General features: G+C 35.3%; 4 protein-coding genes and 1 pseudogene across 6 annotated transcripts; 3 read left to right on the forward strand and 2 right to left on the reverse strand.

The window, feature by feature from the left end:
- Positions 1-11,584: 11,584 nt before the first annotated feature.
- Positions 11,585-12,979, reverse strand: LOC139853474 (uncharacterized). Its single transcript, XM_071842868.1, has one exon. The coding sequence runs from the start codon at positions 12,977-12,979 to the stop codon at positions 11,585-11,587; it is 1,395 nt and encodes a 464-aa protein (XP_071698969.1).
- A 9,645-nt stretch (positions 12,980-22,624) lies between these two features.
- Positions 22,625-27,740, forward strand: LOC139851711 (kinesin-like protein KIN-14N). The gene is made up of 16 exons (XM_071840861.1): positions 22,625-22,948; positions 23,124-23,268; positions 23,383-23,492; positions 23,587-23,706; positions 23,805-24,008; positions 24,106-24,315; positions 24,744-24,818; positions 24,998-25,144; positions 25,416-25,554; positions 25,646-25,755; positions 26,042-26,203; positions 26,299-26,501; positions 26,595-26,676; positions 26,811-26,915; positions 27,058-27,162; positions 27,260-27,740. Exons 1-16 carry the CDS (start codon positions 22,745-22,747, stop codon positions 27,437-27,439), a joined length of 2,301 nt encoding a protein of 766 aa, XP_071696962.1. The 5' UTR covers positions 22,625-22,744; the 3' UTR covers positions 27,440-27,740.
- A 1,541-nt stretch (positions 27,741-29,281) lies between these two features.
- Positions 29,282-41,920, forward strand: LOC139852374 (uncharacterized). Of its 3 annotated transcripts, none has more exons than XM_071841658.1 (5): positions 29,282-29,537; positions 29,905-30,124; positions 30,264-30,924; positions 31,008-31,194; positions 40,750-41,920. In XM_071841658.1, the coding sequence occupies exons 4-5, from the start codon at positions 31,176-31,178 to the stop codon at positions 41,865-41,867; spliced, it is 1,137 nt and encodes a 378-aa protein (XP_071697759.1). In that variant the 5' UTR covers positions 29,282-29,537; positions 29,905-30,124; positions 30,264-30,924; positions 31,008-31,175; the 3' UTR covers positions 41,868-41,920. The 3 variants fall into 3 exon arrangements, 2 of the variants coding, with proteins under 2 accessions (XP_071697759.1, XP_071697760.1); XM_071841659.1 differs by having other exon boundaries at positions 30,264-30,575; positions 30,723-31,194; XR_011761052.1 differs by lacking the exon at positions 40,750-41,920 and adding an exon at positions 32,331-32,850 and having other exon boundaries at positions 30,264-31,194.
- Positions 29,867-32,586, reverse strand: LOC139852375 (probable galacturonosyltransferase 12). Its single transcript, XM_071841660.1, has 6 exons — positions 32,376-32,586; positions 32,187-32,251; positions 31,947-32,105; positions 30,652-31,242; positions 30,248-30,550; positions 29,867-30,167 (listed from the first exon to the last, which is right to left on the reverse strand). The coding sequence occupies exons 1-6, from the start codon at positions 32,584-32,586 to the stop codon at positions 29,883-29,885; spliced, it is 1,614 nt and encodes a 537-aa protein (XP_071697761.1). The 3' UTR covers positions 29,867-29,882.
- Positions 41,921-42,601: 681 nt separating the features above from the next.
- On the forward strand, positions 42,602-45,545 carry LOC139853475 (disease resistance protein At4g27190-like; annotated as a pseudogene).
- The last annotated feature ends 26,544 nt before the right edge of the window (positions 45,546-72,089 follow it).

Raw genomic sequence — 72,089 nt, forward strand, 5'->3', positions numbered from 1 at the left:
GAGAAAGTTTCAGCAATACTCACCCTTGTGTACGGTCCAAACCCCCACCATTTATAAATCCTTGACCACACCTCGTATGCGAATTTGCAAAATACTAATGCGTGATCAATAGATTCAACATCATCATCGCAAGTGGGGCAGCGCACTGTGTGAAGATCTATTCCTTTCTTATCCAACTCACATAGCACCGGTAATCTTTTTTTTCTACATCTCCAAATAAATACTTCCACTTTCTTTGGTACTAATATATTTCGGATTGTTTCCGGATGTGATTTCTCTCCTTCAAACAATTTTTCCATAATGATGTGATTGAGTTTTTTTGTCGTGAACATACCGTTAGACGCTAACAGCCACTTCCATGTATCGCTAGAATTTGGGTCAGCTTCGAAGGCGTTTATTCTTTCAATCATCTCTTCAAACTCACTTTTCGTTCTTCCGCTAGGTTCCCTTGACCATTCCCAGTTGAATAACCATCGGCCATTTTCCCATTTGATTCTGTCACTCACTTTAATCTCTTTGTTTAGCTCCAGTCGATAGAGTCTGCTGTATTTCGATCTAAGAGGGATGTCAAGGAGCCACGATTCTGACCAGAATGCTGTTTGACCGCCATCTCCAATTTTCTTTTGAAAGGAATTGCTGAAATATATGCCTTTTGCTGTCAAAGATCGACCTGCATTTATTATATTGCACCATGTGCTACAAAACGAAAGTTGGTTAGGGATTACATCATGACCAAGTCCACCAAACGGCCCATATATGCTAGTAATGATTTTGGTCCATAATGAATTGGGTTCATTATGAAACCTCCACCACCACTTACATAATAGAGCAAGATTTTTACAAACTAAGGAACCCAAATTGAGCCCCCCGTCCGAATAAGGCAACAATACTTTTTCCCATTTAACCCAAGCAATTTTTCTACCCTCCCCGGTTTTTCCCCAAAAGAAATCTCTCCTCACACGCTCAAGTTCTTTTAACACACAAGGCGGGGCACGGTATAACGAAAAGTAATACAATGGAAGACTCGAGAGAACCGATTTTATAAGTGTGATTCGACCCCCGAATGACACCGAACGTGCACTCCAATCCGAAAGTTTCTTTTTGAATTTTTTAATAACAACCTCCCAATCCTTCAACTTTCTCATTCTTGAGCCAATTGGCAAACCAAGATACGTGAACGGAAATTTCCCAATTCTACATCCAAGTTGATTAGCATACGATATCAATTCATTATTATCGACTCCAACTCCATATAGACAACTTTTGCTAATGTTAACTTTTAGTCCCGACGTTAATTCGAAGCATTTAAGTAAATTCATAAGACTTTTCAAGTTATCGAATCTCCAATCTCCGAAGAGAATCGTATCATCCGCGTATTGAAGGTGTGATACGACTATATTGTTACTTCCAACTTCCATACCCTTAAACAATTCTCTATCCACCGCCGCTTTGGCAAGAATATTAAAACCTTCAACCGCTAATATAAATAAGAACGGGGAAAGAGGATCGCCTTGCCGGACGCCTCTACCCATTGAAAACTCCTCCGTTGGGGACCCGTTTACAAGAACCGAAATCGACGTTGATTGTAAGCATGCCATAATCCACTTGCACCATCTATTTCCGAATCCCATACATCTCATGACTTCCAGTAGATAATCCCAATCTAGGCTATCAAAAGCCTTTTCAAAGTCGACTTTAAAAACCAACCCTTTCTTTTTGGTTCTTTGGTAGTAGTCTATCGTCTCGTTAGCAATCAACACCCCATCTAAGATAAAGCGACCCTTCAAAAAAGCACTTTGTTCGAAATCAACAACATTTGGAATCACCGTACGAATTCTATTCGAAAGTACTTTTGACACAATCTTATAAAAACTTCCTATAAGGCTAATGGGTCGGTAATCGTTGAGCCCGAGAGGATCCTTGACTTTTGGTATTAAGGAGATAAAAGAAGCATTGCAACCCTTGGAAATTTCTCCTTTATCCCAAAACCAATTTATTGCGTTCATGAAATCACTTTTTAATTGTAACATCCCGCCTTTTTCCGTTTACTTTTCCGTTTAACTAGTTAAGTTCCGTTATATGTTTATAACACATCCCGTTAATATGCGTTGAATTATCTCGTTTAGGTAATTCCCGCACCCGGTTTAAAGTTGAGGGACCAAACTTGCCAAGGGTTGAAACTTTTGACTAGGTCAAAGAGTCAACCCTCATTCTCATCCATTCAATCTCATCTCTTTCACTCTTACTACTTCAACTTTTCTCTCAACTTCCATACAAAGATTCATCATCCAAAATCGAGCTAGCGGTCATCTTGCCAAACAAATTACATATTTGAACTCCTCGTGATCTCCTCTTCGATTCCATACCAACTTCATCTCATTTGGGTAACTTTCTAAAATCACTAGATTTTGTGTTCTTGATGTTTTTAACTTATAAAAGTGTTAATTAGTGTCTATGGCTCAAGTCTAACATGAATATATGTTTGGTTTACTCGATTTGTTGTTTTTGGAGTAACTAGCATGAACTTGAAATGGGTTTGCTTAATCCTTGATTTCGGATGAGTTAATGTTGTTAGATTGTTAAAGTGCATGTTTTAATTGTGTTACTAGTATCACTAGCTTCGTTTTGATGCGTAGGTTGATTAAGAAAACTTCAAAAACATGAATATTGATTTTGTGATGTTTGACTAGGGTTTGATAGTTCTTGACATGAACTTTTGATGCTTGAATGCCATGGAATGTTAATTGTTAGTGATTAGTTGTAATGTATGCTTAATTACCTTCGAAACGGCATATCGTATGTGTAAATTGGATTCCCGAAACTTAAAATGCAATTGATGAACTTGTAACTTTGAAAATGGACTTTTAAACGATCACTTGACGAGAAATCGGTTATGGAAAATGTTGTTTTTGTTTGATGAAACATGTTTAGTTGTGTTCCTTGTCAAAAGAGCTTTCCAACGGTATAAGATACGCTTTCTAATTGTTTACGGTTTGAGTTTTGCGTTTGTTTGAAATTTTACCAAGCCTTGAACAAGTGAAACAGGCCAGGGACCAGGCCACGGCCATTGTCGCGCCGCGGAGCAGTTTGTCGCGCCGTGGCCCAAAGGGTGATTTTAGAACATGTTTTTCAAGCTTTCTGACCTTCAACATAGGCATTTGTCGCGCCGCGGAGCAATTTGTCGCGCCGTGACAATTGCCTGTTTCATCCGAACTTCAGCAAACTTGTTTTGGCCATAACTTTTTGACCGTAACTCCGTTTTCGATGAATCAAATATCGTTGGAAACGTAATAAGATTTCCTTTCTAATGGTAAGGTTTTGAAATGTCAACTCAAACTTTATTACAATCGTTCTAACATGCTTTTATACTTGTGTCTTGCATGAAACTTGACAATTTGCTTCACATGCTATATTAATCGAGTCGTATTGAGCCATAGGACTAATTGAACATCTTTGACCCTTCGTGACTATCGTTATTGATACAACCTATTTGTTTAGGTCAAGACTAGCATTGTTCTTTGCACACGTTACTTGTCGAAGTACTTTTTGGTTCGTGCATACAAGGTGAGATCATAGTCCCACTTTTTACTCTTTTGAACTTATTTTTGGGATGAGAAAACATAAACGATTCTTTTGAACTAAGTGAACACAAGAACGGGAAAACAAACATTCTACATACGAGTTTAGAACGAAAATCCTCAATCCGATTATCATTAGTTACATCAGATGGTGTAAGCGAGAACTTATGTTATATGGCCATATGGGTTTGACAAACCCTCATTCAAACGGTTCGCTACCGTTTACGAATGAAATATATTTTCGGGAACAGTGTTGTTCTAGCACTAATTGATGGGGTATTCAACGGACGGAATGTTAAGCTTTGATAATTGGGTGCTCGTGAATATTAACTTTTAGAATGTACTATGGCTTTATCGATGTTGCAAATCTTGTGGTTCAACTTACTATTACTCATTTACTTATTTAAACCTATGATTTCACCAAGGTTTTCGTTGACAGATTCTCTATGTTTTCTCAGGTCCTTGAACTTAGGTGATACATGTTTCCGCACATACTTTTGATACTTGCATTGGATGTCGAGTATACTTGCATACGTGGAGCGTCTTTTTGGCTATTTTAAACTATGTCGCGCGTGTTTCGTATGAACAATAACTTTTGTTAAGTACTTGTCTTGGGAATTACTTTTGTAAACATTGAAACATCCTTTATGAAATGTATGCGACATATTTTCGGTCAAACTTTGTCATATATACTTATAACCATGTAATGGGACCATACGTAGACGACGCCGTCACTTGACGATTTGTCGGGGTCGCTACAAATGGTATCAGAGCTTTGGTTGTAGGGATTTAGAGTTCATTGGTGTCAACCCCGAGTCATAGGGTACATTGGTGAGTCTAGACTACAACCGGCATATAGACTTGACATAGGAATTACTTGACAAATTGTGCATTTATACTCTAACTCTTCTACTCATATCTACTCTAATTCTATCTAAATCTTGCGTTATATGATTTAATTGACACACCACCTTGACTATATGATGTAATGTCGAATGCACATATGAATTAGGGTAATATAATTCCCGGAAATTATATTACGGTGACTCATATGAACATACCGACATTATGACATAAAGAATTTAAGGCGGGTCAAGGATAATTTTCTCTCTATCTTTATCCCATATCACGGTTAGTATTATTTAGAATACTAACCAACGGTATTATTTTGTTTTGAAGGAACAATGGCTCCTCGTCGTGTACGCCGCAATGAAACTCCCGAACAAGCTCTCGAACGGATGATAGCTACCGCCGTAGATGCGGCCATGGCCGGTCACTCTTCCAACAACAATAACAATAACAACAACCACAACAACAACAACAACAATGGGGCCGGTAACTCAAACGAGGGATGCTCCTACAAAGCTTTCATGGGGTGCAAACCTCACACTTATGATGGAACCGGTGGACCGGTTGTGCTTACTCGTTGGTTTGAACAAACCGAGGCCGTCTTTAGCATAAGCGGTTGTCGGGATCAAGACAAAGTCAAATACTCCACCCACACGTTCTCCGGTGTTGCTCTCACTTGGTGGAACACCTATGTTCAATCGGTGGGTACCGATGAAGCTCATGCCCTCTCTTGGGCCGATTTGAAGGAAAAGATGATTGTCGAATACTTTCCGCGCGAAGAAACCCGAAAGCTCGAGGAAGAACTAAGAGCTTTGAAAGCGGTCGGAAACGATCTTAAGGCTTATAATCAACGCTTCGCCGAACTATCCTTAATGTGTCCTAATCTTGTTAACCCCGAATCTCAAAGGATTGAGCTCTACATGCTCGGTCTTCCAAAAAGCATCAAACAAGGGGTGATGTCATCCAAACCCGCTACTCATCAAGCCGCTATGAACATGGCTCGTCAATTAATCGAAACGGTTGACGAAATCGTAGTGCCGGCTCCTAAGGCCGAGGACAAGTCGGGTGGCAACAAAAGGAAATGGGAAGCCACTCCATCAACTAACTACAACAACAACACCTTCACCAAAAAGCCCTTCAACAACGACGGCAAGAAGGGTTATGTCGGAAACTTACCTTTGTGCAACAAGTGCCACAAACATCATTACGGCGAATGTAACAAGCTAATTTGTCACCGTTGCCAAGGAGTTGGTCATAGGGCCAACAATTGCACAAGCACCGCCCCCGTCGCTCGAAAGGGGCCCAATCCTCCAAAAACGGTCACTTGTTACGAATGTGGCCAAACGGGCCATTATAAGAACGAATGCCCGAAAAAGAAAACCAACCCCAACAACCGAGGCCGAGCCTTTAACATCAACACCGAGGAAGCCCGAGATGACAACGAACTAGTCACGGGTACGTTTCTTCTCAACAACTCTTATGTTACTTGCTTATTCGATTCGGGTGCCGATAAATGTTTTGTGTCCAAGACTTTAGCTCCTACCCTTTGCACTCCACCACACCCTTTAGATACTACTTATTCCATCGAAGTGGCCGACGGAAAACTCTTAAGTGCCGACACATACTACCGGGGGTGTACTTTGAAAATTTTGGGTAAGGAATTTGAAATTGACTTGATACCCATGGAACTAGGAAGCTTTGATGTAATAATCGGTATGAATTGGTTAGTCAAAAATAAATCTCACATTCTTTGCGATCTTCACGCAATCCGAATTCCTATCGAGAATGATGAACCATTGATTGTCTATGGTGACAAAAATTGCACCGGACTCAATCTCGTTTCGTGCCTTAAAGTTCGAAAGCTACTTCGCAAGGGTTGTTTCGCGATTCTTGCTCACGTTAAGAAAGTCGAGGCCGACGAAAAGCTCATCGAAGATGTGCCAATTGTTAGTGACTTTTCCGATGTATTTCCCGACGAATTACCGGGTCTTCCACCTCATCGACCGGTTGAATTTCAAATCGATCTTATTCCAGGAGCCGCACCCGTAGCGCGTGCACCGTATAGACTCGCTCCATCTGAATTACAAGAATTACAAAGTCAAATCCAAGAGTTACTTGACCGTGGTTTCATTCAACCTAGCCATTCACCATGGGGCGCTCCGATTTTGTTCGTCAAGAAGAAAGACGGATCCCTACGAATGTGCATTGATTATCGTGAACTAAACAAATTGACGGTTAAGAACCGATATCCTCTTCCTCGCATCGATGACCTCTTTGATCAACTACAAGGTTCTCGTGTATATTCAAAAATCGATCTCCGTTCGGGTTATCATCAACTAAGGGTTAAGGGGGAAGATGTCTCCAAAACCGCTTTCCGGACTCGTTATGGTAGTTATGAGTTCCTTGTCATGCCTTTCGGTCTCACTAACGCACCGGCGGTGTTCATGGATCTCATGAACCGCGTGTGCAAACCTTACCTCGACAAATTCGTTATCGTGTTCATCGATGATATTTTGATCTATTCTAAAAACGAAGAGGAACACAAAGAACATCTCCGACTCGTGCTTGAACTCTTGAGAAAAGAACAACTCTATGCCAAGTTCTCCAAGTGTGAATTTTGGTTGAAGGAAGTTCAATTCCTCGGTCATGTTGTAAGTGATCAAGGCATTAAAGTCGATCCCGCGAAAATCGAAGCCATTAGTAAATGGGAGACTCCTACTACTCCTACTCAAATTCGTCAATTCTTGGGTCTCGCCGGATACTATCGTAAATTCATCAAGGATTTCTCCTTAATCGCTCGCCCTCTAACCGCGTTAACTCACAAGGAACGAAAATTCGTTTGGACATCCGAACAAGAAACTGCTTTTCAAATCTTGAAAACTAAGCTAACCACCGCTCCTATCTTGTCACTTCCCGAAGGCAATGATGATTTTGTTGTATATTGTGATGCCTCGAAAAACGGTTATGGATGCGTATTAATGCAACGAAAGAAAGTCATTGCTTATGCCTCTCGACAACTCAAAGTCCACGAACGAAACTACACGACACATGATCTTGAACTCGGTGCCGTCATCTTTGCACTTAAGTTATGGAGACATCATCTTCTTGGTACCAAAAGTACCATCTTTACCGATCACAAAAGTCTCCAACATATCTTCGATCAAAAGCAACTAAACATGAGACAACGAAGGTGGATTGAGACCTTGAACGATTATAATTGCGAGCTTCGTTATCACCCCGGAAAGGCAAATGTAGTGGCCGATGCCTTAAGTCGAAAGGAAAGAGCGGTGCCTCTTCGTGTCCGAGCTTTAAACATCACCATCCACTCCAACCTTAATAGCCAAATTCAGGTAGCTCAAGAGGAGGCTCTTAAAGACAACAACATCGCACGCGAACTTTTAAACATTCTCGTCTCCCGATTCGAAGTTAAGGAGACCGGACTTCGATATTACGCCGGAATAATTTGGGTGCCTAGATATGGCGACTTACGAAGCCTTATTTTAGATGAAGCCCATAAGTCACGATACTCGATTCACCCCGGTGCCAATAAGATGTACCACGACCTTAAACAACTATATTGGTGGCCGAACATCAAAAGGGACGTAGCTACTTATGTTTCCAAGTGTTTGACATGTTCCAAAGTCAAAGCCGAACACCAAAGACCGTCCGGACTACTTCAACAACCCGAAATCCCGCAATGGAAGTGGGAAAGGATAACGATGGATTTTATCACCAAGCTACCAAAAACGACGGGCGGTTATGATACCATTTGGGTTATTGTTGACCGTCTCACCAAATCCGCACACTTCCTTGCCATGAAAGAAACGGACAAAATGGAGAAACTTGCACAACTTTACATTAAGGAGATCGTAGCCCGACACGGTGTACCTTTATCGATTATCTCCGACCGAGATGGCCGTTTCGTTTCTAGATTTTGGCGTACATTGCAAGAAGCGTTGGGAACGCGTTTAGACATGAGCACCGCATATCATCCTCAAACCGATGGACAAAGCGAACGTACAATTCAAACCTTAGAGGACATGTTACGAGCTTGCGTGGTTGATTTCGGAAAAGCTTGGGACAAGCACTTACCTCTCGCCGAGTTCTCTTACAACAATAGTTATCACGCGAGTATTAAAGCCGCACCTTTTGAAGCGCTATATGGCCGCAAATGTCGTTCACCTCTTTGTTGGGTCGAGGTAGGCGACGTGCAAATCACTGGACCCGAACTCATTCACGAAACCACCGAGAAAATCTTTCAAATCCGAGATAGGCTTAGGACGGCCCGAAGTCGTCAAAAGAGCTATACCGACAAACGACGCAACGATCTTGAATTTCAAGTCGGTGACCGAGTAATGTTAAAAGTCGCACCTTGGAAGGGTGTAATCCGTTTTGGGAAACGCGGGAAGCTAAATCCGCGGTATATTGGTCCTTTCGAAATCTTGGAGCGTATTGGAACCGTTGCTTATCGTTTAGATCTTCCGCCTCAATTGAACTCCGTTCATCCTACCTTCCATGTATCTAACTTGAAAAAGTGTCTTGCCGAACCCGATATCGTCATCCCTCTCGAAGAACTTACTATTGATGACAAACTTCATTTTGTGGAGGAACCGGTTGAAATTGTGGACACCTCCGTCAAGACATTGAAACAAAGCCGAATCCCGATTGTCAAGGTTCGTTGGAATGCCAAAAGAGGACCCGAGTTTACTTGGGAAAGACAAGATCAAATGCAAAGGAAGTATCCTCATCTATTCGTGAATTCGGAAACGCAAGATCTCGAGGAAGAAACAACGACTACTACGCCTACTTAAATTTCGGGACGAAATTTCTTTTAAGGTGTAGGTAATGTAACATCCCGCCTTTTTCCGTTTACTTTTCCGTTTAACTAGTTAAGTTCCGTTATATGTTTATAACACATCCCGTTAATATGCGTTGAATTATCTCGTTTAGGTAATTCCCGCACCCGGTTTAAAGTTGAGGGACCAAACTTGCCAAGGGTTGAAACTTTTGACTAGGTCAAAGAGTCAACCCTCATTCTCATCCATTCAATCTCATCTCTTTCACTCTTACTACTTCAACTTTTCTCTCAACTTCCATACAAAGATTCATCATCCAAAATCGAGCTAGCGGTCATCTTGCCAAACAAATTACATATTTGAACTCCTCGTGATCTCCTCTTCGATTCCATACCAACTTCATCTCATTTGGGTAACTTTCTAAAATCACTAGATTTTGTGTTCTTGATGTTTTTAACTTATAAAAGTGTTAATTAGTGTCTATGGCTCAAGTCTAACATGAATATATGTTTGGTTTGCTCGATTTGTTGTTTTTGGAGTAACTAGCATGAACTTGAAATGGGTTTGCTTAATCCTTGATTTCGGATGAGTTAATGTTGTTAGATTGTTAAAGTGCATGTTTTAATTGTGTTACTAGTATCACTAGCTTCGTTTTGATGCGTAGGTTGATTAAGAAAACTTCAAAAACATGAATATTGATTTTGTGATGTTTGACTAGGGTTTGATAGTTCTTGACATGAACTTTTGATGCTTGAATGCCATGGAATGTTAATTTTTAGTGATTAGTTGTAATGTATGCTTAATTACCTTCGAAACGGCATATCGTATGTGTAAATTGGATTCCCGAAACTTAAAATGCAATTGATGAACTTGAAACTTTGAAAATGGACTTTTAAACGATCACTTGACGAGAAATCGGTTATGGAAAATGTTGTTTTTGTTTGATGAAACATGTTTAGTTGTGTTCCTTGTCAAAAGAGCTTTCCAACGGTATAAGATACGCTTTCTAATTGTTTACGGTTTGAGTTTTGCGTTTGTTTGAAATTTTACCAAGCCTTGAACAAGTGAAACAGGCCAGGGACCAGGCCACGGCCATTGTCGCGCCGCGGAGCAGTTTGTCGCGCCGTGGCCCAAAGGGTGATTTTAGAACATGTTTTTCAAGCTTTCTGACCTTCAACATAGGCATTTGTCGCGCCGCGGAGCAATTTGTCGCGCCGTGACAATTGCCTGTTTCATCCGAACTTCAGCAAACTTGTTTTGGCCATAACTTTTTGACCGTAACTCCGTTTTCGATGAATCAAATATCGTTGGAAACGTAATAAGATTTCCTTTCTAATGGTAAGGTTTTGAAATGTCAACTCAAACTTTATTACAATCGTTCTAACATGCTTTTATACTTGTGTCTTGCATGAAACTTGACAATTTGCTTCACATGCTATATTAATCGAGTCGTATTGAGCCATAGGACTAATTGAACATCTTTGACCCTTCGTGACTATCGTTATTGATACAACCTATTTGTTTAGGTCAAGACTAGCATTGTTCTTTGCACACGTTACTTGTCGAAGTACTTTTTGGTTCGTGCATACAAGGTGAGATCATAGTCCCACTTTTTACTCTTTTGAACTTATTTTTGGGATGAGAAAACATAAACGATTCTTTTGAACTAAGTGAACACAAGAACGGGAAAACAAACATTCTACATACGAGTTTAGAACGAAAATCCTCAATCCGATTATCATTAGTTACATCAGATGGTGTAAGCGAGAACTTATGTTATATGGCCATATGGGTTTGACAAACCCTCATTCAAACGGTTCGCTACCGTTTACGAATGAAATATATTTTCGGGAACAGTGTTGTTCTAGCACTAATTGATGGGGTATTCAACGGACGGAACGTTAAGCTTTGATAATTGGGTGCTCGTGAATATTAACTTTTAGAATGTACTATGGCTTTATCGATGTTGCAAATCTTGTGGTTCAACTTACTATTACTCATTTACTTATTTAAACCTATGATTTCACCAAGGTTTTCGTTGACAGATTCTCTATGTTTTCTCAGGTCCTTGAACTTAGGTGATACATGTTTCCGCACATACTTTTGATACTTGCATTGGATGTCGAGTATACTTGCATACGTGGAGCGTCTTTTTGGCTATTTTAAACTATGTCGCGCGTGTTTCGTATGAACAATAACTTTTGTTAAGTACTTGTCTTGGGAATTACTTTTGTAAACATTGAAACATCCTTTATGAAATGTATGCGACATATTTTCGGTCAAACTTTGTCATATATACTTATAACCATGTAATGGGACCATACGTAGACGACGCCGTCACTTGACGATTTGTCGGGGTCGCTACATTAATAGATCCCAATATTCCTTGTAGAATCGCATATTGAACCCGTCGGGGCCCTTTTTTAATGCTTTGAAAACTTCCTCTTCCGTAAAAGGCTGTTCTAAATATGATCGTTGCTCGTCTGATAGATAGGAATATTCGAGCTCAGCAATGGACGGCCTGTTCACACATTTTTTCTCAAATTGGCTTTTAAAGTGCTTATGAATTGCATCTTTTATGTCAGCCACGTTTTCATTCCACATGCCATTTATAACTATGCCTCTGATGTTAATCTTATTATAGTTCCTTCTAATCACCGTATGGAAGTAGCTCGAGTTCTCATCTCCTTCAATAATCCATTTAATTCTAGCCTTTTGTCGAAGCATGTTTGCCTTCGATCTCTCTTTGCTTAGCCATTTATTTCTATTTTCCATCCATTCAAGTCTCTCTTGTTCACTTAAAGTTCGATTTTCAGCTTCTTTTTCCCATTTTTCTACTTTCGCTTTGACCTCTTTAATTTCTTGATCTACATTATTAAAATTTGAACTTCTCCATTCTTTTAGCGCATTTTTCACATTTTTTAACTTATTACGAAAAATACAATCTTTCCTTCTTCCCAATATTTCCTCACTCCAAGCATCTCTGATTATTTTATCCACACCCTCCATGTTTAACCATTCATTGAAGAATTTAAATGGTTTTGGACCAAAATCAACTACTTTATCTCTTAGCATTATCGGACAATGGTCCGAGAATTTTCTATCCATCACAATAGCCGAAGTGTCTTCCCACAAGGTTAGAAATTTCTCGGTTGCAAGGAATCGATCTAGCTTGCTCATTTTTATTCCATTGTCGCATACTCGAGTGAACTTTCTTCCTCCAAGAGGAATATCAATCAAGTTGTTGTTTGAAATAAAATCATTGAATCTTGACGCACGACTAGGAATGTAGACACTATTGAATCTCTCTTCTTCATCTCGTACTTCATTAAAATCCCCGCAAAATAACCAACTAGTATCAACTTTTTTCATAAGAGTTTCTAAGGTTTCCCACATCAACTTTTTTCCGACATCATCTTGAGGACCATACACATTTGCCACAATGGATTCCTTTTTTGTACTTATCCAATTTCCTTTAATCGCAATGAAATGCTCTTTTTCAACAAAATCATCAACAGAAAATGAGGACGTGTCCCACATAAGAAGCAAACCCCCTGAATTTCCTATGGCCTCCTTTTGAATCATACCAACACAAGAATTCCACCACAAGCTAGTAGCCCAGGTCATACTTATGTTTTTACTTTTCGTCTCTTGAACACACAATATGTCCGGTTTCTCTTCCCTACATAGGTCTTTTACCCAACCGAACGCACCATCTTTTGCAAAGCCTCTAATGTTTATAGAAATTATCTTCATAGAGAATATCAATAGACGAGAAGGGTGAAAATACTTACTGTTGCAATTTTCCTGCATCAGGCCACTTAAGGCCAAGTTTCTTTCCATATTCAAATACCTCTTTGTTGATGTTTGCTTTGGACGTGCCACAATTGTTAACTTTATTGATGCTGTTGTTGCTCCTGATAGAATCACATGAGGTGTTGATTGAAGCAGAAGGTCTACTGTTGTTTGGTTGTTTTTGGCTTCTTGAGGTATTCACATGTTTCTTTGAGTTGTTCATTATCGAAACTGAGCCTGAATTGCATTTATCACAAACAGCTTTTTTCTTCTTGTTACTTCCTAAGCGAGCCACAGATTTCATCCTCATGAGTCTAGAGGAGGATTTCCAGTTGCCAGGAGTAGTTCTCGCAGGTGTGCTTCTGATGCAATTGAGGCATATAGTAGAGCTGGAGCGGTTACTGGTTGAGATTGTGGTGTGATTTGAGGTGTTTGATTTGAATCTTTGTTTGAGTTTTAGCTTCGGTTTAGGGGCATCTGGGATTTCAATCTCCTCATCAAAATTGATTCTGGAGATTGGGCTTGTAGATTGATTGGGGGATGGAAATTCTGTAGCGGTTTGGTGTCGAAAAGATCGTTTTGGGGAATGATTTGGATTTTGGTTTGTTGGATGTTCTTTAGGTGAGTAACATTGCAGATTGGGGTTGTGGTGATCAGGGACTATACTATTTGGTTCATGAGGAGTTAGATGTCGGGTTTGAATAATGGGGGAAAAAGAGTTTGGGATTTGGCTAGAACAGAAGGTTTTAGATGGATTGATTGGTTTCGAACGGTTGGCAATTGGAACAGAATAAAAACGCTTTTGTGTAGGAGAGTTTCTTGTGTGATTAATCTTGGTGGTGGGATAACTATGCGCTTTGGAAAGGTGGGGGAACACAGAAGAATTTGAATTTGGGTTAGTGACATGACATGGGCTAGAATTTATTTGAGGATTAGGGGAGGTGGGGTTTGGGCTTGGAAACAATAATGGGCTGGAGCTTTTTTGTGGATTAGGGATATTTTTTGTGTTTGGTATTGGATTTGGTAAGGTGTTTGGTAAAGTGTTTGGAATTGGATTTGGGGGTATTGGATTTGGACTTGGAAAAGTGTTTGGTGATGGATTAAAGGCACATTTTGGGCTATGGTTTGAATTAGGATCGGGTTTTGGGCTGGTGGGTTCACAATCTTTTGGAATTGGGCTGGCAATTGGGTTTACTTGATTTAGGTTATCCGTGACTTTAGAGATTATAGGGTTTGCGCATGACTTCTCAGTTCTCGAAGCAGATTGTGTTTCCAATACCATGTCGATTTCTACACCAACATCCTTACTGACATTTTTGGAACCTACACAAAACTTAACTTTTTTCTCGACATTCTCATCTTCATTATGACCGTTTTTATTGCTTTCACTTTCTCCCATGCAAGACCCTTGCTCTTCTTGATTTGAATTTATGTTGCCGGAAAAGTTAGCTTCACCACCGTTATCCTGGACGTCTTCTGACCGGTCATATGTGTCTTCGATCTGAAAATCATCATCTTCATCGGAACTAAACGAATCATTTACATCATCATAATTATCCTCATCCTTTTCATCGTCTGCTTCCTTATCTTTGTTATTAGGACTAAACAATTCGTCATCTTGATCTGGGACTGAGAACTTTTCATTGCAAAAATCAACTTCAACCTCCTTATTTGAGTCTTCAAACACATTGACATGAACTACTTTATTTTTGTGCTTTAGCATGATTGTTTCATTAATGTTCTTGGTAGAACCACATTTCACCAATACTCTACCAATTACTAGATTTTGATTTTGCTTTTCAATAATCATGCAGTTGTCCATTTCTAATACAGAACCCCACCAATTAGCAATTGACATGAAAGTGTTTTCGTTCCAGCAATGGATCGGGACACCTCTTATCGAAAGCCAGACTAACCTGCCATTTGAGCAAGTTTCTTCCCAACTGTGTATATTCGAGAGCCAACTAGCCACCGGATGATTTGAGTTCTCTAGGATGTTTTCTGCTGTTTGAAACTCATCTAGGATCAACATTACTTTTAAACCCCCAAGATACTTTATTGTATAGTTTATTAGACCATCCATATTACATAAACTATCCACTTTGCTCAAGACTTCTAGAGACGAGACATAACCAATTATTGCATTTTGTAAAACTTGAACATTGCAGTTCACATCCTCGATCACCACCATCTTCGACGCATTAGAAAAATTTTTTGAGTGCTGGTGGCTATTAGGGCTGTTGTTTTTTTTCTCCCTAGTAACATTGATCTTATCCCTCAGATCATTTTGAGCATGCTTATTATCACCCCTTCTCTTATCCAACCTTTCTCTTAAATCTTCCTTTCTATTATCCAACTTATCTCTTAAATCTTCTTTTTTTTCATGAACTGCATCTTTAAAAGACCACCCATCTTTAACATGTCTGTTGATGAATTCCGGTCTAAAGAAACCAGGATGATTTGGTATTTCGTTGTGACCATACCCCTTAGTTGTTTCGTTTTTCCTATTTGTCGCCCTGAAAACCCTAATCGCTTCCCCTTCAAATCTTATGGTTTCCAGTGATCTAATCAATCTGCCTTCATCTGGGACCTCTCCAAACCTGACGAAAGCGAATCTGTGCCCATTTCTTAATCGATTCCTTGCAATGTAAACATCCCTTACTGAGCCGTATTTCCTAAACACCCTCCATAGATCCGTTATCGTCCATCTTTCGGGAAAGTTGAAGAACATGAACGATGTTAATCGTGAACCGAATTTCCACCTATAATCGAAACTAGAGTCACCATTGTATTTCCCTCGATTACCACTCGTGCCCGCCTGATTTGATCTCTCCCTCACCCCTCTTGTTTGGTAGTTTTGGAATTTCTCTCTCCACACTCTCTCTCTAGGATACATCGTTTTTATACCTAATCATACAATTTTATGATTTACAAATGATTTGTAAATTAGTTGAATACTGTAGTTATTTAGTGGGTGAGGGGTGAGGATCTTTATGATTTTTGTGTGGAATAATGTGAAAGCATTTGAGAATGCTTGTCAACAAAGTCATATCGATCTTTTTTAAGATCGTGTCATCTTTACGCAAAGACACGACCGACGTATGTATACAAAAATATATGTGCACAAAATTTTACATTTTGATATTCGGGAGATAGAGAGAAAAAACGTAAAGTTTTTGTTAATAACAATGGTTCATTTGACTAAAAATATGGAGTATATTTTTTTTAAAGCGATTGAGATCATTTGAGGGGGACTAAATCACCTGTTGCGATCATCTCCCGTTTCGACTATGGCGATGCAGCGATAATAACCCCGCCCTTATCGCTGCCCGAGAGGAAACCTTGAAACCGATCCAAGGGCACGGCCAAGTAAAACTCCTTCCCCGGATATACTTCATGGCAGAGATGAAATTGTGTTTTTAATATGTAGCCAACGGGGGTCGAACTCCTGACCTTCCTTAAAGGAGGCATGCACCAACCGCTGAACCACATCACAACTTTTATGGAGTATTTTATATTTAAATATTCTTTAATTACGAATTTTCCCATTCATACTATTGTTTTTTTTTTAAAGGCAAAGAGCAAATTATTATTAAATGTCACTATGGATATAATTTACATTGCGGCTATGATTAGCTAATTAACACCTAAAAACACATTTTAACATACATGAGATTAACCAGGGCCGGTCCTGAAGTATTTAATGCCCTGTGCGATACGATCAAAAGATGCCCCTAACAAAGTTTGTAACTAAACTATACACTATATTTTATGGCCTTTTAATATAATCAAGATTATTACAACTTGAGAAGAGAAACCGCAAATTACGAGTACAACACATTATATTATATTATATTATATTATATTATATTATATTATATTATTATACCTATATATACTAAAATGCGTGGCGGATTTCGTCGCTACAGTTATTTCGGATGCGTGGCGGATTTCGTCGTTACAGTTATTTCGGTGCGTTCACACTACAAACGGTCCCTCAAATCCGGCTCAATTTACACAACGGTCCCTCAACTTTACACTTTTTCAGGGGTAGAAAGCGTAAATATATAATTTTATTAAAATAAAAGAAACTAATTCCACCCGAATTTTTAACGGGCCCTTTCTTCTCGCTCGGTGCGAGTTAAATTTTTCCGAAATCACCGTTCAACTCGGAAAAATCTAACAAACACAACGGGACTAACTACGCGCGAAACGGACATGGTTAAAAAACACTAAATATTTCGGGCTATATTCATACATATACAAACACGTATAACAAACAACTCAACATATTAGATATATTAGGTACCAAACAACATATCGAAATTTGACTGCGCGTTGAATACAACCGCAGCAACGCGCGGTCGAATATTTTTCTAGTTCAAACTAATAACCATAGATTTACCTTTGCTCTCGAGGTGCGTGATTAAAGGTCACTTATGTAAATTTCATACTATAAAGTTTGTACATTTCTCATATAGTCTAAAAACAATAACTACATGTTCACGTTAATCACACATAGTTTTAAATAATCCTACTAATTATACTTCTAAGTTCTATCCAATCAAATGTAGTATTATCTTTTCTATTAGAGGAAACTTATTAACCTGAAGTTGTGAGTTCGTGTTCCTTTGTGGAAAAAATTAGTGTGTTTGTTTGTTGTTTAAAATATTTTTTTATCTCTACCCACTTAACTTTTTATTTCTTTCATTTGTTACACAATGAATAATGTATTTATAACGAAAAGGGAATATTTAAAACTTTGTGGACAAATATAGTTTTTTTTTATATAATTAAAAAATAAAATTAATATTTTTTAAAAATTACAATTTACTAAGTCTTCTAGCAAGATATCAGAAGCAAAAGAGAAAATAAATGTACTAAAAAAATCAAACATTTTAATCTATGCGATATCCATTGGAAACACTTTCGGGTCAACAAGCCATTGGTTCAGCTCGAGAGACGTCTATTTCAATATATGCGATATCACTTGGGAACATTTTACTTGAATTTCATTAACCGCCATCAGGATCAGGGGCGGATCTACCTTGTATTGACTGGTAGCACTTGCTACCAGTCAATCTAGCCAACGAAGTGTAAATTTTTTAGAGTTTTCTTGAATAATATGAAAGTGCAACCAGTCTTCTTAAGATATGGGTGCTGTTTTGGGTAGTTATAGTCATATTATTGAAGTTATGAGATGAAAGAACAAGAAATAAATTTAGATTCGTGTTTAATTTTAGAGTTGCAGGTTGAATTTTTAAGAGGATAATTAGGAGGAAGAAGACGAGTTAGTTTTAGGAAATTAGGATGAAGATGGCTAATACTCTGACCCACTCGTTGCTTTTTATGACATATTTCTTTATTCTCCCTTTTATTAGTAAACACTTTATATTTTAGAACTTCAACTTGTGTTCTTGTACAGTTTCACCTCTATTTGTAAAAAGGGATGAGTATATATAAATAAATAAATAGATGATATGATACTAGGAAATAAATAAGAATACTAAAAGAAAAATAAATAAATTATAAAACAAAAGTAATAGTCTATATATAGTTGATATGATAGATAATTAAAGATGGAGTGAAGCAAACTAGACAATTTATTTCATTAAACATAACAAGTTTTTACTTTTCATTACTTAAAGCCTCTTAACATTTATTAAACTAAACCTTATTTTAAAAATAGACTTTTCTAATGACAGTCCTAAGGACTATCAATAAGAACTAAAATTATGTAGAAAATGATTGTACATTTTGTTAGTTGAGGGTAGTTTTTTGAAGGAAGTGAGTGGTTATTTCTAATGTAGAAGTAAAACATGCATATTTTTAATTGACAGACCCTTAGGACTGTCATTAGAAAATTCTAAAAACATATAAGAAAATACAAAACATTTAAATACTTTCAAAAAATAATATACTGAAATTTTACTTAAATATTTGTGTGTTACATATAAAATGCTTGAATTTATAAAAGTTAGTCTTTTGATTTTCGGTAAAAAAAAAAAATATCGACAACTCGCAAGGCTGGTCATGAAATTTTTTTGTGCTACCAGTAACAAAATGTTCTGGATCCGCCACTGATCGGGATAGTCCATTTTGTCTTACCAAACGCCCTAAGGTTTCGATTTTTCCAAATCCATCGTTTATTTAAAGTCTTACAATCAGTTTTTTACGTAAATCTTGGAAAAAATTTGTTAATAACAAATTTAAACTTTTAAAACCGATTTTAAACTTTCAGTGAAATTTTTCTCACAAATATTTTGATTCAGATCCTTTGAATTATTCACTTTATGAAGCATTTGGTTTATGTGTCATTCAACAATTAATCATTATGTTTAACACACCCTTAAACATTTCTAACTTACAACTAGATTCAAATATACTTAATTAATAAAGTCAACAGGGTTTGAATATCAGACCATAAATATGTTTATTTTGTAAAAAATAAAAAAATGGATTTTATTGTTGTGTTACGTACTACTCCGTATCATGTAGGAGTAACTCAAACTAGCTAATTTAGACATAACTAATCTATCAATTGGAATTGACATGGGTGTAAGATCTTAATAGTTATACTTTTGGTTAATAATATATCATATCTACTTGAAATAATTTATAATTTTGTTGCTATTATAAAACAAACAGTTATTTTGAGAAGCATATTAAAATTAAAAAATATCTATATAAAAAATGCTCTTAGATTTGTGGATAGAATCTGATAATCGTAAGAGACATGTGCATATGTGTTTTCCAACATTTTGTAGAACTGTTCTTTGTAACGAACACTTGAATTAAAAACTAGTAAAAAGGTCTGCCACTTCGTTGGGCAAAACATGAACCGAAAAAAAAAAAAAAGCTGTTCATCGGCTCGGTGGCTTTGGTTACTGTTCATTGATGTTGGCTGATATAGTTATTGTAAATGTAAATGTAAATGTAAATTAGCCAACCATTTGTCCTAACTCCTAAATGACCTGATTCAAAACTTAAAGGACTAGCTTCATACTAATAATAAACAGTAGGGGTTTTAATGTTAATTTTCAAATTCTTAGGGGTGTGGGCTTGATAGTGATTATGTACTCAACGGGAACTCTACCGCCAGATTCTTGTTTAAAATATTTCAAAAACAACCCTGCCCTACACATCGCATTAAACAACAGTCCAAAATAAGTGTAATATTTAATTTAATTATTTTCACCAGCATCTTAAAATAATCTCTTGTCATGTGAATATGTGATGCTAATACTTTAATCTCACTGATCTACAGAAAAATAATACTCCGTACTATATATATATATATATATATATATATATATATATATATATATATATATATATATATATAGGGGCAGGATCAATGGGGAAGTAACCAATCGGGGGAAGCGGGGGGAAGCAAAATTTTATTTTTTTTCGTTTTTTTTTAATTTTTTTTTCCCGGCATCAAGATCACACGAAAATATGAACATTTAGAAGAGACACTTCGTGATGAATGTTATTATTTAGGCGTGAAAACGATCGACAAAAATAACATTCAAGATAATATTGTTCGTGAAGAATGTGAACGTTTTTTTTCTTCATGTTTTGTGAAGTAAAATTTAGCCCGATTTAGAGTTTAGTGTTTAAGGTTTAGGGTTTAGGGTTTAGTGTTTTGGGTCCATAAACCCAAAACACCAAACCCTAAACCCTAAACCCTAAACTCTAAACCGTTCGTGTTAAAAACTCAATCTAAATCCTAAATCTAAACCCTAAACCCTAAATTTCTAAACCCTATAAACCCTAATATCTAAACCCTAACATCTAAACCCCAATAGCTAAAACCTCAAAATACGCTCGAAAAACACGATAATTGTTATATATTACTTCTTCGAGCGTTTTCCCGCCAAAATAAAAAAAACATTTATCACAAAGTGTCTCTACTAAATGTTCATATTTTCATCTCATCTATAATGTTTGTGAACAAAGTTTTTTCAAAAAACGAAAAAAAAAAGTTTTTGTTTCCCCCCGCTTTTCCCCGAATGGTTACTTCCCTCTTGATCCTACCACTATATATATATATATATATATATATATATATAATATATATATATATATATAATATAATATAATATAATAATAATAATAATAATATATAATATATAATAATAATAACACTCTATCCATAAAATTTTAAGAGGAAGGATTTTCTCTACTCTTAGACTATTTTACTCTAAGTAAAGAAATTACTTCTATTTATTTTAAGTTGTGGCCATTGGCCTATATGTATATTGTTTTGATGTATTCTTTTGGTTTTGGTTTGATAAAATGTTTTGCTGCTTTTTAAAATAATAATAATAATAATAATAATATAATTCTTACGACTTTTTAATTAATATAACACAGAGTAAAATACTTTGTACAACAAGCAAAAAATAAATAAGCATTATTAACATATACTGTATTGTAGAGAATGTTTTGAATATTTGATAATAATTCCAAATGATAGAGATACAAATTTTACTTCAATAAGTAATTATAATTAATTTAATTAAACCAATTCCAAGTGATAGAGATATAAATTTTGTTTAAAATATACTTCAACAAGTAATTATAATCATGTAAATTAATTATACATAAAAGGTAAACATAACCATAAATATAAAGATAATAAACCCTAATTTAAATAAAGTTACAACAACAATACATAATTTTTTATACGGCAATTATTTTGATAAAAAAATGCTTAGTCGATCTGAAAATGAAAATTTAAAAATGTGACTATTTTTATAAGAAATATAATATATATTATAATAATAATAACTATAAATATAAAAGAAGGCAATTTTTTGTGATAACATTTGTTTTAGATATTCACTAAGAAACGTTTTTAATATATTTTTGATGTTTTTTTAAATGCAAAGAATTTATTTATGTGATTATGAATTACATTTAATTATTTAAAGGTATAAAGATATATCAATAAATATTGTTTTGCTTTTCTTAAAAAAAAAGAAGGTATAAAGATATTTATTAATTTTTTAGGGTGATTTAAAAACCAATTATTATCACTGTTCTGGTACGGTGGATATATGCAACCACCTTCACACTCACGAACATTTACTCAATTTACTTTTTACTCAAAATTTTAATATATATACTCCTAGGAAGCAGTCTAGGCACACCTAACACCACTTTTAAGGCATTACCCCCAGACACTAAAAAGGTTGAAAAATCAATTTTAATAATTTTTAGATTTCACAAATTTTAATTTTGATATACATACACATATTACATATATACATTTTATATACATTATATACATACATATATACATATACATATTATTATATACGTATACAATATAGAACAATTTAGTTAAATCATTTTCATTATATTGTACACTATACACTAGTCATGTTTAATTACACAATTACACAAATTACAATCATCATCATGATACAATACACCTTCTCTGCTAATTAAAAGCAACGGTTCTGATTTAAATCAGATGATAGGTTTGATTCCAAATTAGTGACCCACCACCAAAAATACAAAAAAATAGCTCCCCCCACACTCCCTTCTGAATTTACAAAACCCTTCTATTGTTTTCTCCCTGCAAAATTTGTTTTTTACCCTTTCTTTTTTTCTGGGTTTCAATAGAAAAAAAAATAATCTTGGTGCTCAAGAACAGTTGAAGATCTAATTTTTTTGGTGGGTGTCCATGAAATAGTGTTAAAGATCTGAAAAAAGATGGTGGGTACAGCTAATGGTAGCAAAACACCTGTTTCAAGAAGGCAAGCTTTTTCGGTTGTTAATGGCGGTCAAGATCCGAGTTTACGGTCCGGACCCGGTAGCATTGCAGGGTCGGATTGTGGTGGGTTTGAATTCACAAGAGAAGAAATTGAAGCGTTGTTGAATATGAAGATCAGACCTAAAGATAAATTCAACGTCAAGGTTTATTTTTTAATTTTCTGCTTCTTGTTTTTTTTTTCTTCTTGAATTTGAAATCAGAATCAATTTAAAATATAAATCTCAAAGAGGTTTTCTTGTTCTTGTTATTATTATTTTTAAATTTTAAATTTTTTTTTTTTTGAAGTAGATGTAATGCTAATTATTTGTTTGATTATAGGAAAAAAGTGAGCTAATGATGGATTATATTAAAAAGCTAAGGATGTGTGTAAGATGGTTTCAAGATTTTGAAGGGGATCTTTCTGTAGAGCATGAGAAGCTTAAAAAGCTGTTTGAATCAGCCGAAAATAAATCCAATGAAATGGGTACTTGATTTCATTTCAACTTTTTGTTTTAATTTTAATTTTTGGTCTTGCATCGTTTTCATATCTATTTTCCTTAATATTGATTATTGTGTTATTTAATTAATTGGTTTTTAGAAATGCTAATGAATGCTAAAGAAGAAGAACTGAACTCTATAATCGATGAATTGCGAGCAAATTGCTCGGATATACAAGAGAAATTAAAGAAAGAAGAAGCCGAAAAATTGGTACCATTTAAATCCCTGACCAAAATTGACAAGTTGGTTATTGGTTAATTTACAATTTACATGTTAAGCATGTGTTTCTTGATCTTTATGTTAGGCTGCAATTGAAACGTTGATGACTGAGAAAGATATTAGAATGGCAGCCGAAAGGTCAGTGGCATCACTCACACAAGATCTTGATAAAGCTCTGAGAGAGAGTTCAAGTGCAAATGAAAAGGTTATAAATTTGATCTAAAATTATGACGAAATCCAACATTTTGATAATTTATTTTGTAAAAAGTTATAAACTTGAAATAACTTTATACGTGTTTCCAGATAATATCAGTCAATGATATGTACAAGAGGTTGCAAGAATACAATACAAGCTTACAACAATACAACAGTAAGCTCCAATCGGAGCTCAATCAAACGAGCGATACCCTTAGCAAAGTAGAACGAGAAAAAGCCACTTTAATGGAGAATTTAAGCAATTTAAGAGGCTACCATGAATCTCAGCAGGACCAGTTGGCTTCTACAAAAGTTGGTCATTCGATACCTACCACAAATATGGTGTTTATTGTAATACTTTTAAATAATTTAATGATTATTTGCTAAAGTTTTGAGTTCTTGTTTATAGGCTAGTTTAGAAGAGTCAATGAAGCTAAAAGATGCTTTAGCTAGTGAAGTTGGATGTTTAAGAGGGGATTTGCACCTAGTAAGAGAAGACCGTGATCGACAATTGTTGATAGTTCAAGATTTAACAGCTGAAGTGTTGCAATATAAAGAATGTACTGGAAAATCGGCCGCTGAATTGAGTACCCTAACATCAAGATCGATAGAACTTGAGGTTATTGTACTCCCGTTGATTTTGTATAATATTTTATGTTATCGTTTTATGTATGTAGAGGTGGCAATGGCAGGTCAGATGCGTAGGGTAGTAGGTCAAATGAAATTTGGTCAAACCAGTTGATTTTTGTATTAGCTGTAATGGGTCGTTCTAAGACTTCTAAATTTAAATTTGCACTAATGTTTTGTGACTAGTTTTTTCAAGTGGAATGATGTAGAAGGTTTCACGCATTCAAATATACACTTTTGGTTACTTTTGATTTGTTTGAATAGTGTCCTCGTAAGCTAATTCTTTTTGATTTACCCATTTGATCCGTTAATAAAGATAAAAAATAAGCTAGATTGGCCCATTTATAAGTAAATGAATCTGAATTGGTGCTGCTATATGTATGTAGTGACTTGTGAAATACTTGTGGTTTGTTCTTTTAGGCAACATGCGCGTTACAAACGGACACAATAAAAAGGCTGCAGGAGCAACTTGCTGAAGCAGAGAAGAAATTGGAGGTATTTGATACAATTTTGGGAATATTTCTGTTTAGAGATCGTCGGTCTGATTTTATATACCAATATTTGTTTCTTTTGTTGTAGATATCCGAATATCCGATTTATCATCAATTGAGATAGTGGTCTGATTTTATACTAATATATGATATGATATATGATATATGATTTTTTTGTTGTAGATATCCGATTTATCATCAGTTGAGACTAGAACAGGATACGAAGAACAGAAAAAGGTCAATGCTGATCTACAAATTCGCTTGGCAGAGGCAGAGTCAAAAGTTATCGAGGGGGAAATTTTAAGGAAAAAATTGCATAATACAGTATTGGTACGAATACTAAATTTCATTTGAGGTGGCATAATGCGGGGTGTACTCGAACTGACCTGAAATCATTTTTGTCCAAGCTTTTGAATTTTTGAATTTTTAAATATAAGTTGTCTTTTAAATATGATCACAAAAACAGTAGTTAATATTACAGACTTCATACATTAATGGGTCAAAATTGTTGTCTGATCATTAATTGATGGGTCAGAATTGCCTAACTTTTCTATTACGTGTTTATCATACCACTTTAATGAGTTAATTATTTTTATCACAGGAATTAAAAGGAAACATTCGAGTTTTCTGTAGAGTCCGGCCCCTTTTGTTAGATGAAGGTGTTGAAAAAGAAATAAAAACTATAACTTTTCCGACAACATACGAAACTCTCGGTCGAGGCATGGAAGTCGTGCAACATGGTACGCTTTCACATCACTAAAACTACAAATTTGGCTTTCTTTATCATATCATGCCCTCTTTATAACAATACTATTTTTATTTGTCAAAAAGGTCAAAGCCATCCTTTCATGTTCGATAAGGTATTTACGCCTCAATCATCACAAGAAGAGGTGTTTGAAGAGATTTCACAACTTGTACAAAGTGCACTCGACGGTTATAAGGTATCATTTATGGTTATTGTTGTTATTTTTTCTTTCGAAAATAACAGTTGGTTTGCAACAATAAAGTAAAACCAAATTTGATTTAGTTAGCAACAATAAAGTAGAACCAAGTCTGATGGTTTGAAAGTTCAGTAATTTAAATGCTAATTAAGTTGGTTATGAAACTACATAAAATAATTAAAAGAATTTTTTATTTATTTCTAAACTCAGAAAAATAGTGTGTTTGACCAATAATTACTTACAGTCGCCTGTAATAAAAAGTAATCAAGCTTAGTTACTTTTGTAGGTTTGTATCTTTGCATACGGTCAAACAGGATCGGGCAAAACGCATACAATGATGGGCACACCAGGAAGCTACGACGATAAAGGACTAATACCTCGTTCTTTAGAACAAATCTTCGAGGCGCGCCAAAATCTTCTCGATAAAGGATGGAAGTATGAAATGCAGGTTTGGAATTGAATCTCACGTTTCATCATGTTATTTTTCAGGTCATGGCTTTTTTATTAAAAACAGTTATTCTAATTCTACAACTTATTATGTAGGTTTCAATGCTTGAAATATACAACGAGACGATACGCGATTTGTTATCATCGAGCAAATCATCTTCAACAGAGAATGGTAATAAACAACAATATGCAATAAAACATGACGCGAATGGCAACACGACTGTATCAGATTTGACTATCGTGGATGTTCGTAGCAGTAAGGAAGTATCGTATTTGTTAAACCGTGCTGCACAAAGCAGGTATTAAGATGTTAAAACGTAGTAAATTTCATATTTTTTAATATATAAATGTTCAATTGGTTTCTTATGTGTTATGACGTTTTTTGAACTTAGGTCTGTCGGTAAAACTCAAATGAACGAGCAATCGTCACGAAGTCACTTCGTCTTCACTTTGCGTATATCTGGTGTTAATGAGGTGAGTATGTTCGTTAGTGTGTCATATATGTTCGCAAAAATTATAATTATTATCTTTAATAATTGAACTTTTAAAATAAACTGATTTAGGTGGTTTTATGGATAAACTGATATACTTATGATTTTACTTTTTAGGTTATGGAGCAACACGTTCAAGGCGTTCTTAACCTTATTGATCTTGCTGGTAGTGAGCGTCTCTCCAAGAGTGGGTCCACAGGGGAACGATTAAAAGAAACTCAGGTACATTTTACATTTTTACATATTCAACCGCTAACTTTCATTAGTTTACATAATAAGCCCCTAGATTAATTAATACCAACAATAGATTCTTCCCTTTAATAAAATGTTACTAACTCTTGATAATGATATATGATTGAATCAGGCCATCAACAGGAGTTTGTCATCATTAAGTGATGTAATTTTTGCTCTTGCTAAGAAAGAAGAGCACATACCGTTTCGGAATTCGAAACTCACATACCTTCTTCAGGTACATTTCAAATTTTTTAAATAAAAAACCACAAATTTCTGTCTTGATTGTATATGGTAATAAGATTTGCTGACGTGTCATCAATTGTTGAAACCAGCCTTGCTTAGGTGGCGATTCGAAGACGTTAATGGTTGTGAACGTGTCCCCTGCACCAGCGTCAGTTAACGAGTCGCTTTGTTCTCTTCGGTTTGCTGCAAGAGTTAATGCTTGTGAGATAAGCATCCCTCGAAGACAAACGTCAATGAGATATCTGGAGCCTCGATTGAGCTATGGCTAAGAAACATTGGATTGTGATTTTAACATTTGATATTCGTAATTATTAACGTAGAATATCCTAAAACTCTGTTGTAAGTGTTCTAACTGTCGCAGTTGAAATCAGTATGCCTGTAATGTGTATAGCAGCAGAAAGAATAGTACATGGCTTGTAACAGTAATAGATTTCTACTTGTTTGATTTGACGCGGTTCGATAGTGATAGATACTTGTTTGATCACTGAATTTCGTTGCGAGTATGCTCTTTTCCTATGCATTTGGGTTGGTGTTTGACGATTTCAATGTTTTAGGTCAACTTTCTATAAGATGTTGAGGTTAGTTTTTTGCTGGTCTATGGTTTAGTTACTGTCATGTGTTTATTGTGTTGCATATATTTTTTGTATTATTAGTTGAGTTATTGTTTTAGTGGAGTCAAGCTTTTGCATATTTTTCTCTCTCATTTGTAAGTCCATATTAAATAGACAGTTGCTTTTCATTTTATTAATTAAGCAGCACGTTTAACTGCATAAAAGTGTGCTTTTCTTACATTATTATTTTTCATATTATAATCCCTGCAATAAAGAGCTGTACATTTTCCCTCAGTGAGAGAACACAATTATGTATGTGACCTTGAATTTTCAACAACTCTATATGACTATTTATGAATCTAGGTTACTTTTCGCGTAAATTTCTAGTGTAGTATGTAGTACATAATAATTCAGTGGTGGTAATGGCCATACCTTTATGTTAGAGGTTGGTAATTCGATTTCCTGGGGTGACAACAATGCACACAATGATATCACTTGATCTTGAATTCCAACAAAGGTCGTCTTTCGCACATTGCGTTGCGGGGGCAGCGGGAGGGGGGTTCGGCCATGCTCTCGGATTGATCCGGGTTTACTCCAGAGCAGTAGTTGGGGGCGATTATGCAACTGCGGGAGATCATCGCGTGACTGGTTTAGTCCCCTGGGTGATCCCAAACTGTTGTCCAAAAACAAATATGTACTCTCTACGTCCCATATTTATTATCACTAGACAAAAGACACACAGTTTAATAAAATGTCATAAAAGTCCTGTACTTTCTGTTTACTTTCTAGTATTACCTTTACCTTTTATTTCTCCTTTAATCCTATTCATATACATTAAGGGCATAATATAACTTAATTTACTTGATCTTTTCTATCTATAAAAATGAATAATTAATTTGAAATATCTCAAAATAAAATACTTCTATAATAAATTTGAGACGACCGAGTAGTACAATAATAACATGTAGCGGATCACCTTTGTAAAATGACTTTTATAGATAAGACCATGGATAATGTAGCGTTGGTGGCCTCACCCACTCTTATATCGCCCTACAAACGCCTGTAATGGGGCGTTTATGATTACAATTTTGATGACGTTTGTCAATGTAAAACGCAAGAAAATGAGGCATTTTTGTTTTTGTTTTTTTTTGTTTTTTTTTTTAAATTCGTTTTCTACTATTTTCACCACTTTTTAACCCATCATTTGATTATATTTTGCCATATCGAACAACTCCACAAGTTTTCCCATTAATCCATTACAACTCAGCATAACCCTAAAAATATCCTCATCCACTACACGTGATTGTCACTAGACAATCTTTACAAATTTACGAAAGTATAAAATGTACTACCGAGGACACACAAGACAACCCCCTCACGCCCTCACCAAGAGGTTTAAGGAACTACATATAAGTATGAAATTACAGAATGTGAAAGTGATACACAGTTTTTTAATCTTATATAATCTACTCAAATTATTATATAGCTCTACTCATATCGGAAATCAATATGAAATTTTGTTCATGAACATCATTTCCCCAACATGATAATATCGTCTTTTTCTAATAGTAACTGTTTAACAAATTAAAAATGTACTCGTCGTACCAATTAATTTGGAACGGAGAGTAACAAACGCACAATCTCAAATTTTATACAACTCCTGCAAAATGGTTGCACCGGAAAACACTAACTGGATCTATGAGTATGGTTTGATTGATGATATATATGTACCTGATGCTAATAATTTCACAGTTCCTGTTTCTGGATTCAATTGGCCTGTTCATTCCACCTTTAATCATTCATCTTCAAACACTAGGTACTCTTTATTTCTTCAATTTTGTTATCCGCACTATATTGTTTTTCTAGGGTTAACATTTGCATGCTTTGTGTTATCTACTTTAGGTTTACGGTTTGTCTTACTATTAAATTATTAATCCTGTAGATTATGTTTATAATACTTTATATATTGCTGAAATTGTGTAGGCTAGATTGCTTTAAGTGTATTATGGATGGATAGGGATTAGGGACATAGGGTATTATTGGTGTATTCGATTCGTTCTCATTAAATCAATAGTCAACAAAATACAAAACCTTATGGATTGAATACAAATGTAATGTAATATACCAAAAAAAATAAACATTGTACTGTAATTGCTGTATTCTAAGATGCTGTGATGTGACAGGATTTGATGAACTTATCTGAGAAGTTTACATACTTGGTCCACAATTTTCTAAGCTCTGGAAATGCTATATCCAGCCAAGGTTTCGCTCGACCATTAAAATGTACAACCGCAGCCTGTTGAACATCCGATTCACTCGTGTTCTCCTGGTAGCCGAGGCCCAACATATGCCATAACGGATCGATAATGTGTACATGCCCATGAAAAGCTATTAAACCTGGAGGTAATGTTCCTAGTTGCCATAAACTCAAATCTGATTTCAAGTTCTGCATAAGAAAAACAAAAAGTCAAAATCTTGTTTGTGTTGTGTGACCTTTTTTTTTTTTTTTTTTTTTAAATTGCTGACCTGTTCAATCCAATAGTGGTAATTCTCGGTTATGTTGGTCTTTCTCCAAGCTTGGAGATCAAATATGTTCATGCCGTATGCCCAAGCACATTCATTTGCGTTAAAATTCTTTGATATCAATGGGTGAGAAAAGTTCAAGTAGCTTTTGAACCTTTTCGACATTACAAATTTATCACCCCCTTTACATGTTTCAACGGCTCCGTTTACTTTTCCGTTCATGTTGATCTCCCATAGAGGTGACAAATCAGATTGAACAACAAGGTCATCATCTAGGAACACCACCTTGTTAAGACTTGGAAACATCTGCACATATAAGCACACAGTAGATGTAAGTTTTGATTAATATAATTAAAGTTAAATTTGATTTATATGAGTTCTTGTACATGGGTGCTAAAGACGGTCACCTGTGGCAAATATATTCGAACATGGTTCATGAGCGAGTTGTACTTTGGACTCATGGCCTGCAACTTTGCAGCGATGACATGAGGTTTCTCAGTGTTATTAGCCACAATGGCTGATGACCCACCTCTAAATTGAGCCCGAGCCTTTTGATCTTTTTCCATAGCCTCCAAAACTGGGACCTTTCCCTTTGCAAACCAATCAAAATGGTGCAACGCCTTGACTTCAATCACAGCTGGTGCTAAAGGGTGTAAGGAGAACCATGCTTGCATTGGAGAGTAAGTTTTTCTATCGGTGATTATATGAATGACCACCATTTCGGGTCTTAATGAGTTGTAAACTAGAGATGTTGCTACAACAGATGCTGCAAGGATGTTATCAGATGCAAGAACAAAGTGGTAGTATGAGTTGTTTACTAGTGTTGGTACAAGCTCGGGCACAGGAAGTTGCAAACGAGCGGCTGCATTGGTGGCGTGCTCGTGGGCTAACCGTAAGGATAGGCAATGAAGGGGTTTTGGTATGGTAGTAGATGCCACGTGCCGATACAGGTATTCTTGGATTTTGGCTTTTCTAGTCCTTTGTTCAAGAAGTGTTACCTAAGAAAAAAAATGCAATTAACATGGTTATTAGGATAGGTAGAACCATTCCAGAGTAAAGTACTTAGTAGGTCGTTATGGTTTTATCAAAGTTACTGATTCATTCCCTTCTAATTATGTCGATAATCCTTTAATTATAAAATTGTTACCTTTATAATTATAATCTAATCTAATGAATGTTAATGATTTACTTATTAGTGATATAGATATAGATTAAAGGACTATATGGGCAACAAATTCTTAAATAAAGGATTATCTAGGAAATAAGTTTCTAAATAAAGGACTACTAACATAATTGAAAATTTTAAAGGATCAAATCGTAATTTTGATACAACTATAAGGACCAATGAAGTAATTTACTCATTATTCCAAGATAGTCTAGTGGTTCGGGACCTCATATTCTCACAAGAGGTTTCAGATTCAAATCTTAATAGCAACATTTCAGGGAATGGCATGGGAAAATGGTTGGAAACGGTCATGGGATAACCCGGTTTGACCAGGTTTATTTGAGAAAGTTATATTCACCTTCCCCCGAGTATCCTAATGAAGGAAAATCTTATTCATTTAATAGTTTATTAGGATTGATAGGTTCAAATACTCCCAACTGTATTTATAATTTTGTTACATCTTGTGAATACATGGGAATCTAAATAGAAAATGACAATTAGGTCTCATTGTGGTAGAAAACTAAAATGGTAAGGTACCATGGATTTAAGCTTGATGGCAAAGGTCTTTGCATCTAATTTATTCTTGCCTTTCATGCTATTAACAAATTCTTCCAAAGTTTGAGGAATGTTGGTCCCTTCTACTATATCATCATGGCTCGATGGGTCCTCCAAGATTTGATAAATTTCTTGTGGAACCTTTTAGAAACCAAATATACAATTTAGACTCAAAATTTTCAGAATTCATATAAGCCATAGGTTTGTTGTTTAGCATATTACATCTGAAGTTGATTGAAGGTTTCCGCTATTTAAGATACCTGGTGCTAGCTTTTTTCCTACACAACCTACAAAATGTTAAGAATCATTTATTTAAAATAGTGAAGTTTACCATAAAATTTGAATACTAATGACTAAAAACATCAGGAGGATAATAATGCCTTGAAGATTACTAGTTCAAAGTTCTTGTACCGATTGTTGAGCATTTGGTTTGATCTTGAATGGTGTCAACAGAACTTATAATGAAGATGAACCGTAGAAGGAATGTGAATACTATAAGCGAGTAAAAAAGTATCTTGTAAGACAACCTTCGAGACCCGATCTTAACTTTTATGAACTCCTTCACACCTTTCCCTTGCAACAACGTAACATGTCGTAAACTTGGGGAAATATGTAATTGCATTTTGATTAAATTCAGTGAGACCAAAAACCAAACCTGACCCGTAAAGGGTTCTAAACAAACACCCTATGGTTCGAGATGCCGGTTTAGTTTTGTATGTTTTTGGTGCTAGTATAAAACACTAAATGTGTGTAGATAGGGAGGATTGTGTCCTTGAAATGAAAGGAGGGGCATGCCTTATGTGCATATGTTCAATGTAGTTGAGGTTTTCCCATCTCATACCTAACGTTTACCTTGCTTAAGGTTTAGTGTTTTTGTCCCTCAAAAAGTACTCGTTTTTATTAATTTATAGAAATTTATTATATTCTTTTTTAAATAAGTTTCATGTGTTAATTAACTATTTATATACTTGTATTATATGTAAAAATTATTATATACCAACTTAAATTATTTTGGTAATTTATTTTCAGAGATCATAATACTTGTGTTTTTAATGAATGCAATTAAATTATACTGTAAATGGTTGTTTATAGGATTATGACATGAAGCTTGAATAAGGTGTTGATCTTTTTTTGAGTCTTGGCTTTTAAGACGGGATACTGTCAAACTTGAACACCTCAATCAAGTATTTTATTTTCATGTTTTAATGAACATTCTTTTTCTTGTTAATAATTATCTTAACGAAGTTTTAATTCATGCCTAAGTAACTGCAAGTTCCAACCAGTCACAATCATATCGCTACATATATCTTGATCGTGTTGGTACACACGAAAGATAATGCCCCTCTTGGTTCTCTGTAATTAACCAAACCAGAAATAATTGTAAGTGTACTCATTTACCTCGCTCATTAACCTTTTGTGCGGATCAACTCGATCACAATATGTTATCGATTTATCAGGCGTGGATTGTGACGGGTTGGAAGGTATATCTGGTACATATATTTTTAGTATTAATTAATCTTTTTTTTTCCCTTTTAAGTTGATGTCCAAAAAGTTATCTCCAACTCTTTTCTTCCCTTGCTGTTAAAAAAAAAAAAAAAAAAAAAAAAAAAAAAAAAAAAAAAAACTTATCTTGTTTTCTTCTTTTCAAGTTTCCGTCTTGTTGGTCGCCATTGTCTCATTTTAAAAAACCAAGCATAAAAATGAGAAAAATAAAAAACCCTTTTACGGATTGAATTGACCAATATATACTTTCATAACTTATCGGTTGTCACTTATGGGTAAAGTTATATTCCATCCGTCCAATTTTTTTTTTTTTTTTTTTTTGGAACAGCGATTGGTGGTCCGTTATTTCATTATAGGCTGTTCCAAATTAATAGTTCAATCTGATAAATAAATAGATAATTGTTATAATAATAATAATAATATAGATATGGATAGTCAATTTTGGTGTATACATATAGTCAATTTTGGTACACAAAGTATGTATTTTTATATTGAGATTTTAGGCTATAAATACTCATGAATGCAAGCATTAAACTTGCACCATTTCTCACACTTACAAAGTGTTTCTTTCTTTCTCTCCATTATCATCTTTGTTCTTACACTTCATTATTAGTATTCTAAATCAAGAATCAAATCACTAAAGGTAGTTATAAGCCTACTGAATTATAACATCAAGAATCAAACCACTAAAGGTAGTTATAAGCCTACTGAATTATAACACGTTATCAGCACGATAATCTTAATACTAAATATGGTTGGCTCTGCCACCAAAATGATATATGGTCGGTTATACCACCAAAATGATATATGGTCGGTTATACCACCAAAATGATATATGGTCGGTTATACCACCAGAATGATATAGGTCGGTTATACCACCTGAAAAAATATATGGTCGACACTGTCGCCAAATTTTCATTTATGTTTACTAATATTTATATTTTTGTTATATAACATTTATTTATGATTGCTTACACATGGTCGACACTGTCACCTACTTATCATTTATGTTATATTAAATTTATGTTTAATGTTTATATACTTATGAATATAAATTGACTCTAATTTATCATGATGTTTGTTTTAATTTTTGATAATAGAAAATGTCGAATCTGGAAAAGCTTAAATTTACTCCTTTAGAATCAACTGGAAACAACTACATGCCATGGGTTATAAAAGTAAAAATGCATCTTAAATCAATGGGCATTCTTGAAACCATAAATGAAAACAACACTTGTTCTGAAAAAGAACAAGCTACGGCATGTTGCTTTATTCATCAACATATTGATGAATGCTTACAAAATAATTATGTGACTGTAGAAGATCCCCATGTTTTATGGGAAGGTCTCAAAAGCAGATTCAATAATCAAAGAGAAATTTTACTTCCAGCTGCAATGGAACAATGGAGAACATTAAGGTTCCAAGACTTTAAGAAAGTAAATGAATACAGCTCAGCTCTGTATAATACATGTTCACAACTTAAATTCTGTGGACATGAAATTAGTGATGCAGACATGATGGAGAAAACTTTCTCCACAATGAATGCTGCAAACATCACAGTGCAAAGAAATTTGAGAATGCTAAAGTTCAAAATATATCCTGAACTTAATTCATATCTCTTAGTTGCAGAGCAAAATGATGAGCTATTAATGAAAAATCAGCAATCCCGTCCTACTGGTACACTTGCAATCCCTGAAGCAAATACTGCAAATAATTATAAACAGGGACAAGGACGCGGGCAAGGTCGTGGTTATAATAACCATCACCATCATCATGCCAAAAGCCATAACTATGGTAGAAACCATCCTTATGGTAATGGTAATGGGCGTGGACGTGGACGTGGTCGTGGTCGTGGCCGTGGTGGTCAAAGAAATAGTAATCCACGAAAATATAAATATCAACCACAAAACAAGCCCATTAAACAAGATGTTGAAGAAAATTCTTCTAAAAATTCTGAAGAATCTTGCTACAGATGTGGTAGAATGGGCCACTGGGCTAATACTTGCCGAACATCTAAACATCTTGTTAAGATGTATCAGGATTCGCTGAAAGGTAAAGAAAAGGAAGTAAATTTTGTGGATAATATTGATCCAACAGTCACTGAGAAACCATCTGATTTATATGAAGATTTCTTGAATGTTTAAGTTGTGTGTCTTTTGAAAAATAAACGATTTAATATCGTCTGTCTTTGTCATTATGTTTGCTAAATGTTTCAGTACTATCTATTTGCGTTTAAAATATTGTGTAATATTAATGTACTCACTATTTATTTCTTATATATGAAGTTCAATATGAATTTTGCTGGAATACAACATCAATCAAGTGGTGGAGATCTCTGTATAGCAGACAGTGGAACTACACACACTATACTTAAATCCGAGAAATATTTTATTGATCTAAAACCAACGGAAGGAACTATACATACAATATCAGGACCTGCTAACTTGATAAAAGGGATAGGAAAGGCAAATTTCATACTACCAAATGGTACAAAATTTTTAATAAATGATGCCTTATTTTCTCCCAAGTCAAGCAGAAATTTATTGAGTTTCTCCGACATATACCTTAACGGGTATGATTATCAGTCAGTGACAACAGAAAATGAGAAATATTTAAGTATCACTGACAAGAGTCATGTGGTTGAAAAACTGCCAAGACTTAGTTCTGGATTACATTATACACATATAAATGTACCAGAAATACATATGGTAGTTAACGAAAAATATATTGATCCTGGTGTATTCAGTTTATGGCATAACAGATTAGGCCATCCAGGATCAACAATGATGAAAAGGATTATTGAATGTACTCATGGACATCCACTAAAGGATAGAAAAATCCATCATGATACAATGGTTCCATGTACATCTTGCTCTCTTGGAAAATTGATAACTAGACCCTCACCACTTAAGGTTGAGAAAGAATCACCAATGTTTCTTGAAAGAATTCAAGGTGATATATGTGGACCAATTCATCCACCATGTGGACCATTTAGATATTTCATGGTTCTAATAGACGCATCTAGCAGATGGTCTCATGTTTGTCTGTTATCAAGCCGTAATGTGGCATTTGCAAAATTTCTTGCCCAAATTATTAAATTGAGAGCTCATTTTCCTGATTACACCATTAAAAGGGTGAGACTTGATAATGCTGGTGAATTTACATCTCAAGCATTTAATGACTATTGCATGTCTATAGGAATTGTTGTTGAACATTCTGTTGCTCATGTGCATACACAAAATGGTTTAGCCGAGTCATTGATTAAACGATTACAGTTAATCGCTAGACCATTGATAATGAGAACAAAACTCCCTGTATCTATATGGGGTCATGCAATTTTACATGCTGCTGCATTGATTCGCATCAGACCAAGTGCAAGTCATAAATATTCCCCCCTACAACTTGCTTTTGGTCAAGAGCCAAATATTTCCCATCTTAGAACATTTGGTTGTGCAGTGTATGTTCCAATTGCGACACCACAACGTACAAAAATGGGTCCTCAAAGGAGGTTGGGAATATATGTTGGATATGAAACATCTTCAATATTAAGGTATATTGAACCTATGACAGGTGACGTTTTTACAGCACGTTTTGCTGATTGTCATTTTAATGAAACATTGTTCCCTAGATTAGGGGGAGAAATGAAAAATAAAGAAAATGATGTTTCATGGTGTGAACCTCAATTAAAGTATCTTGATCCTCGCACAAAAGAATGCGAGACAGAAGTTCAAAAGATAATGCATATACAAGAACTTGCAAATCAATTGCCTGATGCATTTACAGATACGAAAACGGTGACAAAATCATATATACCAGCAGTAAATACTCCAGCTCGAATTGAAATTCCAAAAGCTGGCAATAACGTCACTCATGAATCTTTGCCACGTCAGAAACGTGGAAGACCAATCGGTTCAAAGGATAAAAATCCTCGAAAAAGAAAATCAGCTGATAATGAAGTAAAAGAAAGTGTTCAAGAAGAACCACAAATCAGTACTCCTACTGCAGAGGAGATTGATGATGTCAATACAGAAATTGCAATCAATTATGCATATTCAAAAATATTATGGAACCGAAATGAAATGAAAAATCTTGATGAGAAATTTTCATTTAATGTTGCATATGACATCATGAATAATGATGATGATCCAGAACCAACATCTATGGTTGAATGTCAAAATAGACATGATTGGGCTCAATGGAAAGAAGCAATACGAGCTGAATTAGAATCACTCAATAAAAGAAAAGTTTTCGGATCCATCATTCTCACTCCTAAAGATGTGAAACCTGTAGGATACAGATGGATTTTTGTCCGAAAAAGAAATGAGAAAAATGAAGTTACAAGGTATAAAGCTAGACTTGTAGCTCAAGGTTTTTCTCAAAGACCGGGAATTGATTATGAAGAAACTTATTCCCCTGTTATGGATGCAATTACTTTTAGGTACTTAATCAGTCTGGCAGTTTCTAAAAATTTAGAAATGCATCTCATGGATGTTGTGACTGCTTACCTATATGGATCACTTGATAGTGATATATATATGAAGATACCTGAAGGATTTAAGGTACCAGAAGCATCAAATGCAAAACCCAAAGAAATGTATTCGATTAAATTACAAAGATCTTTATATGGGTTAAAACAATCGGGACGTATGTGGTATAACCGATTAAGTGATTACTTGATAAGCAAAGGGTATACAAATAACCTTACTTGCCCTTGTGTTTTCATTAAGAAAACAACATCCGGATATGTGATCATAGCTGTTTATGTTGATGATCTTAACATCATAGGTACAAATAAAGAGATCTATGAAGCCATTCAACTTCTAAAGAAAGAATTTGAAATGAAAGATCTCGGAAAAACCAAGTATTGCCTTGGTTTACAAATTGAGCATATGCCTAATGGTTTACTTGTACATCAAACAACATATACTGAAAAGATTTTGAAACGTTTCAATATGGACAAGGCAAAGCCATTAACTACTCCTATGGTTGTTAGATCACTCAATGTTGAAACTGATCCATTTCGTCCATGTGAAGATCATGAAGATATTCTTGGACCAGAAGTACCATATCTTAGTGCAATTGGAGCTCTTATGTATCTTACAAATTGTACAAGACCTGACATTTCTTTTGCAGTTAATTTGTTGGCAAGGTTCAGCTCTGCTCCTACCAAAAGACACTGGAATGGGATCAAACACATATTTCGATACCTTCGAGGAACTACTGATTTAGGATTATTTTATTCTAACGAATCAAAACAAGATTTGGTTGGTTATGCAGATGCAGGTTATTTATCTGATCCACATAAAGCTAAATCTCAAACTGGATATGTATTCCTAAATGGAGGTACTGCAATATCATGGCGTTCTCAAAAACAAACACTTGTTGCTACATCGTCAAATCATGCCGAAGTGATTGCATTACATGAAGCTACTCGAGAATGTTTTTGGTTGAGATCAATGACACAACTCATTACTGATTCTTGTGGACTAGAACGCGATAAAAGTCCAACAACTATCTATGAAGATAATGCAGCTTGCATAGCACAGATGAAAGAAGGGTATATCAAAAGTGACCGAACAAAACACATACCACCTAGATTCTTCTCATACACTCAAAATCTCATTAAGGACAACCAGATTGAAATGAGATATGTGCAATCTAGCAAAAACTCTGCTGATCTTTTCACGAAAGCACTTCCAACTGCTATTTTCAGAACACACGTTCATAACATTGGCATGAGACATGTTCAAAAGATGTAACAGCTGAAGCGATGTCTACTTGAGGGGGAGTCAACTCCATGCTGCACTCTTTTTCCCTTAGCTAAAGTTTTTTCCCACTGGGTTTTCTTTAGCAAGGTTTTTAACGAGGCAGTAATTTATAGTTGATCTTCAACAAAATAAAATTGCTATCCAAGGGGGAGTGTTATAATAATAATAATAATATAGATATGGATAGTCAATTTTGGTGTATACATATAGTCAATTTTGGTACACAAAGTATGTATTTTTATATTGAGATTTTAGGCTATAAATACTCATGAATGCAAGCATTAAACTTGCACCATTTCTCACACTTACAAAGTGTTTCTTTCTTTCTCTCCATTATCATCTTTGTTCTTACACTTCATTATTAGTATTCTAAATCAAGAATCAAATCACTAAAGGTAGTTATAAGCCTACTGAATTATAACATCAAGAATCAAACCACTAAAGGTAGTTATAAGCCTACTGAATTATAACAATAATAAGTATAATAATGTAAAGTTCCTTTAGAAAAAAAGTAGAAGGTAACACTGTAAAATAAAAAAATACCATATAATAACGTGATTTTTTAAACATTGTGTACTTTGTCCGGAGACTGTTAATATGGCACGGTGGCGTAACAAAAGTAGACTTCTGTTTATATACTAATAATAATATATACTAGAAGTACGGAGTAACATATAGTAGGTCAATTGGAAATTTAATCCGTAAAAGGCTTGATACTAACGTTAAAATCTAAGGGTGTTGAAATTGGGCGGGATAAGATCGTCATATCACATTTGTAATACGTGGACGATACGATGTTTTTTGGAGAATGGTCCAATTCGAATGCAAGAAATCTTTTCTATATCTTAAAATGCTTTGAACTTGCGTCGGGTTTAAAAGTCAACTTTCAAAAAAGTCGATTATTTGGTGTGGGGGTCGATTCGGATGATGTAGAGATATTAGCTAGACGTATGGGTTGCCAAGCCGGTAAATTTTCGTTTATTTACCTTGGCCTTCCTATCGGTGCAAAAATGAGAAAAATTAGTGATTGGAATCCAGTGATTGAAAAATTTAAATCTAGACTTTCGGATTGGAAAATGAAGACGTTGTCCTTTGGTGGACGACTTGTTCTTCTAAAATCGGTTCTTAGTAGTCTACCCTTGTATTATTTCTCGCTTTTTCGGGCCCCGCCTTGTGTGCTTAAAATACTTGAGCGTATTAGACGTGATTTCTTTTGGGGGGTGGGGGGGGGGGGGGGGGGGGGGGGGGGGATTCTTCGGGATCTAAAAAAATTTCATGGGTTCGATGGGACATCACTTGTCTATCTTATGGGGAGGGGGGACTAAACATTGGTTCTCTAAAGGGCAAAAATCTCGCTCTTTTAGGGAAATGGTGGTGGAGGTTCAATACCGAAACCGATTGTCTTTGGACAAGCATTATTCGTAGCATCTATGGAATTGACGGTGGCTTGAGATCGAGGGATGGGCTTGCCTATCCTTCGGCTTCGGGCATTTGGTATAACATTGTTCTTGCAGGTAAACAAATAGATGATCTTAACATCTCTTTCGTAAAGTCTTTCAAAAAAAGCATCGGGGACGGAAGATCCACGTTATTCTGGGAAGATCAGTGGTGCAGCTCAGATTGTCTCAAAAACATATTCCCAAGGATCTACAGGTTAGATAGAAATCAGTGTGCTTCGATTAGAGATCGTATTTCTCCAAATTCGTTCACTTCGACAGCAGGTAGGAATCCAGAATCGTTCGCAACAGCACCTTCGAGCAGCAATCGGATTACACAGGCCCGTAGTAGCAGCAACTTCAGCCCAACACCATCAAGATTTCGACAGAATACCCGTTCAGCAACAGAGGCTGTTTTTTCAGGATGCTCGGCTGCAGCAAATACAGCAGGCGATCCTTCTGTTTCTCGAGCAGTGGGTGCAGGTTTCAAGTGGGAGTGGAGTCGCGAACCTACAGGACGTACAGCAACTGAGTTAGCAGAATTAGAAAACCTACTTCGCGCAATGTCTTTTGATTTCAACACTCGATCAACATGGGAATGGTCGTTAGCAAATAATGGGATCTTCACGGTTAAAAGATTATCAACCATCATCGATGAAAATTTGCTTAAAGTTTCAAACCAATCTTCGCATAAAACGTTGAGAAATAATTTGATTCCTAAAAAACTAGAGATCTTCGTGTGGCGTGCTTTGAAAAAAAGAATGCCGGTTAGGATCGAGCTCGATAAAAGGGGCATTGATCTACATAGTGTCCGATGCCCGATTTGTGACAATGATCTTGAATCGGTAGATCATTCGCTATTCGATTGTCATCTCGCTTGTGATATTTGGAACCGAGTTTTTAAATGGTGGAACCTTGGACCATATGTTTCTTCAAATGGTATCGATTGTATCCATGGGAAATCATCTCACCACATGTCTTTCGGATCCAAAATTTGGCAAGCCGTCTCGTGGGTGACCACTTACTATCTTTGGAAGAATAGGAACATGAAGGTCTTCCAAAACAAAAGTTGGGGTGCACCCGTGTTGTTGAACGAAATTCAAGTTAAATCCTTCGAATGGATCTCGCATAGACTCAAGGGGAAAAATCTCGATTGGTTCAATTGGCTATCTAATCCATCTTTGTATTTGGCGTGATGTTAGTCTAGATGGTTAGCTTTGGTGCAATCTTTGCACCTCGGTCATCTTAGTTTCGGTTTTCGTTTGTAGCGCTCAAAAGTAGCGCATGTTATGTTGTACATTTCTTCGTTTGAATAATAAATTTCTTGCTTTTCAAAAAAAAAAAAAAAAATCTGAAAGGAACTTCTTGTTAGGTGATTTTAAGTTATTAACGATCCGAATACAGGTCAACTGGAAATTTTTAACAAAGTCAATGATAAATCCGCCATTACTTTGACATATGCTTTACAATTAAGGCTTAGAACCAATATGAAATGCACAAATTACATATCATGTATTATGTATAGTACTAGATTACTAGCAATCTTGCTGGTTACGCAAATTATTCTACACAATGTATCATTCCTTAAACCAAATTTGAAACAAACAAGAAACATAGAATTGTTATTCTCACCTTGAATCCAAACCATACCTAACATTTTTACTCACTTGACCTGAATTTCCTAGGAACATGAATATCCTCCATGAACCGAACGTCAACGGCTTTTGTCCTTAAATTCAAAACAAAAAGTAATGCGTGTAACTACGTGTTCCAATTTTGGCTTTGATGATACCAAACAATTTTGTTTTGCTTTCGTTTTAAGCCGTTGATTACGATTTACAATCAGTATCAGTATATACTATATAAGCATATATAACCATAAGCAAAGTTAACTCAACGTCTCTCGTTTCAATCATTTCCCATTTCTTGAATGGATTTCGGTTCTATTTTCGTCGAGGGGAGTAAATCCCTTTATAATTTCACTTGTTCAAGGCTTAAAATCTTTTCTAAATACGATGAAAATGTCTGCGAACTAAGGGAAGAGTTTGCATACCTTAAAGATAAAAAGATGGAAATCAAAGAACACGTAACATTACTCCGAATGGTTGAAAAAACTCCAAAATCGGAAGTAATCAAATGGTTAACGAAGGTTTCTAAAGTCGAAGATTCTGTAAGGTCACTGCTAGAAAGTGCTGATGTGTACGCTGATGGTAGAGGCTACACGATGCTTCAACAGTACCAACACTGTTGTAAGGTAGCAAAGAAACTCGAGTTAGTTAAAGAACTCGGTTCTGTTCATTTTGAAACCGAACCATACTCACCGATAAAAGCAGTTGAAGAAATGTCATTACTGTTTCTTGTGGGCCAGCGGGCCGCATCGGATAAGAAGGAGATTTTGGAGATGTTACATAAAAGCAACGTCAAAAGGGTTGCGGTTTATGGAAAAGGTGGCGTAGGGAAGACAACGTTGATCAAGAACGTGAGCAACGAGCTCTGTTTTAACTATCCAAATTGGTTTGACATTGTTATTTGGGTTCAAGTGTCAAGGGAGTTTGATGTGAGCGCGATTCAGGCTCAAATTGCCAAAAGGATACATTTAAAAATTGAAGCAGAAGACAATGAACACATAATCGCGAGTAGAATCTTTCGCAGATTAAAAGGAAAAAAGATTCTCGTGATACTTGACGACGTTACTTGACGACGTTTGGGAAGAAGTTAATCTAGATGACGTAGGTGTTCCATCACGAAAACCTGGTTGTAAAATTCTGTTAACTACTAGATCACTTAATGTGTGTAGACACATGAATGTTAACGAATCGTTCCAGTTAAATCTTATGAACGAAGAAGATGCTTGGGATCTTTTCGTTCATTGCGTAGGACCCGTAGTTTATCAAGATGGTATTGAATCTCCTGCTAGAAAAATTGTTGCGGGTTTTAATGGACTGCCTTTAGCGATCAAGACTTTAGGAAAGTCAATGAGGGACAAAACGCTGATCGAGTCGTGGCAAAACGCTCTTTTAAGGTGGATTTGCTCGTCGCCATTGTTTAAAAGCATCGAAATCGAAGTGTTTGGGACACTAGCAATGAGTTATTATTCATTACCAAGCAAGATTTTAAAGCAATGTTTTTTGTATTGTTCAATGTACTCGGGAAGCTTCTCGATATACGTCGGTGAGCTAATCAAATGCTGGGTTTTGGATGGGTTGATCAACGAAAGTCTACACGCAGATGAAGCGTTTAACTATGGTGTTTCGTTGATCGAACAGGTTAAAGATTTGTGCTTGCTGGATCATGATTCAGAAGGGACTGTTAAAATGCATGATATTTTTCGTCATTTGGCGATATTCTTGTCTCAAAGTCAACAAGAGTTCGGATTTCATTGTCAATTCGGCCTTCCGTTTTATCAAACGCCCAATGAGTTATCAAGACGAGTTTCGTTTATGCATTGCAAGATGAAAAAAGTAGATGAATTTCCGGTAAATTCGCATCTCACTGTCTTATTTCTTCAAGGTAATCCTATACAGAAGATCCAAAATGAGTTCTTTCGTAACATTAAGTCGCTAAGAGTACTAAATTTAAGTGAAACTCAAATAACTTCTTTGCCTGCGTCGTTTGTTTGCTTGAGTGAATTGCGTTCGCTTTTTTTAAGAGGCTGTCGTTTAAAAAAGTTGCCTTGTCTTAAAACGCTTACTAAACTTTTAACCATCGATCTTTCTAATACACAAATTCGCGAGCTCCCTGAAGGGTTTGAATGTTTATGTAATTTGAGAGACTTGGATCTTTCAAACACAAACTTTTTGAAGAAAATTGCTTCCGGAAGCTTCTCGGGTTTATCGAGTCTTCATACGTTAGATATGTCTGGTAGTGCTTATAATTGGAACCCGAAGATGAGTTCATATCAATATCAAGTAGCAACATTTGACGAGTTATTATCATTAAACAAACTCTCGGTCCTTAAAGTAAGGATCGACTCCATCGAGTGTCTTGCATCTGCATCTTCTTGGCTCAAGAGATTGAGAAGATACGATATCCAGATTAGTCCCGGGAGTTGTGACTCGAACAATCTTGTTGCCAAACACAACGAAAAAAGATTGGTTTTTAAAGGAGTTGATCTTCTACAAGAAGACCTTCAAGATCTTTTAAAAACCACAAGTTCGTTATACATAATAACGTGTGTCGAAATGCAGGAAAAACACTGGCTTAGCTTATCGTCGTTGGTATCACTCACTTTATCGAATTGTGATGCTATAACATGTTTAGTAAGCAAGGAAAAAAGCTCGTGCGAAATGTTTCCAAATCTAAAAAACTTGGTTCTCGATCATTTGAAGAATTTAGAGACTATTATTGACAGGATACACCCGAGAGGCATATTGTTTGTTAACCTAAATACGCTTCATGTTTTGGACTGCCCAAAGTTAAGAGGAACAATTTCTTATGCAATGTTGCGTCATGTTCAAAAGATTAGAGAAATAAAGGTAAGCGGTTGTGAGAATATGTCATGTATCGTTGAACCTGGGGAGCATAAAGAAACTCTTCCGAATTTGAGGGTTTTGGAGTTAAAAAACATGGTGAATTTGAGGACAATATGTGATCGTACGTCTGTTTTCCCAGTGTTGGAGCGTATTGAAATGTCATGTTGCTTGAATCTTCCTGTTAAGATGTCCAATTTATCTAGCGTGAACGAAATTAGAGGTGATTTTAAGTGGTGGAATAGTTTAGAATGGGAGGATGATTCTGCTAAGAGCTCGTTTCTGCAATATTTTCAAGCGTACTCGCAGGGCAACTGCTCGAGAAAGAAGACTAAATATGTAGTGACCCGAACTTTTCCGAACCTTTCTATGATTATATGTTTAATGAAAACTATATTTACATGATTAAATGTTTCCAACATGTTAAGCAATCAAACTTGTTAAGACTTGGTTAATTGAAACGGAAATTTTGTAAACGTCTGATTACCCAGTTTGACCAATGATTCACGAACGCTATAAGTTGTATATGACATTATGATACATAAATGAATAAATATATATGTTTAACATGATATAATGATCATCAAGTATCTCATTAAAAATAGTAACAATAAGTTATATACTTAAAAAGGAGACTATTGACGTATGAAACTCGAAACGATACATATAACGATTATCGTTATAACCACGTCTTACTAAATATATATGAAGCATATTAATACATTGTTATATTATATATAACATGATAATATGATAATTAAATATATCATTAAGTGTATTAACAATGAACTACATAAGTAAAAACAAGACTACTAACTTAAGGATTTCGAAACGAGACATATATGTAACGATTATCGTTGTAACGACATTTAAATGTATATATCATATTAAGATATATTAATATATCATAATATCATGATAATATAATAATTTAAAATCTCATTTGATATTATAAACATTGGGTTAACAACATTTAACAAGATCGTTAACCTAAAGGTTTCAAAACAACACTTACATGTAATGACTAACGATGACTTAACGACTCAGTTAAAATGTATATACATGTAGTGTTTTAATATGTATTCATACACTTTTGAAAGACTTCAAGACACTTATCAAAATACTTCTACTTAACAAAAATGCTTACAATTACATCCTCGTTCAGTTTCATCAACAATTCTACTCGTATGCACCCGTATTCGTACTCGTACAATACACAGCTTTTAGATGTATGTACTATTGGTATATACACTCCAATGATCAGCTCTTAGCAGCCCATGTGAGTCACCTAACACATGTGGGAACCATCATTTGGCAACTAGCATGAAATATCTCATAAAATTACAAAAATATGAGTAATCATTCATGACTTATTTACATGAAAACAAAATTACATATCCTTTATATCTAATCCATACACCAACGACCAAAAACACCTACAAACACTTTCATTCTTCAATTTTCTTCATCTAATTGATCTCTCTCAAGTTCTATCTTCAAGTTCTAAGTGTTCTTCATAAATTCTACAAGTTCTAGTTTCATAAAATCAAGAATACTTTCAAGTTTGCTAGCTCACTTCCAATCTTGTAAGGTGATCATCCAACCTCAAGAAATCTTTGTTTCTTACAGTAGGTTATCATTCTAATACAAGGTAATAATCATATTCAAACTTTGGTTCAATTTCTATAACTATAACAATCTTATTTCAAGTGATGATCTTACTTGAACTTGTTTTCGTGTCATGATTCTGCTTCAAGAACTTCGAGCCATCCAAGGATCCGTTGAAGCTAGATCCATTTTTCTCTTTTCCAGTAGTTTTATCCAAGGAACTTAAGGTAGTAATGATGTTCATAACATCATTTAATTCATACATAAAAAGCTATCATATTCGAAGTGGTAAACTAGTAATCACTAGAACATAGTTTAGTTAATTCTAAACTTGTTCGCAAATAAAGTTAATCCTTCTAACTACACTTTTAAAATCAACTATACACATGATCTATATCTATATGATATGCTAACTTAATGATTTAAAACCCGGAAACACGATAAACACCATAAAACCGGATTTACGCCGTTGTAGTTACAATCGGGGGCTGTTTAGGTTTGGATAATTAAAAACTGTGAAAAACTTTGATTTAAAAGCTATACTTCTGGAAAAATGATTTTTCTTATGAACATGAAACCATATCGAAAAATAATGGTTAAACTCAAAGGGAAAGTATGTTTTTCAAAACAGTCATCAAGATGTCGTTCTTTCGACGGAAATGACTACCTCTTTCAAAAATGACTTGTAACTTGTATTTCCAACTATAAAACTATACCTTTTCTGTTTAGTTTCATAAAGTCAAGTTCAATACAAAATCGTGGCAGCTTAAATCACTCAAAACGGATTAGAAACGAAGAAATGGCGAGCAAAACAAAATTGGTAAAAACTACTCATTTTAGCTACGTGAAAATTGGTAACAAATCTATTCCAACCATAACTTAATCAACTTGTATTGTATATTATATAATATTGAGATACCATAGACACGTATACAATGTTTCGACCTATCATGTCGACACATCTATATATATTTCGGAACAACCATAGACACTCTATATATGAATGTTGGAGTTAGCTATACAGGGTTGAGGTTGATTTCAAAATATATATAGTTTGAGTTGTGATCAATACTGAGATATGTATACACTGGGTCGTGGATTGATTTAAGATAATATATATCGATTTATTTCTGTACATCTAACTGTGGACAACTAGTTGTAGGTTACTAACGAGGACAGCTGACTTAATAAACTTAAAACATCAAAATGTATTAAAAGTGTTGTAAATATATTTTGAACATACTTTGATATATATGTACATATTTGTTATAGGTTCGTGAATCGACCAGTGGCCAAGTCTTACTTCCCGACAAAGTAAAAAATATGTGAAAGTGAGTTATAGTCCCACTTTTAAAATCTAATATTTTTGGGATGAGAATACATGCAGGTTTTATAAATGATTTACAAAATAGACACAAGTACGTGGAACTACATTCTATGGTTGAATTATCGAAATCGAATATGCCCCTTTTTATTAAGTCTGGTAATCTAAGAATTAGGGAAAAGACACCCTAATTGACGCGAATCCTAAAGATAGATCTATTGGGCCTAACAAACCCCATCCAAAGTACCGGATGCTTTAGTACTTCGAAATTTATATCATATCCGAAGGGTGTCCCGGAATGATGGGGATATTCTTATATATGCATCTTGTTAATGTCGGTTACCAGGTGTTCACCATATGAATGAATTTTATCTCTATGTATGGGATGTATATTGAAATATGAAATCTTGTGGTCTATTATTATGATTTGATAATATATAGGTTAAACCTATAACTCACCAACATTTTTGTTGACGTTTTAAGCATGTTTATTCTCAGGTGATTATTAAGAGCTTCCGCTGTTGCATACTAAAATAAGGACAAGATTTGGAGTCCATGCTTGTATGATATTATGTAAAAACTGCATTCAAGAAACTTATTTTTGATGTAATATATTCTTATTGTAAACCATTATGTAATGGTCGTGTGTAAACGGTATATTTTAGATTATCATTATTTGATAATCTACGTAATGCTTTTTAAACTTTTATAGATAAAATAAAGGTTATGGTTGTTTTAAAAATGAATGCAGTCTTTGAAAAACGTCTCATATAGAGGTCAAAACCTCGCGACGAAATCAATTAATATGGAACGTTTATAATCAATATGAACGGGACATTTCAGTTGGTATCCGAGCGTTGGTCTTAGAGAACCCGAATTTTGCATTAGTGTGTCTTATCAAGTTTGTTAGGATGCATTAGTGAGTCTGGACTTCGACCGTGTTTACTTGAAAAATGACTGCTCAACAAATTTTGTTGGAAACTATATATTTTTAACATGTGAATATTATGTGATATATTAATCTCTTAACGTGTTTGATATTATGTGATAGATGTCTTGAAATGTCCCGTTCTTATTGATTAAAAACGTTCCATATTAATTGATTTCGTTGCGAGGTTTTGACCTCTATATGAGACGTTTTTCAAAGACTGCATTCATTTTTAAACAAACCATAACCTTTATTTCATCAATAAAGGTTTAAAAAACTTTACGTAGATTATCAAATAATGATAATCTAAAATATCCTGTTTACACACGACCATTACATAATGGTTTACAATACAAATATGTTACAACAAAATAAGTTTCTTGAATGCAGTTTTTACACAATATCATACAAGCATGGACTCCAAATCTTGTCCTTATTTAAGTATGCGACAGCGGAAGCTCTTAATAATCACCTGAGAATAAACATGCTTAAAACGTCAACAAAAATGTTGGTGAGTTATAGGTTTAACCTATATATATCAAATCGTAACAATAGACCACAAGATTTCATATTTCAATACACATCCCATACATAGAGATAAAAATCATTCATATGGTGAACACCTGGTAACCGACAATAACAAGATGCATATATAAGAATATCCCCATCATTCCGGGACACCCTTCGGATATGATATAAATTTCGAAGTACTAAAGCATCCGGTACTTTGGATGGGGTTTGTTAGGCCCAATAGATCTATCTTTAGGATTCGCGTCAATTAGGGTGTCTGTTCCCTAATTCTTAGATTACCAGACTTAATAAAAAGGGGCATATTCGATTTCGATAATTCAACCATAGAATGTAGTTTCACATACTTGTGTCTATTTTGTAAATCATTTATAAAACCTGCATGTATTCTCATCCCAAAAATATTAGATTTTAAAAGTGGGACTATAACTCACTTTCACAGATTTTTTACTTCGTCGGGAAGTAAGACTTGGCCACTGGTTGATTCACTAACCTATAACAATATATACATATATATCAAAGTATGTTCAAAATATATTTACAACACTTTTAATATATTTTGATGTTTTAAGTTTATTAAGTCAGCTGTCCTCGTTAGTAACCTACAACTAGTTGTCCACAGTTAGATGTACAGAAATAAATCGATAAATATTATCTTGAATCAATCCACGACCCAGTGTATACGTATCTCAGTATTGATCACAACTCAAACTATATATATTTTGGAATCAACCTCAACCCTGTATAGCTAACTCCAACATTCACATATAGAGTGTCTATGGTTGTTCCGAAATATATATAGATGTGTCGACATGATAGGTCGAAACATTGTATACGTGTCTATGGTATCTCAAGATTACATAATATATAATACAAGTTGATTAAGTTATGGTTGGAATAGATTTGTTACCAATTTTCACGTAGCTAAAATGAGAAAAATTATCCAATCTTGTTTTACCCATAACTTCTTCATTTTAAATCCGTTTTGAGTGAATCAAATTGCTATGGTTTCATATTGAACTCTATTTTATGAATCTAAACAAAAAAAATATAGGTTTCTAGTCGGAAAAATAAGTTACAAGTCGTTTTTGTAAAGGTAGTCATTTCAGTCGAAAGAACGACGTCTAGATGACCATTTTAGAAAACATACTTCCACTTTGAGTTTAACCATAATTTTTGGATATAGTTTCATGTTCATAATAAAAATCATTTTCTCAGAATAACAACTTTTAAATCAAAGTTTATCATAGTTTTTAATTAACTAACCCAAAACAGCCCGCGGTGTTACTACGACGGCGTAAATCCGGTTTTACGGTGTTTTTCGTGTTTCCAGGTTTTAAATCATTAAGTTAGCATATCATATAGATATAGAACATGTGTTTAGTTGATTTTAAAAGTCAAGTTAGAAGGATTAACTTTTGTTTGCGAACAAGTTTAGAATTAACTAAACTATGTTCTAGTGATTACAAGTTTAAACCTTCGAATAAGATAGCTTTATATGTATGAATCGAATGATGTTATGAACATCATTACTACCTTAAGTTCCTTGGATGAACCTACTGGAAAAGAGAAAAATGGATCTAGCTTCAATGGATCCTTGGATGGCTCAAAGTTCTTGAAGCAAAATCATGACACGAAAACAAGTTCAAGTAAGATCATCACTTGAAATAAGATTGTTATAGTTATAGAAATTGAACCAAAGTTTGAATATGATTATTACCTTGTATTAGAATGATAACCTACTGTAAGAAACAAAGATTTCTTGAGGTTGGATGATCACCTTACAAGATTGGAAGTGAGCTAGCAAACTTGAAAGTATTCTTGATTTTATGAAACTAGAACTTTTGGAATTTATGAAGAACACTTAGAACTTGAAGATAGAACTTGAGAGAGTTCAATTAGATGAAGAAAATTGAAGAATGAAAGTGTTTGTAGGTGTTTTTGGTCGTTGGTGTATGGATTAGATATAAAGGATATGTAATTTTGTTTTCATGTAAATAAGTCATGAATGATTACTCATATTTTTGTAATCTTATGAGATATTTCATGCTAGTTGCCAAATGATGGTTCCCACATGTGTTAGGTGACTCACATGGGCTGCTAAGAGCTGATCATTGGAGTGTATATACCAATAGTACATACATCTAAAAGCTGTGTATTGTACGAGTACGAATACGGGTGCATACGAGTAGAATTGTTGATGAAACTGAACGAGAATGTAATTGTAAGCATTTTTGTTAAGTAGAAGTATTTTGATAAGTGTATTGAAGTCTTTCAAAAGTGTATAAATACATATTAAAACACTACATGTATATACATTTTAACTGAGTCGTTAAGTCATCGTTAGTCGTTACATGTAAGTGTTGTTTTGAAACCTTTAGGTTAACGATCTTGTTAAATGTTGTTAACCCAATGTTTATAATAACAAAAGAGATTTTAAATTATTATATTATCATGATATTATGATGTACGAATATCTCTTAATATGATATATATACATTAAATGTCGTTACAACGATAAACGTTACATATATGTCTCGTTTCAAAATCATTAAGTTAGTAGTCTTGTTTTTACATATGTAGTTCATTGTTAATATAATTAATGATATGTTTACTTATCATAATATCATGTTAACTATATATATAACCATATATATGTCATCATATAGTTTTTTTACAAGTTTTAACGTTCGTGAATCACCGGTCAACTTGGGTGGTCAATTGTCTATATGAAACATATTTCAATTAATCAAGTCTTAACAAGTTTGATTGCTTAACATGTTGGAAACATTTAATCATGTAAATATCAATCTCAATTAATTTATATAAACATGGAAAAGTTCGGGTCACTACAGTACCTACCCGTTAAATAAATTTCGTCCCGAAATTTTAAGCTGTTGAAGGTGTTGACGAATCTTCTGGAAATAGATGCGGGTATTTCTTCTTCATCTGATCTTCACGTTCCCAGGTGAACTCGGGTCCTCTACGAGCATTCCATCGAACCTTAACAATTGGTATCTTGTTTTGCTTAAGTCTTTTAACCTCACGATCCATTATTTCGACGGGTTCTTCGATGAATTGAAGTTTTTCGTTGATTTGGATTTCATCTAACGGAATAGTGAGATCTTCTTTAGCAAAACATTTCTTCAAATTCGAGACGTGGAAAGTGTTATGTACAGCCGCGAGTTGTTGAGGTAACTCTAGTCGGTAAGCTACTGGTCCGACACGATCAATAATCTTGAATGGTCCAATATACCTTGGATTTAATTTCCCTCGTTTACCAAATCGAACAACTCCTTTCCAAGGTGCAACTTTAAGCATGACCATCTCTCCAATTTCAAATTCTATATCTTTTCTTTTAATGTCAGCGTAGCTCTTTTGTCGACTTTGGGCAGTTTTCAACCGTTGTTGAATTTGGATGATCTTCTCGGTAGTTTCTTGTATAATCTCCGGACCCGTAATCTGTCTATCCCCCACTTCACTCCAACAAATCGGAGACCTGCACTTTCTACCATAAAGTGCTTCAAACGGCGCCATCTCAATGCTTGAATGGTAGCTGTTGTTGTAGGAAAATTCTGCTAACGGTAGATGTCGATCCCAACTGTTTCCGAAATCAATAACACATGCTCGTAGCATGTCTTCAAGCGTTTGTATCGTCCTTTCGCTCTGCCCATCAGTTTGTGGATGATAGGCAGTACTCATGTCTAGACGAGTTCCTAATGCTTGCTGTAATGTCTGCCAGAATCTTGAAATAAATCTGCCATCCCTATCAGAGATAATAGAGATTGGTATTCCATGTCTGGAGACGACTTCCTTTAAATACAGTAGTGCTAACTTCTCCATCTTGTCATCTTCTCTTATTGGTAGGAAGTGTGCTGATTTGGTGAGACGATCAACTATTACCCAAATAGTATCAAAACCACTTGCAGTCCTTGGCAATTTAGTGATGAAATCCATGGTAATGTTTTCCCATTTCCATTCCGGGATTTCAGGTTGTTGAAGTAGACCTGATGGTTTCTGATGCTCAGCTTTGACCTTAGAACACGTCAAACATTCTCCTACGTATTTAGCAACATCGGCTTTCATACCCGGCCACCAAAAATGTTTCTTGAGATCCTTGTACATCTTCCCCGTTCCAGGATGTATTGAGTATCTGGTTTTATGAGCTTCTCTAAGTACCATTTCTCTCATATCTCCAAATTTTGGTACCCAAATCCTTTCAGCCCTATACCGGGTTCCGTCTTCCTGAATATTAAGATGCTTCTCCGATCCTTTGGGTATTTCATCCTTTAAATTTCCCTCTTTTAAAACTCCTTGTTGCACCTCCTTTATTTGAGTAGTAAGGTTATTATGAATCATTATATTCATAGATTTTACTCGAATAGGTTCTCTGTCCTTCCTGCTCAAGGCATCGGCTACCACATTTGCCTTCCCCGGGTGGTAACGAATCTCAAAGTCGTAATCATTCAACAATTCAATCCACCTACGCTGCCTCATATTCAGTTGTTTCTGATTAAATATGTGTTGAAGACTTTTGTGGTCGGTATATATAATACTTTTGACCCCATATAAGTAGTGCCTCCAAGTCTTTAATGCAAAAACAACCGCGCCTAATTCCAAATCATGCGTCGTATAATTTTGTTCGTGAATCTTCAATTGTCTAGACGCATAAGCAATCACCTTCGTTCGTTGCATTAATACACAACCGAGACCTTGCTTTGATGCGTCACAATAAATCACAAAATCATCATTCCCTTCAGGCAATGACAATATAGGTGCCGTAGTTAGCTTTTTTTTCAATAACTGAAACGCTTTCTCTTGTTCATCATTCCATTCAAATTTCTTCCCTTTATGCGTTAATGCAGTCAAGGGTTTTGCTATTCTGGAAAAGTCTTGGATGAACCTTCTGTAGTAACCAGCTAGTCCTAAAAACTGGCGTATGTGTTTCGGAGTTTTTGGGGTTTCCCACTTTTCAACAGTTTCTATCTTTGCCGGATCCACCTTAATACCTTCTTTGTTCACTATGTGACCGAGGAATTGAACTTCTTCCAACCAAAATGCACACTTTGAAAACTTAGCGTACAATTCTTCCTTCCTCAATACTTCTAACACCTTTCTCAAATGTTCACCGTGTTCTTGGTCATTCTTTGAGTAAATAAGTATGTCATCAATGAAAACAATGACAAACTTGTCAAGGTATGGTCCACACACTCGGTTCATAAGGTCCATGAACACAGCTGGTGCATTAGTTAAACCAAACGGCATGACCATAAACTCGTAATGACCGTAACGTGTTCTGAAAGCAGTCTTTGGAATATCATCTTCTTTCACCCGCATTTGATGATACCCGGAACGTAAGTCAATCTTTGAATAAACAGACGAGCCTTGTAGTTGATCAAATAAGTCATCGATTCTCGGTAGTGGGTAGCGGTTCTTGATGGTAAGTTTGTTCAACTCTCGGTAGTCGATACACAACCTGAATGTACCATCTTTCTTCTTGACAAACAAAACAGGAGCTCCCCACGGTGATGTGCTTGGTCGAATGAAACCACGCTCTAAAAGTTCTTGTAATTGGCTTTGCAGTTCTTTCATCTCGCTGGGTGCGAGTCTGTAAGGAGCACGAGCTATTGGTGCAGCTCCTGGTACAAGATCTATTTGAAATTCAACGGATCGATGTGGGGGTAATCCCGGTAATTCTTTCGGAAATACATCGGGAAATTCTTTTGCAATGGGAACATCATTGATGCTCTTTTCTTCAGTTTGTACTTTCTCGACGTGTGCTAGAACAGCATAGCAACCTTTTCTTATTAGTTTTTGTGCCTTCAAATTACTAATAAGATGTAGCTTCGTGTTGCCCTTTTCTCCGTACACCATTAAGGGTTTTCCTTTTTCTCGTATAATGCGAATTGCATTTTTGTAACAAACGATCTCCGCTTTCACTTCTTTCAACCAGTCCATACCGATTATCACATCAAAACTCCCTAACTCTACTGGTATCAAATCAATCTTAAATGTTTCGCTAACCAGTTTAATTTCTCGATTCCGACATATATTATCTGCTGAAATTAATTTACCATTTGCTAATTCGAGTAAAAATTTACTATCCAAAGGCGTCAATGGACAACTTAATTTAGCACAAAAATCTCTACTCATATAGCTTCTATCCGCACCCGAATCAAATAAAACGTAAGCAGATTTATTGTCAATAAGAAACGTACCCGTAACAAGCTCCGGGTCTTCCTGTGCCTCTACCGCATTAATATTGAAAACTCTTCCACGGCCTTGTCCATTCGTGTTCTCCTGGTTCGGGCAATTTCTAATAATGTGGCCTGGTTTTCCACATTTATAACAAACTACATTGGCATAACTTGCTCCGACACTACTTGCTCCGCCATTACTCGTTCCGACACCATTTGTTCCTTTCGTTCTATTAACCCCTGGTCCGTAGACCTCACACTTCGCCGCGCTATGACCATTTCTTTTACACTTGTTGCAAAATTTGGTGCAGAACCCCGAGTGATTCTTTTCACACCTTTGGCATAGCTGCTTCTGATTGTTGTTGTTGTTGCGGTTATTATTGTTGTTGGGATGATTGTTGTAGTTGCTGTTGTTGTTGTTGTTGTTGTTGTTGGGCCGTTTGTTGTAGTTGCGATTGATGTTGCGATTGTTGGGATAATTGTTGCGATTATTGTTGTAATTGCTGTTGTTGTTGTATTGGTGATTCTTATCACCGTTTTCCTCCCACTTTCTTTTGACTTGCTTCACATTGGCCTCTTCAGCAGTCTGTTCTTTAATTCTTTCTTCAATCTGGTTCACTAGTTTGTGAGCCATTCTACATGCCTGTTGTATGGAGGCGGGCTCGTGTGAACTTTTATCTTCTTGGATTCTTTCCGGTAATCCTTTCACAAACGCGTCGATCTTCTCTTCCTCATCTTCGAATGCTCCCGGACACAATAGGCACAATTCTGTGAATCGTCTTTCGTACGTGGTAATATCAAATCCTTGGGTTCGTAACCCTCTAAGTTCTGTCTTGAGCTTATTGACCTCGGTTCTGGGACGGTACTTCTCGTTCATCAAGTGCTTGAATGCTGACCACGGTAGTGCGTACGCATCATCTTGTCCCACTTGCTCTAGATAGGTATTCCACCATGTTAACGCAGAACCTGTGAAGGTATGCGTAGCGTACTTCACTTTGTCCTCTTCAGTACACTTACTTATGGCAAACACCGATTCAACCTTCTCGGTCCACCGTTTCAATCCGATCGGTCCTTCGGTTCCATCAAATTCCAAAGGTTTGCAGGCAGTGAATTCTTTGTAGGTGCATCCTACACGATTTCCTGTACTGCTAGATCCAAGGTTATTGTTGGTATGTAGCGCAGCCTGTACTGCGGCTATGTTTGAAGCTAGAAAAGTACGGAATTCCTCTTCATTCATATTCACGGTGTGTCGAGTAGTCGGTGCCATTTCCTTCAAAATAGTTAAATGGAACAAGTTAATCATACCGAATATTAAGAGTAGTTAATAGTATTTCGTAGCATAATATGAACTCATTTATAAAAGCTTTTTCTCCATATTAGCGTTTTATAAGTTTAAATTCGGGTAGTACCTACCCGTTAAGTTCATACTTAGTAGCTAATATGCAATTCAACTACTACAATTCTATATGAAAAACTGATTATAATAATATTTCGCGTTCAAACTTTTATACAATATTTTACAAACTTACAATACCGCTTATTTTACATAAAGCATGAAATATAGCACACAATAACTTTGATACAAGATAGTTGTGAAGACAATTCTAGCTAGTACACAAGTCGTTCAGCAAAGGCAATAAAGACACGTAATTCATACGTCCAGAAACAAGTCATGCATTCTGGTTTTACTAGGACTACTTCCCATCCTTGGTCTTGTGCAACATAACCGTTATGGCCGTTGATAAGACAGCGTGTTGTAACGTCATCAAAGGGACGAGGGTTACGTAATGTCCAACAGTCCCGTAATAATCTAAAAACCTCATTTCTTACCCCAATTACCGACTCCGTCACTTGTGGAAACGTTTTGTTTAATAGTTGTAGCCCGATGTTCTTGTTCTCACTTTGGTGAGAAGCGAACATTACTAATCCGTAAGCATAACATGCTTCTTTATGTTGCATGTTAGCCGCTTTTTCTAAATCACGAAGTCCAATATTCGGATATATTGAGTCAAAATAATTTCTTAACCCGTTGCGTAAAATAGCATTTGGGTTCCCCGCAATATATGCGTCAAAGTAAACACATCGTAACTTATGGGTTTCCCAATGTGATATCCCCCATCTTTCAAACGAAAGTCTCTTATAAACCAAGACATTCTTGGAACGTTCTTCGAATGTCTTACAAACTGATCTCGCCTTAAATAGTTGTGCCGAAGAATTCTGGCCGACTCTAGACAAGATTTCATCAATCATGTCTCCGGGTAGGTCTCTTAAAATATTGGGTTGTCTATCCATTTTGTGTTTTTAAACTGTAAAATAGACAAGAGTTAGATTCATAAAAAAAATACTTATTAATACAAGCAATTTTTACATATATCATAAAGCATAAGCACACTATATTACATATATTACACCACACGAATACAACTATCTTATTCCGACTCGCTTGTTTCTTCTTCTTCGGTTTTGGTTCGTTTTGCCAAGTTTCTAGGGATATATGATGTTCCCCTAATACGAGCCGTAATTTTCCACATTGGTTTAGAAAAACCTGGTGGTTTAGAGGTTCCCGGGTCATTGTTACAACTTAAGGACTTCGGGGGTTGACTATACATATAAAGTTCATCGGGGTTGGAATTAGATTTCTCTATTTTTATGCCCTTTCCCTTATTATTTTCTTTTGCCTTTTTAAATTCAGTTGGGGTAATTTCTATAACATCATCGGAATTCTCGTCGGAATCCGATTCATCGGAGAATTGGTAATCCTCCCAATATTTTGCTTCCTTGGCGGAAACACCATTGACCATAATTAACCTTGGTCGGTTGGTTGAGGATTTTCTTTTACTTAACCGTTTTATTATTTCCCCCACCGGTTCTACTTCTTCATCCGGTTCCGATTCTTCTTCCGGTTCCGATTCTTCTTCCGGTTCCGACTCTTCTTCCGGTTCCTCTTCGAGAACTTGTGAATCAGTCCACGAATCATTCCAATTTACATTTGACTCTTCATTATTATTAGGTGAGTCAATGGGACTTGTTCTAGAGGTAGACATCTATCACATAATATCAAACGCGTTAAGAGATTAATATATCACATAATATTCACATGTTAAAAATATATAGTTTCCAACAAAATTTGTTAAGCAATCATTTTTCAAATAAACACGGTCGAAGTCCAGACTCACTAATGCATCCTAACAAACTCGATAAGACACACTAATGCAAAATTCTGGTTCTCTAAGACCAACGCTCTGATACCAACTGAAATGTCCCGTTCTTATTGATTAAAAACGTTCCATATTAATTGATTTCGTTGCGAGGTTTTGACCTCTATATGAGACGTTTTTCAAAGACTGCATTCATTTTTAAACAAACCATAACCTTTATTTCATCAATAAAGGTTTAAAAAACTTTACGTAGATTATCAAATAATGATAATCTAAAATATCCTGTTTACACACGACCATTACATAATGGTTTACAATACAAATATGTTACAACAAAATAAGTTTCTTGAATGCAGTTTTTACACAATATCATACAAGCATGGACTCCAAATCTTGTCCTTATTTAAGTATGCGACAGCGGAAGCTCTTAATAATCACCTGAGAATAAACATGCTTAAAACGTCAACAAAAATGTTGGTGAGTTATAGGTTTAACCTATATATATCAAATCGTAACAATAGACCACAAGATTTCATATTTCAATACACATCCCATACATAGAGATAAAAATCATTCATATGGTGAACACCTGGTAACCGACAATAACAAGATGCATATATAAGAATATCCCCATCATTCCGGGACACCCTTCGGATATGATATAAATTTCGAAGTACTAAAGCATCCGGTACTTTGGATGGGGTTTGTTAGGCCCAATAGATCTATCTTTAGGATTCGCGTCAATTAGGGTGTCTGTTCCCTAATTCTTAGATTACCAGACTTAATAAAAAGGGGCATATTCGATTTCGATAATTCAACCATAGAATGTAGTTTCACATACTTGTGTCTATTTTGTAAATCATTTATAAAACCTGCATGTATTCTCATCCCAAAAATATTAGATTTTAAAAGTGGGACTATAACTCACTTTCACAGATTTTTTACTTCGTCGGGAAGTAAGACTTGGCCACTGGTTGATTCACTAACCTATAACAATATATACATATATATCAAAGTATGTTCAAAATATATTTACAACACTTTTAATATATTTTGATGTTTTAAGTTTATTAAGTCAGCTGTCCTCGTTAGTAACCTACAACTAGTTGTCCACAGTTAGATGTACAGAAATAAATCGATAAATATTATCTTGAATCAATCCACGACCCAGTGTATACGTATCTCAGTATTGATCACAACTCAAACTATATATATTTTGGAATCAACCTCAACCCTGTATAGCTAACTCCAACATTCACATATAGAGTGTCTATGGTTGTTCCGAAATATATATAGATGTGTCGACATGATAGGTCGAAACATTGTATACGTGTCTATGGTATCTCAAGATTACATAATATATAATACAAGTTGATTAAGTTATGGTTGGAATAGATTTGTTACCAATTTTCACGTAGCTAAAATGAGAAAAATTATCCAATCTTGTTTTACCCATAACTTCTTCATTTTAAATCCGTTTTGAGTGAATCAAATTGCTATGGTTTCATATTGAACTCTATTTTATGAATCTAAACAAAAAAAATATAGGTTTCTAGTCGGAAAAATAAGTTACAAGTCGTTTTTGTAAAGGTAGTCATTTCAGTCGAAAGAACGACGTCTAGATGACCATTTTAGAAAACATACTTCCACTTTGAGTTTAACCATAATTTTTGGATATAGTTTCATGTTCATAATAAAAATCATTTTCTCAGAATAACAACTTTTAAATCAAAGTTTATCATAGTTTTTAATTAACTAACCCAAAACAGCCCGCGGTGTTACTACGACGGCGTAAATCCGGTTTTACGGTGTTTTTCGTGTTTCCAGGTTTTAAATCATTAAGTTAGCATATCATATAGATATAGAACATGTGTTTAGTTGATTTTAAAAGTCAAGTTAGAAGGATTAACTTTTGTTTGCGAACAAGTTTAGAATTAACTAAACTATGTTCTAGTGATTACAAGTTTAAACCTTCGAATAAGATAGCTTTATATGTATGAATCGAATGATGTTATGAACATCATTACTACCTTAAGTTCCTTGGATGAACCTACTGGAAAAGAGAAAAATGGATCTAGCTTCAATGGATCCTTGGATGGCTCAAAGTTCTTGAAGCAAAATCATGACACGAAAACAAGTTCAAGTAAGATCATCACTTGAAATAAGATTGTTATAGTTATAGAAATTGAACCAAAGTTTGAATATGATTATTACCTTGTATTAGAATGATAACCTACTGTAAGAAACAAAGATTTCTTGAGGTTGGATGATCACCTTACAAGATTGGAAGTGAGCTAGCAAACTTGAAAGTATTCTTGATTTTATGAAACTAGAACTTTTGGAATTTATGAAGAACACTTAGAACTTGAAGATAGAACTTGAGAGAGTTCAATTAGATGAAGAAAATTGAAGAATGAAAGTGTTTGTAGGTGTTTTTGGTCGTTGGTGTATGGATTAGATATAAAGGATATGTAATTTTGTTTTCATGTAAATAAGTCATGAATGATTACTCATATTTTTGTAATCTTATGAGATATTTCATGCTAGTTGCCAAATGATGGTTCCCACATGTGTTAGGTGACTCACATGGGCTGCTAAGAGCTGATCATTGGAGTGTATATACCAATAGTACATACATCTAAAAGCTGTGTATTGTACGAGTACGAATACGGGTGCATACGAGTAGAATTGTTGATGAAACTGAACGAGAATGTAATTGTAAGCATTTTTGTTAAGTAGAAGTATTTTGATAAGTGTATTGAAGTCTTTCAAAAGTGTATAAATACATATTAAAACACTACATGTATATACATTTTAACTGAGTCGTTAAGTCATCGTTAGTCGTTACATGTAAGTGTTGTTTTGAAACCTTTAGGTTAACGATCTTGTTAAATGTTGTTAACCCAATGTTTATAATAACAAAAGAGATTTTAAATTATTATATTATCATGATATTATGATGTACGAATATCTCTTAATATGATATATATACATTAAATGTCGTTACAACGATAAACGTTACATATATGTCTCGTTTCAAAATCATTAAGTTAGTAGTCTTGTTTTTACATATGTAGTTCATTGTTAATATAATTAATGATATGTTTACTTATCATAATATCATGTTAACTATATATATAACCATATATATGTCATCATATAGTTTTTTTACAAGTTTTAACGTTCGTGAATCACCGGTCAACTTGGGTGGTCAATTGTCTATATGAAACATATTTCAATTAATCAAGTCTTAACAAGTTTGATTGCTTAACATGTTGGAAACATTTAATCATGTAAATATCAATCTCAATTAATTTATATAAACATGGAAAAGTTCGGGTCACTACATGTCTACCTCTAGAACAAGTCCCATTGACTCACCTAATAATAATGAAGAGTCAAATATAAATTGGAATGATTCGTGGACTGATTCACAAGTTCCCGAAGATGAACCGGAAGAAGAGTCGGAACCGGAAGAAGAATCGGAACCGGAAGAAGAATCGGAACCGGAAGAAGAAATAGAACCAGTGGGGGAAATAATAAAACGGTTAAGTAGAAGAAAATCCTCAACCAACCGACCAAAGTTAATTATGGTCAATGGTGTTTCCGCCAAGGAAGCAAAGTATTGGGAGGATTACCAATTCTTCGATGAATCGGATCCCGACAAGGATTCCGATGATGTTATAGAAATTAACCCAACACAATTTAATAAGGCAAAAGAGAACAATAAGGGAAAGGGCATAAAAATAGAGAAATTTGATTCCAAACCCGATGAACTTTATATGTATCGTTAACACCCGTATTTCTTAAGTTGTGACAATAACCCGGGAACCTCTAAACCACCAGGTTTTTCTAAACCAATGTGGAAAACGACGGCTCGTATTAGGGGAACATCATATATCCCTAGAAACTTGACAAAACGAACCAAAACCGAAGAAGAAGAAGAAACGAGCGAGTCGGAATAAGATAGTTGTATTCGTGTGGTGTAATATATGTAATATAGTGTGCTTATGCTTTATGATATATGTAAAAATTGCTTGTATTAATAAGTATTTTTTTTATGAATCTAACTCTTGTCTATTTTACAGCACAAAAACACAAAATGGATAGACAACCCAATATTTTAAGAGACCTACCCGGAGACATGATTGATGAAATCTTGTCTAGAGTCGGTCAGAATTCCCCGGCACAACTATTTAAGGCGAGATTAGTTTGTAAGACATTCGAAGAACGTTCCAATAATGCCTTGGTTTATAAAAGGCTTTCGTTCGAAAGATGGGGGATATCACATTGGGAAATCCATAAGTTACGATGTGTTTACTTTGACGCATATATTGTGGGGAACCCAAATGCTATTTTACGCAACGGGTTAAGAAATTATTTTGACTCAATATATCCGAATATAGGACTTCGTGATTTAGAAAAAGCGGCTAACATGCAACATAAAGAAGCATGTTATGCTTACGGGTTAGTAATGTTCGCTTCTCACCAAAGTGAGAACAAGAACATCGGGCTACAACTATTAAATAAAACGTTCCCACAAGTGACAGACTCAGTAGTTGGGGTGAGAAACAAGGTTTTTAGATTGTTACGGGACTGTTGGACATTACATAACCCTTGTCCCTTTGACGACGTTACAACACGCTGTCTTATCAACGGCCATAACCGTTATGTTCCACAAAACCAAGGATGGGAAGTAGTCCTAGTAAAACCAGAATGCATGACTTGTTTCTGGACGTATGAATTACGTGTCTTTATTGCCTTTGTTGAACGACTTGTGTACTAGCTAGAATTATCTTCACAACTATCTTGTATCAAAGTTATTGTGTGCTATATTTCATGTTATATGTAAAATAAGCGGTATTGTAAGTTTGTAAAATATTGTGAAAAAGTTTGAACACGAAATATTATTATAATCAGTTTTTCATATAGAATTGTAGTAGTTGAATTGTATATTAGCTAATAAGTATGAACTTAACGGGTAGGTACTACCCGAATTTAAACTTATAAAACGCTAATATGAAGAAAAAGCTTTTATAAATGAGTTCATATTATGCTACGAGATACTATTGACTACTCTTAATATTCTGTATGATTAACTTGTTTCATTTGACTATTTGAAGGAAATGGCACCGACTACTCGACAAACCATGAATATGAGCGAAGAGGAATTTCGTACCTTTCTTGCTGCAAACATAGCCACAGTACAGGCTGCGCTACATACCAACAATAACCTTGGATCTAGCAGTACAGGAAATCGTGTAGGATGCACCTACAAAGAATTCACTGCCTGCAAACCTTTGAAATTTGATGGAACTGAAGGACCGATCGGATTGAAACGGTGGACCGAGAAGGTTGAATCGGTGTTTGCCATAAGTAAGTGTACTGAATAGGACAAAGTGAAGTACGCTACGCATACCTTCACAGGTACTGCGTTAACATGGTGGAATACCTATCTAGAGCAAGTGGGACAAGATGATGCTTACGCACTACCGTGGTCAGCATTCAAGCACTTGATGAACGAGAAGTACCTTCCCAGAACCGAGGTCAATAAGCTCAAGACAGAACTTAGAGGGTTACGAACCCAAGGATTTGATATTACCACGTATGAAAGACGATTCACAGCATTGTGCCTATTGTGTCCGGGAGCGTTCGAAGATGAGGAAGAGAAGATCGACGCGTTTGTGAAAGGATTACCGGAAATAATCCAAGAAGATATAAGTTCACACGAGCCCGCCTCCATACAACAGGCATGTAGAATGGCTCACAAACTAGTGAACCATATTGAGGAAAGAATTAAAGAACAGGCGGCTGAAGAGGCCAATGTGAAGCAAGTCAAAAGAAAGTGGGAGGAAAACGGTGATAAGAATCACCAATACAACAACAACAGCAATTACAACAATAATCGCAACAACTATCCCAACAATCGCAACATCAATCGCAACTACAATAAACGGCCCAACAACAACAACAACAACAACAACAACAACAACAACTATAACAATCATCCCAACAACAATAACAACCGCAACAACAACAATAATCAGAAGCAGCTATGCCAAAGGTGTGAAAAGTATCACTCGGGGTTCTGCACCAAATTTTGCAACAAGTGTAAAAGAAATGGTCATAGCGCGGCGAAGTGTGAGGTCTACAGACCAGGGGTTAACAGAACGAAAGGAACAAATGGTGTCAGAACAAGTAATGGTGGAGCAAGTAGTGTCAGAGCAAGTTATGCCAATGTAGTTTGTTATAAATGTGGAAAACTGGGCCACATTATTAGAAATTGCCCGAACCAGGAGAACACGAATGGACAAGTCCGCGGAAGAGTTTTCAATATTAATGCGGCAGAGGCACAGGAAGACCCGGAGCTTGTTACGGGTACGTTTCTTATTGACGATAAATCTGCTTATGTTTTATTTGATTCGGGTGCGGATAGAAGCTATACGAGTAGAGAATTTTGTGCTAAATTAAGTTTCCCATTGGCGCCTTTGGATAGTAAATTTTTACTCGAATTAGCAAATGGTAAATTAATTTCAGCAGATAATATATGTCGGAATCGAGAAATTAAACTGGTTAGCGAAACATTTAAGATTGACTTGATACCAGTAGAGTTAGGGAGTTTTGATGTGATAATCGGTATGGACTGGTTGAGAGAAGTGAAAGCAGAGATCATTTGCTACAAAAATGCAATTCGCATTATACGAGAAAAAGGAAACCCCTTAATGGTGTACGGAGAAAAGAGCAACGCGAAGTTAAATCTTATTAGTAACCTGAAGGCACAAAAACTAATAAGAAAAGGTTGCTATGCTATACTAGCACACGTCGAGAAAGTGAATTCCGAAGAAAAGAACATCAATGATATTCTCATCGCAAAAGAATTTCTCGATGTATTTCCGAAAGAATTACCGGGACTACCTCCACACCGATCCGTTGAATTTCAAATAGACCTTGTACCGGGAGCTGCACCAATAGCTCGTGCTCCATACAGACTCACACCTAGCGAAATGAAGGAACTTCAGAGCCAATTACAAGAAATTTTAGAGCGTGGTTTCATTCGACCAAACACATCACCGTGGGGAGCTCCTGTTTTGTTTATCAAGAAGAAATATGGTACATTCAGGTTGTGTATCGACTACCGAGATTTGAACAAACTTACCATCAAGAACCGCTACCCACTACCGAGAATCGACAACTTATTTGATGAACTACAAGGCTCGTCTGTTTATTCGAAGATCGATTTACGTTCTGAATATCATCAAATGCGGGTGAAGGAGGATGATATTCCAAAGACTGCTTTTAGGACGCGTTACGGTCATTACGAGTTTATGGTTATGCCGTTTGGATTGACTAACGCACCAGCTGTGTTCATGGACTTCATGAACCTAGTGTGTGGGCCATATCTTGACAAGTTTGTCATTGTTTTCATCGATGACATACTTATTTACTCGAAGAATGATCAAGAGCACGAAGAACATTTGAGAAAAGTGCTAGAGTTGCTGAGAAAAGAAAAACTGTACGCTAAGTTTTCAAAGTGTGCATTTTGGTTGGAAGAAGTTCAATTCCTCGGTCACATAGTGAACAAAGAAGGTATTCAGGTGGATCCAGCAAAGATCGAAACCGTTGAAAAGTGGGAAACCCCAAAAACTCTGAAACACATACGCCAGTTTTTAGGACTAGCGGGTTACTACAGAAGGTTCATCCAAGACTTTTCCAGAATAGCAAAACCCTTGACTGCATTAACGCATAAAGGGAAGAAATTTGAATGGAAAGATGAACAAGAGAAAGCGTTTCAATTGTTAAAGAAAAAGTTAACTACGGCACCTATATTGTCATTACCTGAAGGAAATTATGATTTTGTGATATATTGTGACGCCTCAAAGCAAGGTCTCGGTTGTGTATTAATGCAACGAATAAAAGTAATTGCTTATGCGTCTAGACAATTGAAGATTCATGAACAGAATTATACGACGCATGATTTGGAATTAGGCGCGGTTGTTTTTGCATTAAAGACTTGGAGGCACTACTTATATGGGGTCAAAAGTATTATATATATACTGACCACAAAAGTCTTCAACACATATTTAATCAGAAACAACTGAATATGAGGCAGCGTAGGTGGATTGAATTGTTGAATGATTACGACTTTGAGATTCATTACCACCCGGGGAAGGCAAATGTGGTAGCCGACGCCTTGAGCAGGAAGGACAGAGAACCCATTCGAGTAAAATCTATGAATATTATGATTCACAATAACCTTACTACTCAAATAAAGGAGGCACAACAAAGAGTTTTAAAAGAGGGAAATTTAAAGGATGAAATACCCAAAGGATCGGAGAAGCATCTTAATATTCGGGAAGACGGAACCCGGTATATGGCTGAAAGGATTTGGGTACCAAAATTTGGAAATATGAGAGAAATGGTACTTAGAGAAGCTCATAAAACCAGATACTCAATACATCCTGGAACGGGAAAGATGTACAAGGATCTCAAGAAACATTTTTGGTGGCCGGGTATGAAAGCCAATGTTACTAAATACGTAGGAGAATGTTTGACGTGTTCTAAGGTCAAAGCTGAGCATCAGAAACCATCAGGTCTACTTCAACAACTCAAAATCCCGGAATGGAAATGGGAAAACATTACCATGGATTTCATCACTAAATTGCCAAGGACTGCAAGTGGTTTTGATACTATTTGGGTAATAGTTGATCGTCTCACCAATTCAGCACACTTCCTGCCAATAAGAGAAGATGACAAGATGGAGAAGTTAGCACGACTGTATTTGAAGGAAGTCGTCCCCAGACATGGAATACCAATCTCTATTATCTCTGATAGGGATGGCAGATTTATTTCAAGATTCTGGCAGACATTACAGCAAGCATTAGGAAATCGTCTAGACATGAGTACTGCCTATCATCCACAAACTGATGGGCAGAGCGAAAGGACGATACAAATGCTTGAAGACATGCTACGAGCATGTGTTATTGATTTCGGAAACAGTTGGGATCGACATCTACCGTTAGCAGAATTTTTCTACAACAACAGCTACCATTCAAGCATTGAGATGGCGCCATTTGAAGCACTTTATGGTAGAAAGTGCAGGTCTCCAATTTGTTGGAGTGAAGTGAGGAATAGACAGATTACGGGTCCGGAGATAATACAAGAAACTACTGAGAAGATCATCCAAATTCAACAACGGTTGAAAACTGCTCAAAGTCGACAAAAGAGCTACGCCGACATTAAAAGAAAAGATATAGAATTTGAAATTGGAGAGATGGTCATGCTTAAGGTTGCACCTTGGAAAGGTGTTGTTCGATTTGGTAAACGAGGGAAATTAAATCCAAGGTATATTGGACCATTCAAGATTATTGATCGTGTCGGACCAGTAGCTTACCGACTTGAGTTACCTCAACAACTCGCGGCTGTACATAACACTTTCCACGTCTCGAATTTGAAGAAATGTTTTGCTAAAGAAGATCTCACTATTCCGTTGGACGAAATCCAAATCAATGAAAAACTTCAATTCATTGAAGAACCCGTTGAAATAATAGATCGTGAGGTTAAGAGACTTAAACAAAACAAGATACCGATTGTTAAGGTTCGATGGAATGCTCGTAGAGGACCCGAGTTCACCTGGGAATGAGAAGATCAGATGAAGAAGAAGTACCCGCACTTATTTCCAGAAGATGAGCCAACACCTCCAATCGCTTAAAATTTCGGGACGAAATTTATTTAACGGGTAGGTACTGTAGTGACCCGAACTTTTCCGAACCTTTATATGATTATATGTTTAATGAAAACTATATTTACATGATTAAATGTTTCCAACATGTTAAGCAATCAAACTTGTTAAGACTTGGTTAATTGAAACGGAAATTTTGTAAACGTCTGATTACCCAGTTTGACCAATGATTCACGAACGCTATGTTGTATATGACATTATGATACATAAATGAATAAATATATATGTTTAACATAATATAATGATCATCAAGTATCTCATTAAAAATAGTAACAATAAGTTATATACTTAAAAAGGAGACTATTGACGTATGAAACTCGAAACGATACATATAACGATTATCGTTATAACCACGTCTTACTAAATATATATGAAGCATATTAATACATTGTTATATTATATATAACATGATAATATGATAATTAAATATATCATTAAGTGTATTAACAATGAACTACATAAGTAAAAACAAGACTACTAACTTAAGGATTTCGAAACGAGACATATATGTAACGATTATCGTTGTAACGACATTTAAGTGTATATATCATATTAAGATATATTAATATATCATAATATCATGATAATATAATAATTTAAAATCTCATTTGATATTATAAACATTGGGTTAACAACATTTAACAAGATCGTTAACCTAAAGGTTTCAAAACAACACTAACATGTAACGACTAACGATGACTTAACGACTCAGTTAAAATGTATATACATGTAGTGTTTTAATATGTATTCATACACTTTTTAAAGACTTCAAGACACTTATCAAAATACTTCTACTTAACAAAAATGCTTACAATTACATCCTCGTTCAGTTTCATCAACAATTCTACTCGTATGCACCCGTATTCGTACTCGTACGATACACAGCTTTTAGATGTATGTACTATTGGTATATACACTCCAGTGATCAGCTCTTAGCAGCCCATGTGAGTCAACTAACACATGTGGGAACCATCATTTGGCAACTAGCATGAAATATCTCATAAAATTACAAAAATATGAGTAATCATTCATGACTTATTTACATGAAAACAAAATTACATATCCTTTATATCTAATCCATACACCAACGACCAAAAACACATACAAACACTTTCATTCTTCAATTTTCTTCATCTAATTGATCTCTCTCAAGTTCTATCTTCAAGTTCTAAGTGTTCTTCATAAATTCTACAAGTTCTAGTTTCATAAAATCAAGAATACTTTCAAGTTTGCTAGCTCACTTTCAATCTTGTAAGGTGATCATCCAACCTCAAGAAATCTTTGTTTCTTACAGTAGGTTATCATTCTAATACAATGTAATAATCATATTCAAACTTTGGTTCAATTTCTATAACTATAACAATCTTATTTCAAGTGATGATCTTACTTGAACTTGTTTTCGTGTCATGATTCTGCTTCAAGAACTTCGAGCCATCCAAGAATCCGTTGAAGCTAGATCCATTTTTCTATTTTCCAGTAGGTTTATCCAAGGAACTTAAGGTAGTAATGATGTTCATAACATCATTTGATTCATACATAAAAAGCTATCATATTCGAAGTGGTAAACTAGTAATCACTAGAACATAGTTTAGTTAATTCTAAACTTGTTCGCAAATAAAGTTAATCCTTCTAACTACACGTTTAAAATCAACTATACACATGATCTATATCTATATGATATGCTAACTTAATGATTTAAAACCCGGAAACACGATAAACACCATAAAACCGGATTTACGCCGTCGTAGTTACAATCGGGGGCTGTTTTGGTTTGGATAATTAAAAACTATGAAAAACTTTGATTTAAAAGCTATACTTCTGGGAAAATGATTTTTCTTATGAACATGAAACCATATCGAAAAATAATGGTTAAACTCAAAGTGAAAGTATGTTTTTCAAAACAGTCATCAAGATGTCGTTCTTTCGACGGAAATGACTACCTCTTTCAAAAATGACTTGTAACTTGTATTTCCAACTATAAACCTATATCTTTTCTGTTTAGTTTCATAAAGTCAAGTTCAATACGAAACCATGACCGCTTAAATCACTCAAAACGGATTAGAAACGAAGAAATGGCGAGCAAAACAAAATTGGTAAAAACTACTCATTTTAGCTACGTGAAAATTGGTAACAAATCTATTCCAACCATAACTTAATCAACTTGTATTGTATATTATGTAATCTTGAGATACCATAGACACGTATACAATGTTTCGACCTATCATGTCGACACATCTATATATATTTCGGAACAACCATAGACACTCTATATGTGAATGTTGGAGTTAGCTATACAGGGTTGAGGTTGATTCCAAAATATATATAGTTTGAGTTGTGATCAATACTGAGATATGTATACACTGGGTCGTGGATTGATTCAAGATAATATATATCTATTTATTTCTGTACATCTAACTGTGGACAACTAGTTGTAGGTTACTAACGAGGACAGCTGACTTAATAAACTTAAAACATCAAAATGTATTAAAAGTGTTGTAAATATATTTTGAACATACTTTGATATATATGTACATATTTGTTATAGGTTCGTGAATCGACAGTGGCCAAGTCTTACTTCCCGATGAAGTAAAAAATCTGTGAAAGTGAGTTATAGTCCCACTTTTAAAATCTAATATTTTTGGGATGAGAATACATGCAGGTTTTATAAATGATTTACAAAATAGACACAAGTACGTGGAACTACATTCTATGGTTGAATTATCGAAATCGAATATGCCCCTTTTTATCGAAATCGAATATGCCCCTTTTTATTAAGTCTGGTAATCTAAGAATTAGGGAACAGACACCCAAATTGACGCGAATCCTAAAGATAGATCTATTAGGCCTAACAAACCCCATCCAAAGTACCGGATGCTTTAGTACTTCGAAATTTATATCATATCCGAAGGGTGTCCCGGAATGATGGGGATATTCTTATATATGCATCTTGTTAATGTCGGTTACCAGGTGTTCACCATATGAATGAATTTTATCTCTATGTATGGGATGTATATTGAAATATGAAATCTTGTGGTCTATTATTATGATTTGATAATATATAGGTTAAACCTATAACTCACCAACATTTTTGTTGACATTTTAAGCATGTTTATTCTCAGGTGATTATTAAGAGCTTCCACTGTTGCATACTAAAATAAGGACAAGATTTGGAGTCCATGCTTGTATGATATTATGTAAAAACTGCATTCAAGAAACTTATTTTTGATGTAATATATTCTTATTGTAAACCATTATGTAATGGTCGTGTGTAAACGGTATATTTTAGATTATCATTATTTGATAATCTACGTAATGCTTTTTAAACCTTTATAGATAAAATAAAGGTTATGGTTGTTTTAAAAATGAATGCAGTCTTTGAAAAACGTCTCATATAGAGGTCAAAACCTCGCGACGAAATCAATTAATATGGAACGTTTATAATCAATATGAACGGGACATTTCAAAAT

This window comes from Rutidosis leptorrhynchoides, chromosome 6 (assembly GCF_046630445.1).
Source record: "Rutidosis leptorrhynchoides isolate AG116_Rl617_1_P2 chromosome 6, CSIRO_AGI_Rlap_v1, whole genome shotgun sequence".
Classification (NCBI taxonomy): domain Eukaryota; kingdom Viridiplantae; phylum Streptophyta; class Magnoliopsida; order Asterales; family Asteraceae; genus Rutidosis; species Rutidosis leptorrhynchoides.

What these genes read in the sequence shown, in the direction of transcription:
- LOC139853474 (XM_071842868.1), bottom strand. Translation starts at nt 12,979, where the DNA reads ATGAAGATAATTTCTATAAACATTAGAGGCTTTGCAAAAGATGGTGCG.
- LOC139852375 (XM_071841660.1), bottom strand. Translation starts at nt 32,586, where the DNA reads ATGCAATTACATATTTCCCCAAGTTTACGACATGTTACGTTGTTGCAA. An exon ending in AACCAAATGCTCAACAATCG is followed by an intron (nt 32,252 to 32,375) that starts GTACAAGAACTT and finishes AACATTTTGTAG; the next exon opens with GTTGTGTAGGAAAAAAGCTA. An exon ending in TTCGAATATATTTGCCACAG is followed by an intron (nt 30,551 to 30,651) that starts GTGACCGTCTTT and finishes TTATATGTGCAG; the next exon opens with ATGTTTCCAAGTCTTAACAA.
- LOC139851711 (XM_071840861.1), top strand. Translation starts at nt 22,745, where the DNA reads ATGGTGGGTACAGCTAATGGTAGCAAAACACCTGTTTCAAGAAGGCAA. An exon ending in CAAGATCGATAGAACTTGAG is followed by an intron (nt 24,316 to 24,743) that starts GTTATTGTACTC and finishes TTGTTCTTTTAG; the next exon opens with GCAACATGCGCGTTACAAAC. An exon ending in AACCGTGCTGCACAAAGCAG is followed by an intron (nt 26,502 to 26,594) that starts GTATTAAGATGT and finishes TTTTGAACTTAG; the next exon opens with GTCTGTCGGTAAAACTCAAA.